The 63,227-nt window shown below is 45.3% G+C and overlaps 3 protein-coding genes across 4 annotated transcripts in view; 1 reads left to right on the top strand and 2 right to left on the bottom strand.

Annotated features, from left to right (window-relative positions):
- Window positions 1-16,160, top strand: part of LOC118096274 (uncharacterized) — a 25,243-nt gene extending 9,083 nt beyond the window's left edge. The window contains exons 3-7 of the mRNA XM_035137854.2: window positions 4,719-4,880; window positions 8,911-9,094; window positions 10,450-10,601; window positions 12,981-13,099; window positions 16,054-16,160. Of these exons, the coding sequence (XP_034993745.1) occupies window positions 4,719-4,880; window positions 8,911-9,094; window positions 10,450-10,601; window positions 12,981-13,099; window positions 16,054-16,150 (714 nt within the window). The 3' untranslated portion in view covers window positions 16,151-16,160. The remainder of the gene's footprint in view (window positions 1-4,718; window positions 4,881-8,910; window positions 9,095-10,449; window positions 10,602-12,980; window positions 13,100-16,053) is intronic.
- Window positions 16,161-17,318: 1,158 nt separating this feature from the next.
- On the bottom strand, window positions 17,319-24,916 carry BLOC1S2 (biogenesis of lysosomal organelles complex 1 subunit 2). Of its 2 annotated transcripts, none has more exons than XM_035137855.2 (6): window positions 24,783-24,916; window positions 23,752-23,868; window positions 22,279-22,398; window positions 21,086-21,190; window positions 17,809-20,628; window positions 17,319-17,415 (listed from the first exon to the last, which is right to left on the bottom strand). In XM_035137855.2, the coding sequence occupies exons 1-5, from the start codon at window positions 24,853-24,855 to the stop codon at window positions 20,597-20,599; spliced, it is 447 nt and encodes a 148-aa protein (XP_034993746.1). In that variant the 5' UTR covers window positions 24,856-24,916; the 3' UTR covers window positions 17,319-17,415; window positions 17,809-20,596. The 2 variants fall into 2 exon arrangements, with proteins under 2 accessions (XP_034993746.1, XP_034993747.1); XM_035137856.2 differs by lacking the exon at window positions 17,319-17,415 and adding an exon at window positions 23,986-24,172 and having other exon boundaries at window positions 18,588-20,628; window positions 24,783-24,882.
- A 4,376-nt stretch (window positions 24,917-29,292) lies between these two features.
- Window positions 29,293-62,947, bottom strand: LOC118096281 (broad substrate specificity ATP-binding cassette transporter ABCG2). The gene is made up of 16 exons (XM_035137876.2): window positions 62,704-62,947; window positions 59,171-59,482; window positions 56,390-56,449; window positions 53,956-54,070; window positions 52,462-52,614; window positions 51,566-51,723; window positions 49,731-49,882; window positions 44,514-44,639; window positions 43,231-43,496; window positions 41,889-41,971; window positions 38,007-38,096; window positions 35,692-35,816; window positions 34,694-34,848; window positions 34,362-34,451; window positions 33,461-33,564; window positions 29,293-31,528 (listed from the first exon to the last, which is right to left on the bottom strand). Exons 2-16 carry the CDS (start codon window positions 59,470-59,472, stop codon window positions 31,381-31,383), a joined length of 2,127 nt encoding a protein of 708 aa, XP_034993767.1. The 5' UTR covers window positions 59,473-59,482; window positions 62,704-62,947; the 3' UTR covers window positions 29,293-31,380.
- Window positions 62,948-63,227: the final 280 nt, after the last annotated feature.

Below are 63,227 nucleotides of genomic sequence, written 5' to 3'. Positions count from 1 at the left end.
CATCTCTGTGGCGGCTGAGTGCAAACAGAAGGTCTTGGGAATCACCAAACTCACTAAGAAGTCCCAAACAAGAAGAAAGGATCTTTCTTATTATGATAAGAGTGAAATAGCACTCATAGTCAAGGCTTTAAAAACAACAACAACATGCAAAGGATAGTTAAATTAAATAGGTAGTTTCATTGTTCGCCTTTAAAGTCAGCTCATTCAGGGAAGGAAGGGAACAAGCGGTTTAGGAAGTAATTAATTAAGGGGCTGCTGGGATGGAGAGCCATGAAAATATCAATTTGATTTGTGTGATGGTTTGCAGAGTTGAAGCGTTTGATTAAGTTGAATATTAGGATTAAAGAATGCAAAAGGAAGGAAAGGGAAAGGACTTGTGTATTGGAACAGGAAATCATAGCATCATAGAACTGTAGCATTTGAAGGGACCCTGATGATTGTCTGGTCCAACTCCCTGGAAAGCAGGAATAGGCAGGTTGCCCTTGCAGGGATTGAACCCGCAACCTTGGCATTATCAGCACTACGCTCTAACCAACTGAGCTGACCTAAACTCTCCAGGTAGGGTCACTTCAAACCTCACTCAGGTGGAAAGCACTCTGCGAAAGAGATCCAGTGCCGAGGGCCTTCTGGCGGTTCCCTCACTGCGAGAAGCAAAGCTACAGGGAACCAGGCAGAGGGCCTTCTCGGTAGTGGCGCCCGCCCTGTGGAACGCCCTCCCATCAGAGGTCAGAGAGATAAACAACTACCTGACATTTAGAAAATACCTAAAGGCAGCCCTGTTTAGGAAAGTTTTTAATCTGTGATATTTTAATGTAATTTGATGGGTGTTAGAAGCCGCCCAGAGTGGCAGGGGAGACCCGGCCAGATGGGCAGGGTATAAATAATATATTATTTTTATTATTATTACAAAAGCATGTTGGCATATTATTACATGTGGCTTCTGGGATGCAGCTGGCACTGTGGTCTAAACCACTGAGCCTCTTGGGCTTGCTGATCGGAAGGCCAGCGGTTCAAATCACCACAGCGGAGTGAGCTCCCGTTGCTCTGTCTCAGCTCCTGCCAGCCTAGCAGTTCGAAAGCACGCCAGTGGAAGTAGATAAATATGTACCACTGCGGCGGGAAGGTAAACGGTGTTTCCCTGCGCTGCTCTGGTTTCGCCAGAAGCAGTTTAGTCATGCTAGCCACATGACCCAGAAAGCTGTCTGTGGACAAACGGCCTGAAAGTGAGATGAGCACCGCAACCCCATAGTTGCCTTTGACTGGGGTCCCTTACTACTACTACAACTACTACTTCTTTTTGCATGCAGCTTCAATGTAATGCACACTTTTGGTGTATTTTGGTATGTTTGTAATTTTTACTGTTCTTGGTTTTATTGTTTTATTGTGTTTTTTTGTGGTTTTCTTTGTTCCGTTTTTTGCTGTTTTTTTTACAGAGGTTTTATTTTGTTTTTAAGGGGAGGGGTCAGGGCTACCCGGGAGGGGGTCCCAGCCAGCAAAATGGCTGGGGCAGATTCCACAGGGGGGGATGCACTGGGACAACCGATCTCAGTGGTCACGGGTAGGAGGAGGAGTTACGCTAAGACCAGACCATGTCATTACCGAGGAGGCAGGTTTAGTCGTTGTTTGAGGACTATCCCTGCCTCCGGGTCTGGTCCTGACCGGACGGATATTGGAATCGGCAAGGGATACCCACATGACCTGAAGGTGCTGCTGTGCAATGCCAGGTCAATGATTCACAAGACCACTGCCATCCACGACCTGATTGTGGATGGAGGATTGTGACAGAGACCTGGTTGGACGACGCAGATGGGCCTGTCCTTGCCGCTGCTTGTCCACCAGGTTTCTCTTACGCACAGCAACCCAGGCCATCTGGGGGGGGGGGGGCAGGGGTTTGCAGTGATTTTTAGGAAGTCATTAGTTTACACCGGGCGTCCTATTGGTAAGACCGAGTTTTCTGAGTGCATGTTCTGGAAGTTGGGCAATAGGAGCAGTACAGGATTCCTTTTGGTGTACCGACCTCCCCGCTGCACCAAGGATTCCATGCCTGAGCTGCTCAATCCCATCAAGCCAAGTTGCTGTCCTGGACTATTCCCCCCTCCCCCCCGGAATATGGGTTTATTGCCTGGAATGAGTATCAGAACAGTATTTGTAGACGTTTCATGGCTTACGGCATGAATCCCAGCTAGTTATGCGTTAACTAGTGGATTTGGTTGGTTCATTTAGCACAGAAATTGGTTGTCCCAGGCCATTTTTCTGGAATGCTGTCTATTGTGTAGAATGGGTTTTGAACATGGGTTGGTGTTTAGGCAACGTTTACTCAGAGTAGACCCATTGAAATTCATGACCACGAAAATTTCGCTCGTAAATTTCAGTGGGTCTGCTCTGAATAAAACTTAAGTTGGCTAGATTTGATTTCCATGGAAGTCAGTTTCAGCTACTCAGGTATGACATGAATCTGGTTGGTTTTGCTAGCTCGGAAGTTGGCACTCTGGGCTGTTTGGTTCTGGGTGTGAAGTGGTTAATAGAAGTATAATACCAGAATGGTTTCAGGTTTAAAATATTGTGTCCAAATGGGAAGAAGGCTCAGATCTAGGGGAGTGGTGGTGGGACAACGATGAGTGGTCAGAGGGAGAAGAGGGAGAGGACTTGGAAGAAGGAGGTGATGGAAGCTGAAGAGGTAACAGGGCTCAGAATCAGAAGCAGAGATGAATCAGGCTGCTGAAGAATCATGGGTGTCTCCCTCCCCTTCCTGCTGCAACAAATTCCCTTCCCAGCTGGTCTCCCAGAACCAGAAGAGGCATGAAAAGGGTGGAGGAGAGTTGGGCTTCATGCAGGTATAGTCTCACATTGCTTGGGAAAAGCCCTGGACAGGAGGGGGCTCAGACAGATGTGGGGAAGTGGGGACTTTCTGTCTCAACAACTGATTCATGGGGCAAGAGCTTCTGTGGATGAGCTGCAGGTGCTCATTACGCCTGATCCTCAGCCCAGCCTGTGACGGCCGCGTTCTTACTTATAAAGAATTAACGTCGATTTTGAGTGATCTTTGTGATTTCCTGCAGGGTTGCTCTGTGGCGCAACCCATCCGGCTGTTTTTGAAACAAGTTTTATTTACAAAGGGGCCGTTGCTTTTCCGTTCTGGCACGTCCAGCTTCCCAGTTTGAATTCACAACGCTGTGAAGGTGCAGTGCAACACTCCACCATCATTGCTGGCAAATTTCCAGTTCTAAACAAGTTTCTTGATGTAAAAAAATGTGACTCTGAGCTGCAAAGCTTGCATGCGGGCACACACACACACACACAAGAGAGAGAAAATGCATAGCTGTGTGATAGAGTTGTGATGTTTTGGAGTGGCCCTGCTGGGCATGCTGCAAATCACAGTGCTGGAGAGACCACAGCAAACTCGCCTTTTTAATTTGCTCAGACACCTGCATTTGCATCCATACACATAAATTACCATATACACATTTGTGCTGTGGACCACTGCCCTGAGTCTTTAAAGTCCCCCGATTGTAGCCAGTGCTGGATTTAGGGTGCTGATCCGAGGGGGCGCAAAACTGAGAAGACCCATTTGGGGGTGCCAAATTTTTGCCATGCTCAGGGTGGCGTTTTACCACAGATTTCCAAAGCCTGCCCCTAGTTGTAGCAGCACAGGCTACACATGCAAATTACAATCACCTACCATGGTGCAATTTTTTTTCTTTTGAAAAGCCCTACACTTTACCCTGCCTATTTTGAGTAGAATCATAGAGTTGGAAGCGACCACAAGGGCCATCCACTCCAACCCCCTGCCAAGCAGGAAACACCATCAAAGCATTCCTGACAGATGGCTGTCAATCCTTCGCTTAAAGACCTCCAAAGAAGGAGACTCCACCATTGGCAGCAAATTCCACTGCCGAACAGCTCTTACTGTCAGGAAGTTCTTCCTAATGTTTAGGTGGAATCTTCTTTCTTGTAGCTTGAATCCATTGCTCCGTGTCCGCTTCTCTGGAGCAGCAGAAAACAACCTTTCACCCTCTTCTGTATGACATCCTTTTATATATTTGAACACGGCTATCATATCACTCCTTAACCTTCTCTTCTCCAGGCTAAACATACCCAGCTCCCTAAGCCGTTCCTCATAAGGCCTTTGACCATTTTGGTTGCCCTCCTCTGGACACGTTCCAGCTTGTCAGTATCCTTCTTGAACTGTGGTGCCCAGAACTGGACACAGTACTCCAGGTGAGGTCAGACCAGAGCAGAATACAGCGGTACTATTACTTCCCTGGATCTAGATGCTATACTCCTATTGATGCAGCCCAGTAACTGAAGCACAGTATCAAATTCAGAGAATGATGGGGAAATAGGCTGGGTTTGAGTCTTCTCTTCACCCAAGGCAGTCTCTTGCTGTTTCAAGTCTAGATATTATGTAGATGCCGAACCTCTTTGCCTACATGGGCAACATCTTTTGCATGGACTTAACTGCATCAATGGGAGCAGTAAATTTCTGTTTCAATGGAGCATCTCCCAAGGACTATATAATAATTTATTATTTATACCCTGCCCATCTGGCTGGGTTTCCTCTAGTCTTAACCGAGCCACAGTCAAGTTGGTTAGGTTGAGAATTCCTTGCGGATGCCGGTATAGGACCAGCGGGTAGGTTGCAACATTTTCTGGAAACATTGTGTGTGTTTGAACCAAAAATACCCAACATCTGTGGGGTGCTTTCTTCCTCATTGCAGGCGAACCAAGGAATTGCCAAGGCCCACGGCTCAGGCCTGGGTTATCTGGAACACATCTGCCAACTTATTGAAAAAATCGGGCAGCTACAGGAGCACAACCTGAGATTACAGAAGCAGGTCGGCAGCTTGCAGAAGGAGCAGAAAGCAAACCAGCTAACAGAGGTAAGAAGAAAGGGTTTCGGGCACAGGACTCCTTTTCGCCAGGTTGTAGAATGCCAGCTGACCCTCTGCTTCTCCCTGTGCCCACCCAGCCAGAGGGGTTAAACTCTCCGCTCAAAAGGAAACATGGCAGGAAAAAAAGGTAGAAGGCCACAACACAGACAATAAATCAGAGATGGTACTAGCATTGGTACTAGTGTTTGGGTGTATTTTTTTCTCTCAATGGGAGAGAAGTGATGTAAACTTCTGTTGTCCACCAGGTCTTTGCCTGAGTGAGTTCAGGATTAGATATATGCCCACATCCCAGCCACGATTCAACCCCTTTTCGTCCTGTTTTGCCGCCATATTTCTGTCAGCAGAACAGCTCTATTACGCCCGGGATGGATCTCAAGATCCTCTGGCACGGGTGGGCTTCCATCGCTTTCTAAATGTCCCTCAGCCAGCAGATCTTTGCAGGCTTGCCTCCCAAATTTATTTTTAATCTGAGCATCAAATCAGTTTGCTGCTTTCTCCTGTTTTGTAGTCTTGGAAAGTTACCATAGAATCAAGTTGGAAGGCTCCAGCTCAGTCTACACAAGCAACATTATGTGTCTCTGTCAAGGTCACAGATCAGGACAGTGTTGGAGCTGAGAAAAGAATGTAATCTCTCAGCTTCCTCTTGATTAGTCATATCATTATCTCCTTCCTCAGTTTTGTCTTTTTGATGTCCGTGCAGCTGGTTTTGTGCTTGGATTGTCTCCTGCCATCTCCCAAATCATCTCTTTTGTATTCTTCGAATCCAGGCATGTCCAAAGTCCAGCCAGGGGGCCCAATCTGGCCCGCCGGTCGGTTTAATCCGGCCCCGGTGGTGGTTTATTTTCTGGGTTTAAATCCTTTTAAAAGCTCAACAATTTTGGGGTTAAGCTCAACAATTTCAATTGTTCACTTCATCAAATCTGGCCCTCTTTGAAAAAAGTTTTGGACACCCCTGTATCAAATCCCTTCTTTTTCTCATCCTTCCGACATCATCTTCAGCTGCATAATCCAGCAATTTTTGTCTGTGCTCCCCACAGGGGACCTGGTTTTAGGACAGGCACCCCCAACTGCGGCCCTCCAGATGTTTTGGCCTACAACTCCCATGATCCCTAGCTAACAGGACCAGTGGTTGGGGAAGATGGGAATTGTAGTCCAAAACATCTGGAGGGCTGAAGTTTGGGGATACCTGTTTTAGGATCACGGCTATTCTCACAAGTTTTCAGATGGCATGATGTTGTGCATAGTGCCTATAGTGATTTTGTCCTGCAGAGAGTATAGCGCCATGTTGTATGTATGTAGTCCACAGTTACCTGGTTTAGAATGTGATTCTGTCCAGCTCATAATGCATGCGTGTGTTATGAATCATACAAAAGTTCTTTTCCACTTGGAAAAATGCAAAACAGAATTCTGCAAAATGAACAGAACGTGCTCTTAGCTGAAGTACTTTTTGCGCAATATACTAATCACAGCTCAGACTGAGTTAAGCAAACATCTTTAAACACTGATTTAAATGTCCCTGGAGCCACAAGTGGGGAGGGCAGAGGTACAAGAGTTCCGCAGTTCTTGAACTTCTCTGACCAAGTGCATGACCTGAAAGATCTATATTGTAAAGGTAAAAAGGTACCCTTTACCTCTATATTGTACACAAGGTACAAAACTACCTAATTCTTACCCAAACCAGTAACTGAATATAACAGAGCTTTGACGTGATCACTTCTCTCAGTTTATGATGCAGTTCTCTGACCCAAACATGTGCAGAAAAATGCACATATTGATTAAAATAACAAATGAATTAGATGAGATATTGCATGAAAAAAATTGCATGTACTGTATTAGGAGAAACGCAGGTGAAAAATGCATGCATATTTTTACTTGCTGATTTTTTTAAAATAAAAATTTGCAAATTAATGCACAACCGGGCGAACTGAACTTAAGGATGCAAACAGGAGAGAAACTGAAATGGACAGGTTTTGCCTTTTATCTCATGGCTGTACACACGAGCCTTGTTTCTTGATCTCTCTAGCTCTTGAGATTAGGCCTAAAAGGCAGAATCTTTCTTCCAAAAGTCAAGGCTAATTATACTTGTTAGTTCCAGATATCTTATTGAGCCGACATCTCAGGTGGGTGCCATTGCCATTCTAAGAGAACAAGGGAGAAGTTCATGGTGAGCTCTGGCACCTATTTTTTCTCGAAAAATAGCACTGCTTATTGTTATAAATATGGCTTCCTTGTTGTTTAGTTGTTTAGTCATGTCCTGCTCTTTGTGACCCCATGGACCAGAGCACGCCAGGCACGCCAGGCACTCCTGTCTTCCACTGCCTCCTGCAGTTTGGTCAGACTCACGTTCGTAGCTTCGAGAACACTGTCCAGCCATCTCATCCTCTGTCGTCCCCTTCTCCTTGTGCCCTCAATCTTTCCCAACATCAAGGTCTTTTCCAGGGAGTCTTCTCTTCTCATGAGGTGGCCAGAGTATTGGAGCCTCAGCTTCAGGATCTGTCCTTCCAGTGAGCACTCAGGGCTGATTTCCTTCAGAAGGGATAGGTTTGATCTTCTTGCAGTCCATGGGACTCTCAAGAGTCTCCTTTACAGCCCTGCAATTCTTGGTTGTAAGCCCGAGGTTTGGCCAAGAGAAGGTTAATGAAAGAAGCAGGGCATCTGGAGATTATCTTGATGGCTCTGGCTGAGTGGCCAAGGACTTTGCTTCTCTGAAGGCGATGCCTCTCAGTGGAAGGGCTCTCCTGGAATGTGAGAGCCATTTGAGAATCAGCTTCACCTCCCTCTGTTGTCATCAAGGTATCTCTCGTTGTGTGTGAGATAAGAGAGGCAGAAGCGAAGACCAACAGGCATGTATTAGTTGTAAATAAAGGAAAATAAAATCTACGCACTAATTTGTTAATACGATACAGAGTCAGAACAAGTTAAGGAATACATGGTGAAAAGGGCTCAGGACAATCTCCCAGCGGATATCTGGGGAATTTTTTGTTTGTTTGTAAAAGCACATACAGATTTTGTTTAAACATGGCAACAAGAGAAAACTGTTTTAAAACAACGAGCAAATGTTATATTGCCCCAGTAAAGATACACACAATCAATAAAACAACCTGGCCACTTGTTGGAAGTGTCAGAAAGAGAGGGGGGGGGACTTTTTTCCACACACGATGGGAATGTCATATGTCATATGGGGGGAAATAAAAAGTCAACCAAAAAAGTATTTTAAGTTATGTGGAAGGTTCAGTGGGGTGGGAGCATAGAGGATTGGTTTCTTATATGCTGGCAGCAACTAGAATTCTATATTCCATCAGTATCCAGGTATTACATACGAAGATAGATTGTTATTAATTTTAAATGTGATATTAATCAGGGTAACTTATATAGGAATAACCCTCGGTTTGTTGTCATCTTACTTTTCGTTTGTTGAGCTTCTTGTTAAACCAGACATATAATGTTCTGTTTTTTAAGTGGTAATATAACATATGCAAAATGGTGCATATGAAAATATTGAAGGGATTTTACCTCTCTGAAATGCTTATTATGGATAACTTCACAAAGAAACTGGTATCTGGAGCAGAATTTAGATACTTAGGAATGTCAAAATCGTATTTTATGTTTGTAGAATTGAACATACAACTGAAAAACTGCAAGTAGGGTCTCCAAAAGGGTCTCAAGTGTTCTGGGGTGAAGCTTCACTATATTCTGAGATTATTCCTTCCAGTAGCATTCCTTTCACATGAAAGCTCATACCAATGATAAACTTAGTTGGTCTCTTAAGGTGCTACTGGAAGGATTTTTTTAATTTTGTTTCTACTATGTCAGACCAACACTGCTACCTACCTGTCTTAACTATTCCTAGATTGTGTTAGGCACGCTTATTTTGCCCAAACAGTTCCCATGGAAGAAGCTGGCCATCTCTCTCATGGAATTCCAGCAATTTGTTTGCGATATCTTGTGGCGCCAAGTTGCATACTCTTGACTAGCTGCAAATTAAACTCAGGCATATCTCCTCTTTCACCTGGCGTAGGAGTGTTTTCTACAGCATTGCTCCTGCGGAGCTGCCAGGATTTTGTTGAGCTCATACCAAGAAGGGAAGAATTCTTTTCCTGGGAAGAGCAGACCGCACAGCCTATTGGTGCAGAACGGAAACATGTCTGACCTCTCAATCATTCCAGAAGGAGGAGGAGGAAGCGGTGACAAATCAAGCAAAGGTAGGTCTCCGTCTTTTGGCCCACGGACCTTAATGCAAAAGGCACTTGTTATGGAATAGGTCTTAATCGGTAGCCACAGTCGCTCAGTGGGTGGATGCAATAGGACATTTCTGAGTAGACACGGGCAACATTACACAAAGCACATACTTTCCACCAGATCTGCTCCCAGATAATTCCTTTCTAACACAGCCATCACTTTAACAGGGGCAGTAACAGACCCTCCAAGTGTCCCTATTTTCCAGGGACAGTCCCAGATTTACAGAAGCTGCCTCAGTTTCTGATTTGATCCCGGAATGTCCAGCTTTTCCTTAGGACGTCCCTAATTTCACCGGAGAAATGTTGGAGGGTATGGAGCTCTGCAACCCTCAAGCCAAGGAGATAAGTAACTGTACAACCTTTAGAAGTCATCTGAAGGCAACCCTGTACAGTGGTACCTCGGGTTAAGAACTTAATTCGTTCTGGAGGTCCGTTCTTAACCTGAAACTGTTCTTAACCTGAGGTACCACTTTAGCTAATGGGGCCTCCCGCTGCTGCCGCGCCGCCACCACGCAATTTCTGTTCTCATCCTGAAGCAAAGTTCTTAACCCGAGGTACTATTTCTGGGTTAGCGGAGTCTGTAACCTGAAGTGTCTGTAACCTGAAGTGTCTGTAACCTGAAGCGTCTGTAACCCGAGGCACCACTGTATAGGGAAGGTTTTAAAAAAAATTTTATATAAAAAATGATTACTGTTTTATTATATTTTATATATGTTGGAAGCTGCCCAGAGTGATTGGAGCAACCCAGTCGGATGGGCAGGGTAGGGTATAAATGATAACTACTGTTATTATTCATGTCCCTGTTTTCATCAGAAAAATGTTGGAGGGGAGGCAGTAACTTTGGCCTGGATCTCTGAGTAACCAACACATCATGGCATTCTCTAGCTTAGTCTTTGCATATGCTGTGTATCTCCTTCATGGCCGGCCCTGCCATTAGACAGGATGAGGTGGCTTGGAAGTGGCAGCAAGGTGTTAAACGAACAGAGCTGAATGTGCCAGGCGGCCTGCCCTGTGCTGCTCTCAGTTGCAGCAGAGTGTGCTTTCTCATCACAAGGACTGAAGTAAGATTCAATACTTCAAGTCTGGCTGGCATTTGCGCATGGAATAGAAAGCTGGGGGGGGCACACCATCTTACCCTTTGTCTCAGGCGGCGAGATGTCTTGGACCACTCCAAATCTCCCTTCGCCATTGCACAAGGCGGCAATGGCAGAAAACGGACGCTAGGTGCTGGCTTTTCTAACTCTGAACGGTTGTGACAGCTGGTAAAAAGCAAGACGACATAAGCTACCTGTTTACATCGATAAATCTTCTGACTGCAGGACGAGATGTTCGCCTGGATCCGGAAAATAACCAGCTGATAATGGAGTTACAGCTGTCGAACGGAAAGAAAGGCGGAGAGAATGAGTGCAGGGAGGGATATTGTGCGACTGACGGCCAAGCTTATCTCCTAAAGGAGCCAGCCATGAAAAGGGTGAGCGATATATGTCTGTGTGGCGTAGGCTTTTGTGGACTGGACCCCCCCCCCTTTGTCGGATGCTCTTTTACAGTGGAAGCTGGTCCTACAGCAGCTGCTATTACCTACCTACACATTCCTACACATCTTCTCATGCTGTCTGCAAAGGAACAGCTCTCATAATAATACTGGGTGATCTCAAGATCACTTTGGATTGTATCCTAACAGGGCAATGCAAAACCATTCATGCTGGGTGGGGTGGGGGTTAGATTGCACCCTCGACCTGCTTCCATTAAACTGCTTTGCACTGTTCATACAATTATGCATGGTGACTGGAAGGCTTTAGAGCCGATTCTAAGGCATTCTCCCAATATTAATTCTATGCTCTCTTCTGTTTCTTTCTTGGGCTTTGACATTAGCAGAAATGCCTCAGTAAGTAATCGCTTAGGGAAAGCAATTCATACCAAATTTCCCCTTGGATGCTGCTGCTAACTTTCTGCTCCCTCTGCTGAATTTCCCCCTACATACTGCTCCCCCTGCTGAAATTAAGAATGCGCCTGGCTCAGAACAAGAGCATTCCTTTGTCGTAAATATATATATATTACTTTAGAGAGCCACGTGAAATGATGCAGATATTCATTATGCACTAATAGCATAATGAATACCCTGTTAATTAGACTATGAGGGCAAATTCCTTGTGGATCACACAAAAAAACATGGCATATTCCTGCTGTGTGGTGCTGCTGCTGCTGGCATGGGGGTTATGCCATCTGGCAAGTGGCTCTTGCTTCTGAAGGCAGAATGGAACTCATGGGTGGCATCACTCCAGTTCTCAGATAGGGGATCAGTTATCATGCAACATTTTATGCTCCGGGTACATCTTGGACTCACAGCTGTCCATGGAGGTGCAGGTTAATTCTGTGTCCAGGGCAGCTGTCTATCAGCTCCATCTGGTACGCAGGCTGAGACCCTACCTGCCGGCAGACTGTCTTGCCAGAGTGGTGCATGCTCTGGTTATCTCCCGCTTGGATTACTGCAATGCGCTCTACGTGGGGCTACCTTTGAAGGTGACCCAGAAACTGCAACTAATCCAGAATGTGGCAGCTGGACTGGTGACAGGGAGTGGCCACCGGGACCACATAACACCGGTCCTGAGAGATCTACACTGGCTCCCAGTACGTTTCCGAGCACAATTCAAAGTGTTGGTGTTGACCTTTAAAGCCTTAAACGGCCTCGGTCCTGTATACCTGAAGGAGCGTCTCCACCCCACCGTTCAGCCCGGACACTGAGGTCCAGCGCCGAGGGCCTTCTGGCGGTTCCCTCGCGACAAGAAGCCAAGTTACAGGGAACCAGGCAGAGGGCCTTCTCGGTAGTGGCACCCACCCTGTGGAATGCCCTCCCACCAGCGGTCAAAGAGAACAACAACTACCAGACCTTTAGAAGGCATCTCAAGGCAGCCCTGTTTAGGGAAGCTTTTAATGTTTGATGGATTTCTGTATTTTAGTATTTTGTTGGAAGCCGCCCAGAGTGGCTGGGGGAACCCGGCCAGATGGGTGGGGTAGAAATAAATAAATAATAATAATAATAATAATAATAATAATAATAATAATAATAATATAGGCACCTTCTTAAAACCCTTGAATGGGTTACAAATCAAAAGCACCCAATCAGTATGATCCTCGGTGCTAGCCCAGTTTCGCTGAAGGCTCCTCCAGAGACATGCGAATGGGCAATGCGAGTCCCCTCTCATTCACTAGTGCCTCTTAAATAACTCAGTTTCTCCAGATGGCCTGCTTATCCAGTGAGAGATCCTGACACGGTTAGAGTCTGCCTGGCCTTTATTGAATTTTTTTCTTCCGATATGCTTGTGACAATAAGCATTCATCCAAATTTGCTTGCAGCGTGTTGACACGACTTCCTATCTGTCATGCACTCGTTCAGTACTTTTCAATGCACTTCCTCATCATTTCCAAACCACAAAAGCCTGCTTTTAAAAAAAGGTGTGACTAGTGCGCTAGGGTGACATTGTGCTTTAATCGCACAAACCTAAAGTTCCACTTTGTGAGCGAATTCCTCCCGTTAAATGCTGAGAGCCCAGAGGCACCTGCAGCTATTGCAGGCTTTTTTTCCCCTGGGCTGTGTTTCTCACAATGCCAGCATATCATCACGGATTGTTCTTTTACAGTATACCGGAAGCTGCTGTCATCGCAAATTGTATCCTTTGCCTCGAAATAACTGACCGTAAAGAGGCTACTCTGAACCTTTTTGAGAAAAAGAGATTTCACCTTTCAAGCATGCACCTTGTGTTTACCAGTTTTGTGGGGACCGTGTGTGAGCTTAGGGAACCGTTTTCATGTCCACTCGCCTTGTGCTAAAATGGCTTTGCATATTCCGCAGGGTGACAATCCGGCCTGGGGAAGAATGAGAGACCTCCTGAGAAAGAGCAGGGGAAGGAATCAGAGCAGGCTGGGCTTGTCATCAGCTGCCTTGAAAAGGTCATGCCCTCAGCTCTATAGGTAAGCTTCCTAGGGCTACACTCAGGTGTTAACGGGATGCTGTTTCCATGTGCAGTTTGCAAACTTTCATCCACACTCTCACAAACACTCTCAGTTTAAGGCCTCCGATATCTGTCTTGGTGTTTCCTGCGCTTGATAAAGTGTGGCTGCCACTAAGATAAGGGAGGATGTTGAATGCTGTGAAAAAGATAAAAAATAAAAATGCAGAGCAGCTTCACATCCACAGTAAACTCCGGTGTGGCTGATCTGAATATTCATTTGAGGGTGCAAGGGTACTGGGGGCAGCAAAGATTCTGGGAGGCTGGCCCTATTCTGGACTGCATGCTATTTCCTGCACATTGTAGAACTACTGCGGTTTAGTAACTGGATTCCTAAACTTGGAGAGTTGGCTTCAAAGTCCTGTCTGCATATGATGGAGAGAGCTTGTCCTCTCCTGCTCTGGAGGGTAGGACTTGAACCAATGGCTTCAAATTTCAAGAAAGGAGATTCCAACTAAACATCAGGAATACATTTCTGACAGTAAGAGCTGTTCGACAGTGGGAGGTTGTGGACTCTCCTTTGGATGTTTTTAAGCAGAGGTTGGGTGGCCATCTGTCATGGATTAGTTGAGATTTCTGCATTGCAGGGGGTTGGATGAGATGGCCCTTGGGGGCCCTTCCAACTCTACGGTTCTATGAAATCAGAGAGCCTGGACAAGCTGCTAGTTCCGCATTGGGTAGCTCACCAATAAAAGATGAGGGTTATTAAGCATTCTTCCTGAACATGGCCAGGTTTGGAGCCCTCCTTGCCATTCTCATCAGGCTGGCTCTTCTCCGGAGGAATTGCATTTAGTTGCTTCAGCGCAGGGTTTCAAATGGGCCTTAAATGTTACCTCTTCCAGGCTGACTTCCTTAATGTGTTATAGACTACGTGACTGTGAGCTATCTCTTCCCTCCCTCCCATACTGAAATCCTGTGGTTTCACTTAAGTTTACAATGCATAAGTGTTTTCATAGAATCCTAGAACTGGAAGGGACCCCGAGGCTTCTCTGCTCCGCTGCAATGCAAGAATATGCAGCTGTTCCATAAGAAGACTGAACCTGCCACCTTGCCATTATCAGCACCACGCTCTAACCAGCTGAGCTATCCATGCACTGATTTCTTACAATAAATTATTGATTTGCTGTTGTCTATCTTGACAGGCTTTCTGCTGTTGTTTGAGGTGTCTATTAAGCAATGTATCTCCTCCATTTTGCAAAGGCACAGCCCTGAATGGTGTCCTAGGAATACTTTAAATAAATATGTAAAATATGGACCATAGCATTGGCAACGATGAGGTTGACAATACTTTTGCCTGTAGCATACATCTGAGTTTATGCTGGTCCATATAGGCCGGGAGCTGCAACCACCCAAATTTTCCAAGTTCTTGTTTGTTTTTCGTTTTCTTGGGGGTTTTTTGGCCATGGACAGAGAAAATGGATTATCTTGTTTGCGCACACAGATGTGTTATGCAATGCTGTGAACCCCCCATGTCTCTTTAGCTGGGGATTCTGCCAGAGCCCAGTGTCTTTCCTGAAATGACCGTCGGTGTCTTTTGATTTCCAGTGGGATGAGCAGCTGTTTAATCATTCCGCCTGGGATTCTCCTGTCGTGTGCACTTGAATATCAAATACACCTGGTATTTACACTCAGGGCTCCAGTTGAAGCTGTGTAGTCCTTTATTAGCCCCCCACCTGCAGAGTGGCTTCACAGCTGGAACAGAAAACTGGGTTGGGACAGACAGGCGTCCTGCTATTGTTTGAGCAGCTGAAACAAATACAGAGGCGGAAGAGATCAAAATGGGTTCTGTGAGCAAGAACAGCTGGGGATCAATATAATAATAATAATAATAATAATAATAATAATAATAATAATAATAATTTATTTATACCCTGCCCATCTGGCTGGGTTGTGGACATTTCTTGAAATATGAACTGGAAGCCCAGCTTACCTTCCTTTTGAGAAAGGGCAGCTCCTAATTTCATTCCTAAACAGCAGTTTCGCTTCTACACCTCAAACTGCTCTCACTTGTGTACTACATGCAACAGAAAATATTGTTAATCTTCAGCAAAAGGAGAAGAGAGTGCCTAAACATCTGCTGCTATACATTATCCCTTCACCTCAGTGGAAGAACAATATTATACGTGCAGCAGAACCGAGTGGCAAAAATCCTTAGCTCTCCCACGCTATGATTTGTAATTTCAATATCATTCGTTTGCTTTAATAGAAGCATCATGTTGTCTGCTGCTTTAAGAGCTTAGTTACAAAACAGTCTTAAAACTAAAATAATATTAGACAGCAGGGTTGGAGTTGTACATTTAAATAGCCTGCCTTAACTCCCTCTTAGCCCCAATTAAAAAAAAACCCCTAGAAATCCCACGATCCGCTGTAGAAAATATTTATTCTTTTTACATACCTCTTGACATACTCAGGAGGACCGTTTCCAGTTAGAGAGATGTCAAGAAGCCCTTTGCCTTCTCCAAGTGTTTCACTTGTAAAATGGGATGGGAGATTGGCAAGGAGGGAGTTGGCCAGCAGCAAAGGTGGGGTGAACCACATTTTGACCCACATGTGAATTTGAAGGCATCTTGGCCCAGCTCCTACCCTACACTGGTTCATGGTCATTGAAGGGCAACAGTGCCTCCTTGTAGCAGGATGGATGTTATGTCTGTGTTTATCTGCTTCTCCCATGCCTGTTTGCTTGTTTCTCAATGCAGCGAGGGATTGGGGAGTAGGTTGTTTTTACCCTTGATAACTATTAGTGAAAGCTTACACAAATGTTTTGAAGAGCAGCTGTTTTGGGATTTTAGTTTCGAGTATGGGCGGAAAATATCTGGTGCCAGGTGTGCCTGTTTTTATCATCCAACAACATGCGGAAAATTACAGCCGTTCTTCCCAGTGCTTTGCATTAACGGTAACTTTTACCTGTCTGTTCAGGCCAGATTCTGCGTGTTTGGATTCGAGGAAAACAGAAAGGAACTCGATGATTGCCTTGGGACAAAGTTCAAGGAATGAAAGCCTTTGGCCTTTCTGACTAGATAGAGGTAAGAGAGCTGGAAAGTGGCTGAGCAGAATTCCCCCCACCGTGACACAGTGATGTCATATAACTAACTCTTTCTGGCCATTTTCAACGTTCAAAATGAAGAGAGCTAGCGCTAGCAGACCCTGCTGTCGAAGTTCAAATGCAGGACCTGACCTTTCAAGGACTCCTTGTTCAGATGCACTTTAAGAAAAGTTATTATGTAGTTATTTGTAAGGTAATAAGTAGCATGCAGCCATAGCATTGTCTTCTGCGATTTGGTCAAAATGCTGGAGGTGAGAACACTAGATTGTACCGGCCAATTACACTTACTTTTGCTTATTGCGTCTTTGTTTCAGAAAGAAAAGCGTTTGAGCTCCGAAGGTTGAGATGCTGAGACTTGTCAGAAACTGCTTGGTTTATAACCCTCCAGGATGACTGGGTAAATGGATTCTTTCTGAGAAGCAAGTTGGTTCCTGTGCAATTTAAACTTACGTATCCAGATATATTTGGCCGCAGTTAACTGTGTTAAGTTACTTTCTGGGGAATTCCAGAGGGGTAGCCTGCATTAGACTGTTGCAACAAAATCAAACGAAGAAAACAGATGTATTACGTACGCACTGTGGAATAGAGCCAATTTCATCCTATAGATGTGCTCATAATACCTGGACTTGGTATATCATTTGTTCTTCGCAATGAAGCCAACGGCTGCCAGTTCTCTGGCATCAACTTCTTCAGACTCGCTCGTTTTTTAGGAGCAAGGAAAGTGGGTTCCATCTTAGTTGTACCTTCGCATTGGCCAGATCATGCAGCAGCAGTGTAAGGAGTAGTTTAAAAGCAATGGTGGGAAAAGGAATTTTGAAAGGAAGCAGGAGCTGGTTTATTTCTTTAAGCAAAACTGTGCTTGGTTTTTGTTTTTTTAGTTGTGATTAAGAGAGAGGGAAAGTGGCAAGAGAATGTTGTGAAACGGTGGGCATTGTTACAGGAGAAAATGTGGCTTTGCCTGATATCTCCGCTAAAAGACAAACCAACTTAAATGAGAAGTGGTTATGCAGGAGAACAGAGAAGTGTTCTGGGAGGGTCCCCCCCCCCTTTAAAGGCCAAAACCTGCATGGGTATTTGACAACAGGGTGATATAAAAAGCAGTATCTAGGGGCGGTACCCATTGAGTGTCGATGAAACCAGGTTACAAGCAAGAGCTCAACAGCGCAGAGGCTTACTTACAAGCAGAGAATCCCATTTCACCAGTGGCTGGGGTGTTTCAGCAATGGTAGCACAACCTGGAACAATTAAGATTGCATGCTGCATTGACTTGTAAAAATGTGCTCAGATGGTAAAACAGTCCTTAGCTTTTATATGCACATTTTTAAAATATAAAACAAGCCAGCCTCTTCTTCTTTTTTATATTGTATGGAAGATTATACATTTTCATAAATATTATTTAAAGAATGCTATGTAGTATGTTTAATTTTTAGGATCAAACTAGATGCGACTTGAGGAATGAAAAGGTGTCTAGCCTATATTCCACACAAGGTGATTCACCAAAAAATCAGGGAGGGATTTCCCTGCACAGATTTATGTTTACTGCATGTACAGAAAAGCCTGTAGAGAAATTGCTAAGCTAGACTATATAATGTGCAGTTGGCCAAACTATATATCAGGGGGCAGCTAACCTTTCTTGATCCGAGTTCTGCATTCGAGGTTCGCCATTCCTCCAGAGGCCACAAGACGTGTTCTCGCCTATACAGACTGCACATTCACGCTAAGATTCCAACATCTTTTACTCTGCTTTATAGCAGCCACAGCAGTTTGGAATGGTGCTCGAAGGAGAAGGATTACTGTTTTCCGATTGCACCATTTCTTCTAACTGAATCTTCACTCCCTGAAAAAAGTTGAGATTAACCTCCAAGGGATAAAAAGGCAGGTATTTGAATTCGGGAAATGGTTGTTAAGCTGAAACTCGGTGCACAGATAAAACATCGACACCCTGATTGCGAGGAAAGTCTGAATCACGGGCACTTTGTCAACAATCTCTGTGACCCACAAATGTTACCTCGTAGTAGTAACAGGCTACCACAGAGCAAGGCAAATTGAATTACGGTATTTCTACAAGTGCTCCTAGCTAGTGACGAACATTACCACCCATATCATCAACATAGGTTGTCGATACAAATAAGTCACAAAGCTGAAATTCTGTGGGGCTCCTATATCAGAAAGCCATCCAGAAAGCCCTGGGTGGGTATAAAAAAGGTCTATAAGAATTGGGGGTGAATTGGAAGTACACTTCAAAGGAAAGCTCAGTCTGGATCACATCACTATTCAGTATGTATTGCTAAGGGGCTAAGCTGAAATTCACCAGTGCACATCTGAGTCACCACCATTTAAAAATCAGGATTTTTTTTTTTTAAAAAAAACCATTTCTGGGAGTGTTCCTCCATTTAACCTTTTTGTATCTTGTGGAACAATGATTGTAATACTGGAAATATCAAGCTTTGGCTTTTTATAGAAATAGCTGTTTAAAAATTAAAGATCCTTGTGCATTATTTCACTTACTACGGGAAATTATTGTGTCACCAGAATTATACCGAATTGTTGTTGAGCAAAATTAATACAAATTTTTTTTGGAGAAGTCGGATGCTATACCCTGAGGCAGACTGGCATGAAGTAGTAAGAACCTTTCATTTGCATTCAATTCCTGGTACCTTGTGAGTAGGTGGGTGAATCCTGTCTGAAACAATAGAGAGCTCATGCCACGGAAGGTCAGCATTGCAGAGCCAGGTGGATCAATCATTTAGGAAAACAGGAAATTGCTTTATGCTAACTGGGTTGGAAACTATTCGAGGCAGCAAATCCTCCCCCCCCACTGTTCTTAGGAGCCGTCCACTCCCATAAAGTGTTGAGATTCTTAATGCAGGAGCTTAGCAGCAGAGAGTCCCAGTATTTTTTAGCTGTATGTTGCAGATAGAAATCTTTAACCACTGGAAAATTGTAGACCAGCTGGAAAAACCCTCACAGCCCTCATTAAGGTAATGAGGCTACTTATGAGTAATTATGTATAGCTGCCTCTTCATGGTAAGAGGCCCTATCAAACCAGATAGTCATCGACTGTGTTTCTTCCCCAAAATATTTGTTGCACAGGCTCGGCATATTCTCAGGAGAGACAAGTGCCATAATTGAGACTCATCCAAGGAACTGTAGGAGGCAGTGCTGCTGATAGGATAGGGGAATGACCGGGAGTTAGACTTCTAGACTCCAGCCTTTGTAGAAGAACTGGCAATTGAGATTCTAGGGAAGGTCTTTGCCAGTGCATTCCTATATAATTAGCATTCATTGATGCCGCAGTGCCACATCTGCCAATAAACATAGCTGTGGCAACCACAGAGGAAGCTACAAAACACAATTAGGAAAAAAAAAACTGCACCAATTTCCCAAAGCAAGCATGGGACTGTGAACAGGGAGAGGGGCTCATATTCCTAGATGCTATCCAGACCTGAGAAATCATGCTAGGATACAAGTCTCGATGTGTGCTGACAAAATCTACAGTTCTTCTAAACTCAGAATTATGTTGAGCGTACCAATGTAGAATTCAAACACAAAATTCTAGACATATACAGCCTTGGCACAACGAAAGCTTAGTGTTAATTTAATTAATTCATGTCATCGCTCTCACCTCTCTTGATCACATGACCCCTACTGACCCATTGCCCCATCTGGTTCTTCGTAACATACTCTCCACTTCTGTATCAAGCTGGTACACACATGCGGAAGCTACAGATTGCAACTTGCTCCTGTCCCAGTTGTCTTCACTCCATGTCCAAAAATTGCTGAGTCCGGCAGACTCAAGCTACAGCCAGTTCTCTCCATGCACAGGCTCCAAAGAAACAGCAGTCTGGATGAGCCGCATGGGTAATTCTGAGAGTCAGCCCTCATACCACACTGGATGAAGCGGAAGATAATTCTGCCCCCCCCCCCCGGAAGAGGAAGAAAAGGGCCACCTTAATTTCCACGTGTTTATTTCTCAAAAAAGCACGGCGAGAGAACTTGCTTTGCTGCAAGGCCATACCTTGTCACCTGCCAACACGACACCCTGGAAGCTTCCATGTTCACAAATGAAGCAATTTTCAGAGCACAGAAGGGACTGCGGTCTTGCTCAATAGGGAAGGAGGTACAGAACTGCCCAGTTAAGTTACTGCGGGGCCCCTGGCTGAAGCCATTAACAGTAGCTTCTACTGGTAAGTCTTCTGTAAAACGAGTGACAAGAATAGTAAAAAGTAACAGATTCTACGAGAAGGGAAAGATGTCTCTGCCTCAAACAAAAGGGGGGCACCACTGTTCCTAAGAGTGCCCACATGACTCTCTCCAATGGTAGTTTTGTAGTACAAGTTTTGTAAAGTTCAGTTTTCTTCAGAGGAGAAAGCCATGTATTCTCGAAGAAAAGTCCTGATATGCAATGCACTTCTTTCACCGTTTCTCCAGTTTTTTGTACTTTGCTTCTGCGGGAGACAAACACACAGCCATTAGGGAGAGCAAACTCCCTTTCAGTTATGAATCCAGGACCTTAGTCACAGCCTCATATAGTGCCACTTTGACATAAGAGACTGAACATCCAGAAGCTGTTTTCAGTGGCTAGCGCACTGCCCGGGTCCACGCACCTCTTTCAACTTCAGAAAGTTCTCCACAGATGGAGTATTCTGGCTATTGCAATAATATGATCCAGGGTACATTTTAACACTTTGTAGTGCCAGTCATGCCTTGTATTTCTTTAGGAAACCTGAGTGGGACACCCTGGAAATCTATTAGGGCACAACAGCAACCTCCACAGATATATCATGTTCCAAAAGGGTAAAACTTGTCAAGGTTCATGGAGGGGATGCAACCCCCCTCCTTGTGGAAAAGGGGTAAAATAGGCACCGTTTCTGCACACTTTCTAGCAATGTCAAAAGTACTTACCAAGTTTCTTTGAATATGCATCCAGCTTGTATGCGGCCTGTTCCAAAGCTGCCACCTGCTCTTCAATCAGATTGATTTGCTCCAGGTACGGCTGAAGTCCAGCATCTTGGAGGAAGTGAGAGGTGAGGGTGGGGAGAAAACAACAAGGATTAGTTGCTGACTCACTGAAGGCGTACGTACCACTTGCGTCACCTCTTCGGTCACTAGATCTGTGGCCAGAAGTTGGTATATTTTCAAAACCGTCAAACTGCAAAGTAAGAACGGAAGATTATGCAGCTGAGCCTATGTAGCAGAATATTGTCTACTCTGATGGGAAGAGACTCTCCTGGCCTGCCCAGTATAGTCACCCAAAATCCTTTTCAATGCCGTATTTACTCGAGTCTAATGCACCATCAAATCTAATGTGCACCTCAATTTTCAAAACCTTGAAACAAAAAAAAAAGTATTCGCTGGTGCTGAATGTCCAAGAGCTCTTCTGCCACCTTCCCAAAGCCAGGCAAGCAGGCTTTGGGATGGAGGCAACAGGACCTGCCACCTCCTTCCCAAAGCCCAGGATGGGGCCCCACATTGGCCTTGCAAGACACTGCTGGCTAGTATATTTCAAATTAAAAGCATAGCATACATTAAAAGTACATCAAACAAGGCAATAAAAATCTAACCAAAACATGTTGGGTTTAAAAGAAAAGATTTATTTTTTTTGGGGGGGGGGAGCACAATCTCAAGGAAGGAAGTTTAATCCCCAAATAACACACACTTTCTGATATTGCTCCAACTTCCTAGACTCACCAGCCACCCTAAAAACACTGGGATGTTACTGCCAAGTACAGTCTCCTCCCCCATGGCTCTTACATGCCACTAACACCTAAGCCCACTCTTAACTTTTGCACTCTTAACTTTTAAATACAACTCTTACCTGCTTCCCACCCCAATATGACTCCAACATCCACCATGCCCACCCATTCAGGATAATACTTAGCAACTTCACTGCACATTCTGCATTCAGAGAGGGCTGCCTGTGCAAACATTTAACAAATTAATTGCTGCAAGTTTCCGCTCTGCAAAAGTTCCCTGGTGGTGCACAGTGTTATCTGAATTATTATTATATTTCTATACCACCCCCTGTGATTGGACATAGATCCAACCTATAATTCAAACATGTTACAAGACACAAATGAAAGTATCTCTCTACTTACATTTCTGATTCAAGTCTTTCAGGTTTCGACTTATGTTTATTGCAATATCTTTCATTTCAAGGTACTTCAAACTAGTCAGTTTGTTCATGTTTTCCAGGAGTTTGTAATCTTCACTAGTGGCTTTAAAATGAAGGAGAGAAAGAGAAAGGGGAGGGGAGGGGAACAGCTTAAAAAATGTAAATTATTTACAAGACGCCATTTTAATCTCAGCTAAAATTCAATGGAGTAGCACAGTAGTCCCACACCTCTCCAGTTGACCACTCCTCTGGCTATTATAAACATGGAATTTAAACCTCTGATCAAATTTGATTGAGCAAATTTGTTGTCTGTTGCTTGGGACAGTAGAACCTAAACCAGTGGATTCAAATTACAAGAAAGGGGGTTTAGATTAAACACCAAGAAGAGCTTCTTGATAGCACCAGCTGTTAACAGACTGCCTCAAAAGAAGGTGAACACTCCTTTGTCCGGTGGTTATCTAACTTCTGCCTCTATCAGGGAACTGTACAGCGCAAGAGTAGCATCAGCAGGGATCTGGATTCCTACTCTACAACGATGCTCAATCAAATTTCAGCTTAATAAACCAAGATAATAACAAGCTTTATAACCCCTCTCCTTCTGCTTCATCCCTCCCTTTGTGCAACTGAGAGTTGTGCAAGCCACAATTAATTACAGCTCCCTCTTACAGTGAATGGCTTCCAAACAAGTCAAAATCCAGAAACCAATTGGTTTTATTTTCTGGCTCGCTTGTTTGGAAGCCATTAAGTAAAGGTTCTCAGCTGAAATGTAACCAGGGGCCTGGTAAACCGTGGCTGCCTACCTTGTTTTACCATGCAAGCAAAGGTAGGAGCACAAGAAATATATATGGATGCCTGACATCCATGCATATTTAAGCATACAATAGTAAGGGCCTCTTTTTTTCACCGCAATCCCCCAGACATACACTCATGTCTCATGGGTAGCCAGAAGAAAATTAAAAGTGTGTTGCATCCAGCACTGTGCAAGTAAGTACTATTTTACTCATGCAATGGGACTTCACCTTTTTGCTCCTCTCTCTGCACATCCCCAATCTGCTCAAGGAAAGGACCCTCAACCTCTGGAACGTGTTTTGAGGGTATGAGGGGCCTTAGGGGAGAGGAGGGGAAAGTTCCATTGTGCAAGCAGAAGTCTGTTGCACAAGCAGAACAGCAGTGTTCTGAGAGTTTCCTAGCAAAGCCATGCTACATGGATCAACTCTACTCCTTTGTGTGATATAGTGACATTCCTGAAAAACATGAGATTCTTAAGAGCTGAGCTGGTATATGTGGCTTGGTCTGAGAATTTTCTCAAGAAATGCTTATTCTACTTGGGAGATGTAGAAGACACAAGATTCTGGATGTTCACACTTGGAAGAAAGACACACAGAAATCAGTGGGACTCTCTGGCATGAAAACACACTGATGATTTTGCTGCATGTTATATTTAATATAAACTTACCTGTCAGTTCACCTGTTAGGTAAATGGCCATTTTGTTGAACATATCCTTGCAAAGTTCATTGATATCTGCCTCGGCTGGTTCTGTTGCTTCTTCTGCTGTTTCAACAGCAGGATCCTCTGTTCAGATTTTTTTATAAAAGAAAACAGGGAAACAAGAGGTTAGCTGCTTACCAGCTGTATCTACTGATGCGAAATCCTTGACATGTAGCACAATACCAACAACATCAAGCAGACCTGTTTAGTTTGCAGCCTCCATCTAGGCAACAGCCTGAAAGCTGCACAGGATATACTGCTGGGGGAAGGTGCCATTACGCCCTCAAACTGGTTCTGGGCACTGTATCAATACACTGCCCTCACAGGGTGGTTGTTTGGGGTGGGGGTAAACGAGGAGGCGAGAGAGCAACAAACACCACTTTGTGTCCTGTGGAGGGGGGAAAAGGTGGGATATAAATGCATTTTTTTAAATATACCGTATATATTGCATGATCCAGGCAAGGCTGGGAGAGATTCCCTGTCTCCCTCTCTCTCTCTGTGTGCGTGCGTATGTGTGTGTATGTATGTATGTGTGTGTATATATATATATATATATATAAGAATTATCAAATTGTGGCGTTGGAAGGGACCCTGAGGATCATCTAGTCCACCTCCTTGCAATGCAGGAATTTGCAGGGATTATTATTATTTATTGAATTTATATACCACCCTATACACAGGGGGTCTCAGGGTGGTTCACAAAATAAAATCAAGATATAAAACCACAAAATACATAATAAAAATAGAAACAACAGCCCAATGCCCCCCCCAACACACACATTTTAAAAGGGCATAGGACTGAACCTGCGACCTGGGCGTTACCAGCACCACTGCTGCCATCCAGTGCAGGCAGTACTGAGGTAGGTGGGCCCAACAATGGGTCCGTCTCGGTGCATGGAATCCCCTCACACCCCCTTTGCTGGGGTGACGGTTGGGAAAGCGCCTCCCCCCTTGGAAGCACGTGACGTCGACCAGAGGCCCCACCCACTCCATCTTACGCTTGGGGCCTTGTCGCCTGGCCTCCGAGTCCTCCTCAGGCGGGACAGCGGTGGCGGCGGCGGCGGCAGCCATTCCAAATCCGCCTCCCCCCCCACTTCCGCCGCTTGGGGAAAAACCACCACAGGATACTTCCGGTTTCCGCCAGACGCTCTCTCCTTATCCACCGCTTCCGCCGCCCGCTGCGCATGCGTCAGAAACAGGCGCGCCGGGCGGTTCGGGAAAAGGGGTGTGTGTGCGTGCGTCATGTGGTCTCTTCCCTGTCCACGGATTGGGTGAGATTTCGTCTGCAGACGTCATAATGATTATTTGGGTAGAGGGAGCTCCTTTATCTTCGGAGCGGGCTTCCGGGTACGCTTGACGGCATTTCCCTTCCCACCACTTGAAGCTGGGTGAAGAAGTTCTCATATGAGGGACGTCATCTCAGCTTTTGAGTTTTAACAGGGGAAACGGGGTTTGCACGCAAATCTTCCTCCAGCCTTTGAAGAAGAGGCTCTTAATCTCAGGGTCGTGGGTTTGAGTCCTACCTTTGGCAAAAAAATTGGGGTTGGATTAGATGACCCTCGGAACCAGTGCCGCATTTACGTATAACCTAAACAAGCTCTAGCTTAGGGCCCCACTCTCTTGCCTCCCCCCCAAAAAAGGAAAAAACAACAATTGGATGTACATTTCCAAAATCTAAGATTAAAAAAATTAAATAAAACCTGCAGCAACAGTGTTCTGTATTGTGTAGGCTCCTATTATGTAAGTCATGGGCCCCGCCTGCTAGCCTGCTCCCTAAAACAGGCATCCCCAGACTTCAGCCCTCCAGATGTTTTGGACTACAATCCCATCATCCTTGACCACTGGTCCTGTTAGCTAGGGATCATGGGAGTTGTAGGCCAAAAATCTGGAGGGACTGGTTTGCTATGATGATTTCATGTTATAGCAAGTTTCAAGGGACTAGATTATGAATCTTTGTAAATTGTGTTTTGAAAGGAACTTTTGTTACTGCCAAATGCCAATGTGTTTGCATATTTAAGTTTATTATGAATAAAAAAATCATTTTAAGTTAGAGCTTAATTATTTCACTATTAATATACTTCTTAATTGTATTTCAGTTCAACAATTACTTTGATAAAATACATATTTTATGTGCAAATGGCTTTAGATACCTATTAGGTCCATAAATTACCATACAGCATATATTCAACAACAAAAAAGCGACAATTTGTTGTTGACAAAGGACAGCTGGACATATAAAGGGCCACATTATCTTCAGTAGCTGAGGACCTCATCAAACCTAAATCCAGCTCAGAACCCCTTCCAGCTACCATCCTTGTGTGAGGTCCAGGCAGGAATAAAGGTAAAGGGACCCCTGACCATTAGGTCCAGTCGTGACCGACTCTGGGGTTGCGCGCTCATCTTGCATTATTGGCCAAGGGAGCCGGCGTATAGCTTCCAGGTCATGTGGCCAGCATGACAACGCTGCTTCTGGCAAACCAGAGCAGCACATGGAAACGCCGTTTACCTTCCCGCTGTAGCGGTTCCTATTTATCTACTTGCATTTTGACGTGCTTTCGAACTGCTAGGTTGGCAGGAGCTGGGACCAAGCAACGGGAGCTCACCCCGTCACAGGGATTCGAACCGCCAACCTTCTGATCAGCAAGCCCTAGGCTCAGTGGTTTAACCCACAGAGCCACCTGGGTCCCCCAGGCAGGAATAGCCCAGGAATAGCCCAGTCATTAAGCCATGTCAGAGATGGCTGCAAGTGCCAGGCAGACCTTTTTCACAAACATTTTAAACATTTTTTTCAACTCATTGTAAATCATTTCCCATAATGCTTTTGTTATTTTGCACGTCCGCTGCTTGTGGTACGTTTGTGGAAAAATCAGAGGCTTTTTTACTAGGCATTTTTGGTGCAGAGATTCTGAAGGGACAGAAGCGAGGATACTACTGGCCCAGAGATGGAAAGAAGACAAAAGTTCCTACCAGAGACGAATGACTGATAAAGATGATGAACTATGCCAAAATGGCGAAATGTACCGGGAAAATCAGAAACCAGGAAGAGAAGAACTTTAAGGAGGAATGGGAAAAATTTACAATGTATTTAAACAACTAAACAAACACTAAACAACTAAAAACTTTGGCAGAATTTGAGTAATGCTTGTACTGTACTGTACAAAAAAGATGGTAAAAATGGATTATTATTTTTTTAAATAGAGAAAATAAGGGAAACGGTTGAAAAAAGATTGATAATGTTTTGAGACTACAATTCCCATCATCCCTGACCACTGGTCCTGCTAGCTAGGGGTCATGGGAGTTGTAGGCCAAAAACATCTGGAGGGCCAAGGTTGAGGAAGCCTGGTTTAGTCCTTTGAAACCTAAATGCTACCTGAGCTCCTGTAACCAGAGCTTGACTGTAGGGTTTTCATATTAGGAGTAAAGGGGACCCCTGACCATTAGGCCCAGTCACAGTGTCTAAAATCCTGCCTCCCCTCTTTCTCAGCGATCTTCTATGGTGATCTCTGCTAGTGCTGTGCCTTAAAATTGATCCCACATTATTTCTGATCGCCGTTTGCAAGGGAAGAAAACCTTGGAGAAATTGAAGATTTCGACACAGCGCTAGTAACCTCATATGGTTTGGATTTGTGAAAGTTGGCTGTGCAATGGTGTCCCCTAAAAGTCAGGAATATACTGCATTCAGTTATCAGCTAAATATGATCCTCAGTTAAGTTTGTGGATGTGGCTCTCAGGCTTCCTCTCGCCCTCTCTTGCTGTATTTTTCCTCGGATGCTAAATCATCTCACGTGTGTCTCAGCATGCTAGAACAAGTGAAGACTAAGTTATAAGTGTTACATATTCCTCAGGGGAACCGCTCAGTTTTAGAATGAGTTGTTTTATCTTTTTCTTTTTCTTATTAAGGTAATCTCTATGGGAGGTCCTTACTTAGAATAGCGTGCCAGTTCGTCTTCCTTGATAATGTTGTGCCCTGGGGCTAGTTTTTATACAAGTTTTTTGTGCAAGGATACAACTTAGGCTATTGTATGTTGTCCTCACTTGGCAGGTAGTAAAATGATTTTCACACTGCGCTTCCTACCCAGGAGAGGGCCTTTGATTTCTACTTCAGGAGTTTTAGCTCAACCCAGGCTTCCTCAACCTCGGCCCTCCGGATGGTTTTTTTGGCCTACAACTCCCATGATCCCTAGCTAGCAGGACCAGTGGTCAGGGATGATGGGAACTGTAGTCTCAAAACATCTGGAGGGCCGAGGTTGAGGAAGCCTGGCTTAACCTATAAAGACTTTAAGCTCAGTTGATTGGATAATGCTGATAATGGCAAGGTTGCAGGTTGAATCCCTGTAAGGGACAGCTGCATATTCCTGCATTGCAGAGGGATGGACTAGATCAGGGGTCCCCAGACTTACCGGGCTTTGGGCTGGTTCCCTCCGCGCCGATCGCGCGGCGGGCCGGCGGGCAGGGGAGTGCACGCCCGTGCACATGCGCACGGGCGCTTACTGGCACGGCGGCGCGCTTCCAGGTCGGAAAAAGCGCCGGAAATCGTTTGTGTGCATGCGTATGGGCCTCCCCCGACCCGGAAGTGCACCAGAAATGACCTCTTCTGGGTCGGGAGAGGCCCATACGCATGCGCACAAAGGATTTTCGACGCTTTCTTCTGACCTGGAACAGCGCCGCCACGCTGCGCGCCGTAAGAACGGGCGGTGGTGGCGAGCAGCGGGGGTCGTCGCGGGCCGGGGGTCGTCGCGGGCCCTGGACTAGATGAAACCTCAGGGCCCCTTCCAACTCTATGATTCTCTGAACCAAGCAACTACTTACCTATAATGTCATCTAGGGTGCATACTCAGTTTGATAATCTGTTGCTTTTTTATTTCTTCGATGACAACTGTCTCTCAACTCTCATGTGTGTTTTAAATAATAATACCTAACCTTTGGGTTAAGTAAACTTGTGTATTAACCACACGCATAAAGGAATAACCCACACTTAACTTTTGCCCCACTCTTTCCAGACAGAAATCTGCACCTTAACACTCGGTGTCTAAGCATTGTTGTTGTTGTTTTGTCCCAAGCTTCCCCCACGAAAGCTGGGGGAGGCTCTTTAAAGCTGAATTGGAGCAAATGTCAATTCAGGTTTTATGTGTGTTGAGGTTGACATTTGCTCCAAATGAGTGAATTTTTGAGGAGAAAAGCTTAGGAGTGGGGTGGTGGTGGTGCTCAGATACGAAGCTTTCAGACCCTCCAAGTGTCCCTATTTTCCAGGGACGATTCTGGATTTACAGAAGCTGTCCTGGTTTCTGATTTGATCCCGGAATGTCCTGCTTTCCCTTAGTACGTCCCTATTTCCGTGGGAGAAATGTTGAAGGGCATGAGATGGTGCCTGGGAAGAGTGTAGGAAAGGTTAAGTGTGGATAAGCCCTCGGTAAACAGGTTAATGATCTCCTGGGCTTATCTCACACAGACATCAATGCCTTTGTCAATAGGCACACAGCAAGCTGGCCTACAGAGAGTGAGATGATCATTGGCCCATTTAGGTTGCTACTGATCTCACTGACTGGTGTGGTTGGGTTCCACCACTAGTATTACTGTAGCTTACCCGGTTCGGGCTGCAGTGGAGCCAATCCAGGAGACGCTACGGCAATGCTGGTGTCAGGAAGGCAGCTTTGAGACTCGGCTGGCAAAGTTATTTAGAAAGGGGATGATAATTCCTAGGTGTTGGGTGGTTTGAGGTTGCCAGCTTGCAGAAATGTAGCCCAGTACAACTGAAGCCATTAAGAATTTCCATTGCTCTGCTGAATTATAGCGGGTGCTAGCAGTGACGGATTTACGTATAAGCTAAACAAGCTATAGCTTTCTTTCCCCAGCCGACCGCCTCCCTTCTCTGCCTAGCACACAGCATCTTTCACCTACTCTTCAATATCTTCACCGGCCTCCAATCTTACCATAATACAGTAAGAGAGAATATTAAAGAGAGAGAGAGAGAATATTAAAGGAAATAATCATAGAATAAAAAGAAAGAGAGAAGAATAACGGATAGCGCAAGAACAGATAAAAGTTACTTCCAGTTATCCACCTGCCAGTTGGACATACAATAATTTTTCGAACGATAAGTTTCTTTTCCATATACATACAGTCATACCTCGGTTTAAGTACACTTCGGTTTGAGTACTTTGAGTTTAAGTACTCCGTGGACCCGTCTGGAACGGATTAATCCACTTTCCATTACTTTCAAATGGGAAAGTTCGCTTCAGGTTAAGTACGGTTCAGGTTAAGTACAGACTTCTGGAACCAATTGTGTACTTAAACCGAGGTACCACTGTATATGTGTGTGCATGTGTGTGTGTGTATTATTAAGTTTTTGCATAAATTTTCCATACATCATTTAACATTCATTCATGTCTTATACAATATTTTTTTTACTTCCATCAATCACATCTAAAGATTTCCAACCTTCTTAAATTCTTCTTGTATTCCATAATTCACTATTACTTTTTAAAAAAACACCAATTTTTATTTTCCTATATTTTCTCTGTAATATTTCATATAGTTCTCCTTACAAAACTTCTTGCAAACCTACTAGCGTAATTTGTTGTTTACAATTGTTTTTCAAATATTCCCCAAATTTAGTCCAATCTTTCAAGAACCTCGGGTCCCGCCGATTTCGAATTCTCCCTGTCGTCTTATCCAATTCTGCATAGTCCATTAACTTCGCCTGCTATTCTTCTATCATCAGCAATTCTTCCTGTTTCCATTTCTGTGCAATAGTACTCTTGAACGATAAGTTTCTTTAGGTGGAATTCAGCACAGCGCTAAGGAGATCATTCTGTCAGCACAAGTATTTCTGCTGGCCTGATGGAACAATCTTCCCTCTGCTCCATTTGTGTGCTGTTCGGGGCGGGGGGTGTTCCTCCTGACCCTCCGAAGCAGATTGATGGGGTGCCTGAGGGGAGCGAGGAAGCCCCATTGCACTAGCAGCCGTCTTCCCACGAGCAGAACAGGGTGCTTGAATCTTGCCCTTCACCTTTTGGGAGGTCGCTTCCCACAGCGCTCCTGAGGAAGGCAGCTTACACTTGAAACACACTAGGACTATCAACTGGGAGTGCTTTCTCAAATAAAAACATACTTTTTCTTCAGCATCGTTTTAGGTTCGCCTCCTTTATTGATTTCCCCTTGCCCTCTGTTTTCTTTAGATTTAACTGCGGCTGCCCTTTTTACCCAAGTGGAATCTAGACACAATTTTTAAAAAAACGCTGTGAAAATGCTAAAAAAAAACATTTTGAAAAATATACAGATTTTGTCGTAGCTCACGATCGCCATCTTGTGTCACCTTTGCATAATGTACTTTGCAACACACTTAAAATGTTTTCATTGCAGCTGAGTCCCCAGACTCAGTTTACTAAGTGCTCCCCCTTCCCCAAAGAAAACTAATTACAGATCTAAACAAATTTCCTGAGAAACATACAAGGGGAAAAAAGATTAAATATCAGCAATGTAAAAAAAAAAGTGGTTGGTGCAGTATGGTCCTCCCAGTTAATTGAAACAATGACTTTTGCCAGTTGGACCTAGGAAGACTTGAATGTCTCCGCCTTGTAGGTCATCTTTTCCGCGTTAGGTGAACTTCTTCATGAACCGCAGTTTGGCATATGCTATCACGAGGAAGATGACTGTCATACAGCTAAGAGCCACAATGTTCTCCCACATTGCCCAGTTGGTAGCCTCTATTCCTTGTCCGCAGAGGTATTCTTCGCCATAGCACCTGTCAAAAAGGATAGTACACACACCTTCAGAATGTTATTAACTGAAGCAATGCTGCAGTGCTACGGTAGAAGGACAACCCTTTCACTATTCCCAAGCACAGAAAACAAATGCTTGCTGATCCAAGGCCACCAGTTTGCCATTGTGAATGCACACAATTTCCCCCAAAGCCCAACTCTTGCTGCATTCTTTATTTCATTTTTACTGGGTATTTTCCTACCCCTTTATGCACCTCTGACAATGCCCGTTTCCCCCTCTGCAAATAATTTGTGGGAAATGAGCGCCGGGAGAAGAGTTAGACCCATTTTCATTGAATTCATAGAATCAGAGTTGGAAGGGACCCTGAGGAACATCGAGTCCCCATATGGGGATCGAACCTGCAACCTTTGTGTTATCAGCACCATGTTTTAACCAACTGAGCTATTTCCCTGACACACTGAGCCACGTTGCTGTATCTTCTTTGGTGATCACTCATAGCCGAGTAAGATTGTGAGTGGGCTTGCATGTTCCTATGACCCTTGTGAGCGAAGCCGTCGGGAATCTCGTACTCCCAGCAGGGTCACCCACGTTGCTGTATACACACACAGAGGCACAGACAGACACACCAGCTTCTTCTAGTGCAGGCAGGTCCAACTCCCAAGAACCTGCGATCTACTCACAGTATATAAGAAAGGCAGTGATCAACCCATTGTCATTGGAGGATGGACCAGAGTTGTTGAGCTTTTTTTAGGGAGCCAGAGTTGGTGAGCTTTTTTTGGGGGGGGGGGTAGAGATAGACCAGGAACACCCCGCGATCAATCAGTACATCGTGATCGACCTGTTGGACATGCCTGTTCTAGTGAAATACAAATGTGTCATGCTTTGTTGGTCCAACTGAAATAAGTCTGTTATGACTATCTTATGTCTTATGCACAAATTGGATCTGGTACATTGTGGATCAGGAATGTTGAGGAGCCTTCTGTAGCCAAAATGTAGTAATCGACACACAAGGACGTGGCGTAGGGGAACTGAAATATTTTGCGCACGCACACACACACACACAATGGCTTTCGGAGGGAAATTCCTGAGTGGGGCACAGTCCAGGGGGTAGGTATGGATGGGTATTTCCCAGAAACCCACGGCTTTTGACCCAAAGAGAGGAAAACTACAGGTGGCAACCTCCATCTTCCAAGAGGTTTACCCGATCCACTAATCCTATGAGTTTTAATCGATTTAATGTCTTCTCAAAAATAAGTCCAGTTCAACTCAATCAATCTTTCTCCCTGGTAAGTGATGTAGGGCTGCAGCCTTAATCAAGGACTATTTCTTTAAATCAGCAGACGGTCTTTATCAATACCCTTTGTGAGTTTAGTTTTTGAGTTCTTTATATGGGACCTTGATGAGTGGGACTGTTCTTCCGTTACTGGGAAAAAATGACTAGTTTCCAATTGAAACAAAATAAAAAAATCCTTCCAGTAGCACCTTAGAGACCAACTAAGTTTGTCATTGGTATGAGCTTTCGTGTGCATGCACACTTCTTCAGATACACTGAAACAAAAGTCACCAGATCCTTATGTATAGTCAGAGGGTGGGGAGGGGTATTACTCAGAAGGGTGGTGGGAATGGGTGATTGGCTGATAGGTGGGGTAAACCTGTTGACGACTGTTAACAACAATCACCCACTTCTGTTTCAGTGTATCCGAAGAAGTGTGCTGTGCATGCACATGAAAGCTCATACCAATGACAAGCTTAGTTGGTCTCTAAGGTGCTACTGGAAGGATTTTTTTATTTTGTTTTGACTACGTCAGACCAACACGGCATACCTATCTGTAACTAGTTTCCAATTGAATTGTTAAGAATGCGCCACAACATGCATATGATACGATTTAGGAAGAGTTTATCTTAGGGAGCAACCCCAAACTGACGAGGATAGTAATTCTTCTGGGATACTCACATTTCTCTGGTCTGAGGAGAACTTGGGGGGCAGCTTTGCAATGAAATGGGTCCTGTGGCGTTTGCACAGAAACGCAGCCCTCTAAACTCGTTGACTTCAAGGGCCTGTGTAGGAAGCCAGAGAGCAAAATAGAGCCGCAACAGTACCAAAAGAGAATATTCAAACCAGCCTGTTGTATCAACTGGATATTTGCTGATTTTAATACACCCATGGTCAATCTGCGCAACTTTGTCCACAGCAAATATACCTACACAGAGTTTCATGACTTCACCAGCTTACACCTATCAATATTTTATTTATTGTTCGGGTTGCTCCATTGGAAACAGGTTTAAAAACATCCGTGCCTTCATTTGGTGGAAAAAAACGACGCTTTTAATCAAGGCCCATAACAATCACGATTCTCTTCTGAAAATCCTGCTTAAGAAGGAGTGGCTTTCTCAACAACTATTTATATTTAAGTGCATCTGATATTTAAATTGAGGCTCATCTGATCCATAGAAGCTGCCCAATGCAGCCATGCATCGTTGGAGTCCAATGCATCTCTCCCAGCCAGCCTTCAGCCAGCCTGCCCAAGATGGATGCCAGTCTTTCTTCTTTCTTCTTCTTCTTCCCAAAACCCCTTGCTAAAAACACTCTCTTCCCGTCACTTCAAACACACACCCCATCACCTTGGCAACATCTGTCTCCCCAGGCCTCTTAGATGACCCATCCACCCCTTTTGTCATATTAACAAAAGAGAAGACAGGCTGCTTTGTAGAAGCCAGCCTAGGGATTCCTTGTCTGGCACAGTCCTGCAGCTTGTACTTCCATCAATATCCCAACCCATCAAAATCTTACCATTTATTAATTTCTAGGGTTTAGAGGGGTCCTCCCTAATCTATGTTAGCTGTAGCATACTCACCGTGAGGCCGTATCTAGGAATGCTGAAGTATTTCAGCCAGTTCAGCCAATCCATGACGGTGGGAAGGTTCACCAGTAAGCCAGAAAAGATCTGGAAGGTGGAGAGAGAGAGAAACGGTGCAAATAAATTTACAATTTAAAGGATTAGGCCTTGAGGCAACTACCCTTCGTAACACCTTTGCCCATTCAGCAACAACTCCTTTTATCGGCGGTGGGGATTGCCAGGAGATCAGGATCTGGGATTGAACTTTCCAAAATATGGAACTGCAGAAAAAGACAGTCCTGGTTGCAGTAGAGCTGATCCCGAGCCTACGTGACACATGCAAGACTCACCAGCATGAAGACAAAGCAGATGGTGATCAGGAGGTTGGCAATGGCTACTACGTCCATCCCTGCGGAGATTGCGAGGGCCATTGAGGTGGATGTGTAGCACAACAGCACAAGAGTCAGCATGAAGAAGAAGAATCGGCCCGCATCAGCCTGGTAGCCTGAGAACAGGAAGAGGATAGGTGCAATGAACAATCAAGTCACGAGGTGGAAGACTGGAAAGGATGTTTGCAAAAACAAACAAACCCAGAAGCTTTCCCTTTGGGAATGATAGGGACCCAATTACCCAAACTGTACAGAAACTTATTCATGTATGCTACCAAAGGTAAAGGTACCCCTGACCGTTAGGTCCAGTTGTGGACGACCCTGGGGTTGCGCGCTCATTTCGCTCTATAGGCCGAGGGAGCTGGCGTTTGTCCGCAGACAGCTTCCGGGTCATGTGGCCAGCATGACTAAGCAGCTTCTGCCAAACCAGAGCAGCGCACGGAAATGCCGTTTATCTTCCTACCACAGCGGTCCCTATTTATCTACTTGCACTTTGACGTGCTTTCGAACTGCTAGGTGGGCAGGAGCTGGGACCGAACAACGGGAGCTCACCCCGTCGTAGGGATTTGAACCGCCAACCTTCTGATCAGCAAGCCCTCCTAGGCTCTGTGGTTTAACACACAGCGCCACCCGCATCCCTAATGTATGCTACTACAGTGGCAAGAATGTTACTTGCCCAAAAATGGAAAGAAAAAGAAGTCCCAGGAAAAGAAGAATGGATACAAAAACTGATGGAATATGTAGAAATGGCGAAAGTTACCAGAAAAATAAGAAATCAAGATAACAAACTTTTTATAAAAGAATGGAAATTGTTAATAGCGCAGGCCAGAGGTAAGGTTTCACAGAGATACCGTATTTTCCTCTGCTGAGGCCTCTGTCCATATGAAGAGTCCCACTAAAGAAAAATAAGGCAGACTTGTTCATTGGGATGACAGCGTACAAAAATACAGATTATTTACCAATCATCCAGTAGCTTATACATGAAAATATGATTGCAGGCATAGTCCTCATGGGTAGCAGGTCTCCAATCATCAAGGCAAGGAAATATGCAGAGACTCGGTAATAACCGCTGGTATACTGGTGGCTGTGAGGACAGGACAGAACATGGCTTACTGGAAAGGTACACACATGATAAGAGAAATTGAAGGAATTGCTAATTAGGAAAATACTTTGGCCACCTCATGAGAGGAGAAGACTCCCTGGAAAAAACCCTGATGTTGGGAAAAATTGAGGGCAGAAGGAGAAGGGGACGACAAAGGACGAGATGGTTGGACAGTGTTCTCGAAGCTACCAACATGAGTTTGACCAAACTGCAGGAGGCGGTGGAAGACAGGAGTGCCTGGCGTGCTCTGGTCCGTGGGGCCACGAAGAGTTGGACACGACTAAATGACTAAACAACAACAAAATGAGGAAAAGAGAAAGGAACCATTTCATGGAATCATAGAATTTGGAACGGAGTTCCAACAGAGTTGGATGGGACCCCCGAGGCTCATCGAGTCCAAGCGCCTGCAATGCAGGAATCTCAACTAAAGCCTCAACTAAAGATGGACATCCAACATCTACTTAAAAACCTCCAATGAAGGGAGTCTCGTACACTGTCGAAATTTTATCAGACTCCAGGTTTCACATCTGCCTCTGAGGCTCTCTCTTGCTTAATGAAATATATCTTCTGCTCACTTCTAACCAATTCTCTTCTCTTCAGCTGGAGTTGCAACCCCTCTGGCAATATTAATTATAAAACGTGCATGTTTACAAATACATGGTCAGGACTCGATCACATCTAAGGTTTCATTCCTAACTTGCAGCTTGAGGAGGCATTCTCAGCATTCCCAAGCAATCTCCCTCATTGAAACATCACCACTAGACCTGCTCAGCTTCGGTAAGGTTGCGTTCTGATCCTTCCGATTGTTTTCCCAAACTCACGCTAGTGTTGAAATACTGCCCAGAGCTACAGAAATTCCATTTTCGTGAGCTAATGGGATTTGCTTCCAAGAAGTCAAGGACCAATTATCACATCAGGCTTTACCAGGCTTGGTTCGGCTCTTTGATGGATTTCCACCCTTTATCAGTGAAGGGTATTCTACTTGCACCATTCTCACGCTGCAGTGGTCTACATGGGATGTGAACTGACAGTATGTAGTTAACATACTTTGAAGTGTTGACTGCTCCCATATGTCTCCAGCTGCAATACAGTGCTACCTTGGTTGTTGAATTGCTTGGCTCCTGAACAAAGTGGTTCAGGAGCCAATGCAGGGCCGTCTTCAGTATATCTGGCGCCCTGGCGCGACGATCTCTCCCGGCGCCCCCCCCCCCGCCCCATTTCCCAGCGCGGCTCTCTGGCGGGTGCAGCAGCGCGGTGCCCCCCGGCAGCCCTGCGCCACCCAGCCTGGCCGTAGGGCCGGCCCTGAGCCAATGCCACAAACCCAGAAGTAAGTGTTCCTGTTTGTGAACGTTTTTTGGAAGCTGAACATCTGACGTGGCTTCCGATTGAGTACAGGAAGCTCCCGTAGCCAACTGGAAGCCGCACCTTGGTTTTTTAACTGTTCTGGGAGTCAAACGGTCACGCGGAACAGATTAAGTTCCACAACCAAGGTACCAGTGTATTGTACTTCCAAAAGGTTTGGGTGTTTTTTTTTACATCCTCCCTTTTTTATTTAAAAAAATTGGTCATGCCTGCTTTTAAACTTCAACCACACCCATTTTGATATGCAACTCCTGGAAGATTGGCCATGGGTCAGTGCAGCCCTCAGCCCAAATAAGGTTCGCCACCCCTGTGCCTTGAGACTTCCTACTAACTCATAGAATCATAGAGTTGGAAGGGAATGGATGAATGGATGAACAAATGAACCTTTATTTGCGTCAGCCACCGGCCATAGCAATAAAACAACAATGCAATATGCAAAGAATAGAAATAAAAAGTCAATTGTATAAAATACATTTTAGGGTTTTGAATCAATAGTCAAATAGCGGATCTTATTCTCATTGCCCCAGCTAAAAACCTTGCAACTTTTCCTGTCACCTGCTCATCTTGATCTGCCAAGAGAAAGGACACTGTGGCAGTGGTTGGGCGACCCGGAATGGACAATAAAAGAGGGGTGATAGTCTCGTTCCTCAAGTTTTTATAAAGAGTGCAAGCCAGAAGGGCATGTGCCACCGATTCGGTGCTGCCATCTCCACAGGGACATGAGCGGTTTTTGTGTGGAATCTGTTGGAATCGTCCCTCAAGGACAACCGAGGGCCATACATTCCATCTTGCGAGAGGTTTGATACTTACACAAACAACTTCTTATCCTTGATAAACAGCTCGATTGCCGACACACTGGAGAAGCACTGGTTTGTGGTTACGAAAAACAAAGATCCAACTCTGAAAGAAGCAACCAAAAGTAAGTCAACTACCTTCATTAACTGCTTCGGAAGCTTTCTGTAGGATCACTGAACCCTATCTATGGAAGGAACACATATTGTTTCTTATGCAGGCAAGTCACCATGGTTTCCTGCTGTTTAACTGAGATGGATCTTGACCTTAGAGTAGGGCACGTCAAAGCATCTTTTCAAGAATGCACGTCAAAGCATCTTTTCATAGGTCACATGACTGTGTTTGTTTCAACTCCGGGGGGGGGGGAGAGGAAAACTATAGCAACAAAGAATATGGGAAAATCAAGGCTCATAAAACAGATTTTACATTCCTTGCCAAAACCTCCCCCAAACATTGTGTTTGCAATAATTTATGCAAATTCTTGTGTATTTTTTAAAAAATAAATAAATAAAAATGTATATGCACGATCCTTTCTAAAACTAGAATTGTTTGCCATTTTCGAAGTTGTTGCTTTCCACCCTGCAAATGACAGTGTCATAGTAGGGGATAGGTAAGAAATAGGAGGGGCAGCTGCATGTTAATAAAAGATTAAAATGAACCGCTCTGAGACCTGTGGGTATAGGGCGGTATAGATATTTAATAAAGAATAATAATACAGTAAAGAAGATTAAAATAAGACGCCCTCCAAATACAGAGGGAGCGATGCAGTACAAAGAAGCACCATTCCCCGAGCACATGAAATTTTTGAACATATCATCTACATATTTTCACATGCCTTAAAGAGGCTTACAAACCAGAGGCGTAGGAAGGGTGTGTGTGCAGTGGGTACAGTCCGCCCCGGGTGTCATCCTTGAGGGGTGTGACAAAATGGCACACACTGGGGGGTGGCACTTACTGTAGTGCCTGGCCTGCAGCGTGCTCCTCGAGCCACCGTGCCTCTCCTGGGACTGACGCAGTGGCTCGGGCCCCGCGCTGCCCGAAACGGCAGTGTGGGGCTTGCGTCTGCCAGGCAGACTCTGTGGGAAGCTCGCTGCAGCGCCCCCCTGGGCGGCTCACCGTGCGGCCCCCCTGGGCGGATTGCAATGCCGCCCCTGTGGGTGGCTCGCCCCGCCCCCGGGTACATGGCATGTGCGCCACTCCGTGGGCTGGAGCAGCTAGCCAGCGGCAGAGGTAGCGGCTCAGGTGCCTGGGGCGGCACACCCAGGGGCGGGGCAAGCTGCCCCTAGGGGTGGGGCGAGGCGAGTCGCCCATAGGGGCGGGGTGCACTGTGGGGCCTCTGGAGTCTGCCTGCCTCCTCCCTCTCAGCTGCCCTACAGCTGTGGGGAGGCAGCGGGCGGACCATTTGGGCAGCGCGCGTCCAAGCCACCGTGTCTCTCCCAGGAGGGATGCGTGGCTTCGGCGTGCTGCAGGCCCCGCGGTGAGTGCAGCCTGGCATTTTGTCACCCCCTCAGTGGTGGCACCCAGGTAGCCCACACCCACTGCACCCCTTCCCCCACCCCTGCAGCTAGCGACACCGCTGCTAGAAACTAAGGTAAAGGCACCCCTGACCGTTAGGTCCAGTCGCGGACGACTCTGGGGTTGCACACTCATCTCGCTCTATAGGCAGAGGGAGCCGACGTTTGTCCGCAGACAGCTTCCGGGTCATGTGGCCAGCATGACTAAGCCGCTTCTGGCAAACCAGAGCAGCGCACGGAAACGCTGTTTACCTTCCCGTCGGAGTGGTACCTATTTATCTACTTGCACTTTGACGTGCTTTTGAACTGCTAGGTTGGCAGGAGCAGGGACCGAGCAACGGGAGCTCACCCCGTCGTGGGGATTCGAACCGCCGACCTTCCGATCGGCAAGCCCTAGGCTCTGTGGTTTAGACCACAGCGCCACCCGCTAGAAACTTAACTTCCTTTAAAAGCCTAAGATTCCAGGAATTCAACTTTAGCCCTTTTGGGGAGGTGGAATTCCATATGGAGAAGTCTCAGCTACAGTGACAAACAACACTCCCAAAGTGAAGAAAATAATGGTCTTCGTATGAAAGTGCAAAGGTTCAAAGAAGAGAGAGGCTCAAAGGAACATTTTGCCCCCAGACCTTGTAAGAGCCTTTCGCAGGGCCTGACCCAAGGCTTTTGTGAGCCCTTGTAAATATTTGTCCTTTTGTAATAGACAACCAGTATTGTCTTGTAGGGCAGAGTAAAAAACTTTGTTCACACATCACTGTTGTTGATACATAAAGACATAAGTAGACCACCTGGGGATCCTATCTACAATCCCTTAAGAACATAAGAAAGGCAGTGCTGGATAAGGCCAATGGCCCATCTAGTCCAGCCATTCCGTTCTTGCAATGGCCCACCGGTTGCCAGCTTTCTGGAGCTGCCCCTGGTGAGCCCAGCATTTGAAAGGATGGAAAATAGAGGCAAAGGCTTACTGGGAAATGATATATAATGAGTTAAAGAAAATGTTTAAAAACACTTTTGTTAAAAAAAACCCAGAAGGTTTCTTATTGGGTATAGTGGGTAAAGAGATACCAAGACAAGACAAAAAAAACCTTTTTATATGCAACAACTGCGGCAAGAATTTTGTTAGCCCCCAAATGGAAACAACATGAAGTACCAACGAAAGAAGAGTGGCAGGTGAAATTGATGGGCTTTGCAGAACTGGCGCAGCCGATGGGAAGAATCCAGAACCAACGAGGTCAAGCATTCCAAAAATACTGGAATAAATTCATATTATATTTGAAAGACAACTGTAAGCAATGAACATCACTAGTAGGGATATCAGAAGATTTGTTAGATGAAATTGCTACCTATTCAGGTCGAGTCATTTAATATTTTAGGTAATGGTATAACAAGAATAAGGACGCAGGTGGCGCTGTGGGATGAACCACAGAGCCTAGAGCTTGCCGATCAGAAGGTTGGCGGTTCGAATCCCTGCGACGGGGTGAGCTCCCGTTGCTCGGTCCCAGCTCCTGCAGTTCGAAAGCACGTCAAAGTGCAAGTAGATAAATAGGAACCGCTATAGCGGGAAGGTAAACGGCGTTTCCATGTGCTGCTCTGGTTTGCCAGAAGCGGCTTTGTCATGCTGGCCACATGACCTGGAAGCTATACGCCGGCTCCTTCGGCCAATAATGCGAGATGAGCGCCACAACCCCAGAATCGGTCACGACTTGACCTAATGCTCAGGGTCCCTTTACCTTTATAACAAGAATAGGAAAGGAAGTAAAATGCAAAGATGCAAAAATTAATTTTGTAAACCATTAGCCGGGAGGGAGGGAAGTCATTAGGCTCAGTTGAGACAAAGAGATATAACAAGAGGAAATGATGTTACATAATGTGATTACAGTGGAACCTCGGTTTATGAACACCTCGGTTTATGAATTTTCAGTTTATGAACGCCGCGGACCCATCTGGAACGGATTAATTCATTTTCCATTACTTTCAATGGGAAAGTTCGCTTCAGTTTATGAACGCTTCAGTTTATGAACAGACTTCCGGAACCAATTACACCCATGCTTCAGTTTATGAACGCTTCAGTTTAAGTACTCTGCAGACCCGTCTGGAACGGATTAATCCACTTTCCATTACTTTCAATGGGAAAGTTCGCTTCAGTTTATGAACACTACAGTTTAAGTACTCCGCAGACTGTCTGGAACAGATTAATCCACTTTCCATTACTTTCAATGGGAAAGTTCGCTTCAGTTTATGAACGCTTCAGTTTATGAACAGACTTCCGGAACCAATTGTGTTCATGAACCGAGGTACCACTGTATATGTAAAACTAATAAAATTTATTTTAAAAATAATAACAATGATATGATGGAAAAGAAACCTCAAGAAAAGCATCAGTAATTACCGGTTTTGAATGCCGCTTTGATCAAGTTTTACACCAAAGAAAATGGCCCCCACAATCAGTGCCAGGACAACTGTCACAAGGACCTGGAATGTGGGAAAGGAAAAAGTGACAGAATGCAACGGTCAAAGGGTATCTGACCATCCTGAGCAAAACAAACAAAGGAAGGCAATGATATTCACAGGCTCGGAATTAGTTCTCTTGATGAAAGAATGTGCAAGGCTTCAAGTTCACCAAATGTTTTATATCACCATAGATAAATAGCAACACAATTATGCAGCAAAGTCCTCTGTCAGGGTTGCCATGTTTCAAGAAGTGAAAATCTGGCACAAACAAATGTTTGTCTTTTTTTAATAAATAAAATCCCCAAAGTTGTTGGGGGGAAATGCAAAAATCCAGAAAATCCCCCCCCCGCGCGTCACTTCCGCCATATGGCAACCCTACCTACCCTTTCCAGTGTACTTTCCCCATCACTTTCCTTCCTGCAAACAGTACAGTCTTTTGAGGAAGGGGGTTAGTTGTGCAGGACCTCCCAACCTGCTATAATTTTGCAAGTTGGATTTGCCAATACAGTGAGCCCACAGCTTACACTGGAGTTACATTCTGGGGATCGTGCCAAAAGTCAAAATCACATGTAGTCAAGACTGGGTGGGATTGCCAAAGTGCTTTTCCTGGAACCCCATCCCCGTTAATTTTTTTTTTGTAATTTTTTGCCATGTACAGCTGAATGCGCACAGGTCAAATGCGTATAAGTTGTGGGCTTACTGAATATGTTTGAATCCCATCCAAAAAACAGTTATAACCATTATTATTATTATTATTATTATTATTATTATTATTATTATTATTATTATTATTATATACCCTGCCTATCTGGCTGGCTTGCCCCAGCCCCTCTGAGCAGCTTCCAACATATATAAAAACATAATAAAACATTAAACATTAAAAAACTTCTCTCTACAGGGCTGCCTTCAGATGTCTTCTAAAGGTTGTAGAGTTACTTATCTCCTTGGCTTGGGGGGGTCACATAACTCCATACCCTCCAATAAAAACAGGAATGTCCTACCATACCCTCCAACATTTCTCCGATGAAAATAGGGACATCCTAAGGAAAGGCGGGACATTCCGGGATCAAATCAGAAACCGGGACGGCTTCTGCAAATCCGGGACTGTCCCTGGAAGATAAGGACCCTTGGAGGGCCTGTGAAGCCAGCTGACCCCAAGGAAGGAATATGGTTTTTAGACTAGGACCTCCAGCCACAAGCACCCTGCTATGACAGGTTTCTGGATGCACCAGACATTCTCACTTGAGAGTTCCACATTAGCAGACGGTTCTGCTCCTTACTTGCGCCACAGAAGCTTGGGGGTTTCGGATGAGGTTTTTGAGGGAGCGCTGAGACACCCAGTAGAGCTGAGTGAAGAAGCCGTTCGCATAGGTCACTTGATTCATGGGCCTCGGCTTCTTCTGAGAGACCCCGTGGAGATTTTCATATTTCTTCAGCTGCTCCATCATGCTCTTGTACTGGGTGGAGCTGATGTATTTCTCGTGCAAGGAGTCCACCAGTGTCTTCTCCACGCCTTCCTCTTCCATGCCATTTTCATTACTGGTCTCTGAGAAAAAACAAAAAGGGAACCCCACTCCCCGTTTTTTAAAGGTAAAGGTACCCCTGACCGTTAGGTCCAATCGCGGACGACTCTGGGGTTGCAGTGCTAATCTCTCTCTTTACAGGCCGAGGGAGCCGGCGTTTGTCCACAGACAGCTTCCGGGTCATGTGGCCAGCGTGACTAAGCTGCTTCTGGCAAACCAGAGGAGAGCACAGAAACGCCATTTACCTTCCCACTGGAGCGGTACCTAACTTGCACTTTGACGTGCTTTTGAACTGCTAGGTGGGCAGGAGCTGGGACTGAAAAATGGAACTCACCCTGTTGCAGGGATTCGAACCGCCAACCTTCTGATCGGCAAGCCCTAGGCTCTGTGGTTTAGACCACAGCGCCACCCGCGTCTCCCACCCCATTTTTTAGGACTACAGTCATACCTCGGTTTACAACCACCTCGGTTTACAAACACCGCGGACCCATCTGGATCGGATTAATTCACTTTCCATTATTTTCAATGGGAAAGTTCGCTTCAGGTTAAGTACGCTTCAGTTTAAGTACAGACTTCCAGAACCAATTACACTCATACTTCGGGTTAAGTACGCTTCAGGTTGAGTACTCCACGGACCCGTCTGGAACAGATTAATCCACTTTCCATTACTTTCAATGGGAAAGTTCGCTTCAGGTTAAGTACAGACTTCCGGAACCAATTGTGGTTGTAAACCGAGGTACCACTGTATATAATAGAATGCTTTTCAGTGGCAAACCCAGAAGCATTTTTCTGGGTTTCGCCACTCGCGCATGCGCAGAAGTGCTATATGTGCCGCACGCATGTGCAGAAACGCTCTACGTGCCGTGCACATGTGCAGAAGTGCTAAGCTGCGCTGCACACATGCTCAGAAGTGGTCCTCTGGATGCAAATTCCTTGGGATGCGGCCAGACCTCTGGAACGGATCCCGTTCACAACCGGAGGTACCACTGTACTAGATCCCCAGTGGTGATCAAAAACCTCCCCCAATGTCAGCTTCTCACCCATGTGCTCCTGATTGTCGGCCTTCAGTTTCTGACCACATTTGCTTGCAGTTACAGCCGTGGAGTCGCCATTGATCACATCCAGGAAGAAGTCAGCTGGGTTATTGAAAGGCTCACACTCATACCCTTTAAAGAGAGAAAGAGAGTCAGTGTTGGAGATGTAATGAGACTGAGGGCACGTTCTTTCATTTGTGGTGGACCTGTAAAAGGGTAAAAGAGTAGAGTCGTACCTTGGAAGTCGAATGGAAACCATTCCAGAAGTCCGTTCGACTTCCAAAACGTTCAGAAACTAAAGCTCCTGCAGCCAATCGTTGGACGTTTGGCTTCCAAAAACGGTTTGCAAACCGGAACAGTCACTTCCGGGTTTGCAGCGACCTGGAGCCAAAATGTTCGAGAACCAAGCTGTTCGAAAACCAAGGTACAAATATATTGGGAAATAATTCACAACTGAAAAAATTGTTAAAAGTACTCCCCCCCCCCCAAAAAAAACCAGAGTTCTTTTTGTTGGGAATAACTCAGACGGAAATTCCCAAGTGTCGGAAAAGGTTATTTATGTATGCCACTACTGCAGCTTGTGTTTTGTTAGCCCCAAAATGGAAAATGAGTGAAGTCCCAACTAAGAAAGATTGGCAACTTAAACTGATGGAATATTTGCAGCTTGCGGCCCTAACATATAGAATAAGAGAATAAGAAGAACATATGTTTAAAGAAGACTGGAAAATGTTGATTGAATATATGGAGGAAAATGGCATACATTTGAAAATGTGGGCAGCATTAAGATAAATTCAATAGTGTAAATAAGTTTTGATGAATGTAATAATGGAATACTGAATGGTTTAGTTTATGTAAAATATACAGGGATTTATGTTGTGGAAAATGAACTATGTCATTGATATTTTAAGGTTGTTTAAGTGAACAAATGTAAAACAGTATTTTAATTTAAAAATTAAACTCAAAAAAGAGAGAGAGGGAGGGAGTGAAGTGTTTTAAGCTGTCTAACTAGCTCAAATGGTTAAATGTTCTTAAAATGTCAGTTTCTTAACTGCGGGTCATCCCCAGGCATTTTCAGAGGGGTTTTTGTCTCTTCGGAGTAGGAATTAACATTTAATTTTTAGGGGTGGTAGTGGGTTAAAAAAAAAAACTTCATTTGATTGGGTGTAATGTATTGCAATATTTAAACTTCAGTGACAGAAGCTCAACTCTAGCACACACACAAAGTGGACATCCAAATGCCTGAATATTTTTAATTAACTTTTAAATTTTAAGTTATGAGTCATGGGGGGCATGGAGAGTGTTTGTATGAACTTAACAGTACTTAGCTATTTTTTTCAAAGTTGCTATTTTGTTAATGTTGTTGTTATTGTTTTACAGATTATAAATGCCATATTGATTTGTTTTGCTGTAGTTGTGATGTTTAGCTTGTTTTTTCAGTTGCTGCTTTGTTACTAGTGTTTGATAGATTGTTTTTATTGAGGATTTGCTAATTATTTTATATGATTTATCCTGCATTTGTGATCATGGAATCATAGAATGATAGAGTTGGAAGGGACCCTGAGGATCATCTAGTCCAACCCTCTGCAATGCAAGAATCCTTTACCCAATGTGGGACTTGAACCTACAACCCTGAGATTAAGAGTCTCATGCTCTACCTATTATGTCGTTATTTATTGTTGGTAAGCTGCTTTGATATTCATATTGTTGGTAAGCTGCTTTGAAATTCATAATTCCGAGCCTGAAATGAATTCAGCGGCACTGAAAATCAATCAATCAATCAATCAATCGAGTAAGTTATGTCAAATTGAACATTTTGTGGACGTTGTACTTCCCCATTGCTAGCACCTGTCTACCTCGATGGGAGTGGTCTTTCCCCAACAACACAGGTGAAGAAGTGAGTCACCAAAGCTGCATTCCAGAGACATTTATGTAACAAATGAGACTTCTAAGCAAATTGGTTTAACACAGGGATGAACGAGACTAACACCAAATGTTTCCTGCCTCGGAACCTTGGCGTAAACGGCAGGTAATAAATTGTAGTTCTAATAATAAATGAATAAATAGAAACTGTTATTCAGAGCTGAGAAATGATGCCAGAACTCTTAAGCCCCAACTTGTATCCTGGAAACCCAACTTCTTTACTTAAGGATGGAATAGGGAGTTGTCTTCAACCCATATAAGACACACCTGAACACACAGGTGAGGCTAGATACCTAAGTGTGCTCTGGAAGCTGGTGTGTGCGTGCCTCTTTTCCTATGATTGTTCATTCCATGCGCTGATAGGCGTGTCATCAGGGCAGGCACACCCACATTGTCAAGCCCACCTGATAAACCGGGTCCTCCCTAACAAGAGGGTATGTGTTGCGGTGTGACCTGGCAACCAGACCCTGTGTTGTGGGTGGGAACGTTTGGATAGCCACAACACCCTATTGGAGGTCCCTCGATCCTGGGTGCAATTGGGCCAGAGGGACGCCAGTCAAAGCGATCGAGAGACCTCTATTTAAGCCCATGCACGTGTCCCTGAGCTTCCTCTTTGGGGCTCTGTGCATCGGTACACCCACCCACCTCTCCCTATATTTAGGGCTTGCACGCATGACCTTGCTATGCTGTCGTGTGTCGTCTATTGTTGAGACAGGGGCACGGCAGGAATTTTCCTCACTTGGCGGATTGGCTGGTGCCATTTGGGTTTCGCCTGCTGCATAGCAAATCGTCACAACTTGTAAGGTTGAGGATAGACTTTGGTTCAGGTGATAGGGGTGGCAGAGCGGTCTGGCCATCCCTATGTGATGGGTATTCCGTTAAAGGAATCCAGGGACTCTTGGTTGGTCTTCCCTGAGAGGGGTTGTGCCCGGAGCCAGAGTCCAGGGGGGCATCTGGCAGGTGGACTGACTGGAAACCGCCTTCCACTATGCCGGGTGTTTACCCAAGGCTGACCTACGGTGTGCCCTGGGTCAACGCTGCCTGCAAGGGTGCAGGGAGCTAGTTGAACCAGAGCCTATGCAACCACTCCCTTGATTGCAATCAATAAAGTTGTGGCCTAAATTCTGCCAAAAACCAAACCTAAAATTTGAGTCTTGGGGAAGGTTAAAGGGTCCGCACACACAAATGTACCCTTTCTGGCTCACGTTGCAGGGGGTTGGACTAGATGACCCTAGGGCAGTGGTGGAAAACCCTCTCTGTGGGCACTCGAAGCCCTCTCTGTGGGCATGTGCGCCGTCGCCCCAGCACAGAGCTGGCAGAAGGTGAGGGTGGCGCGTCAAGTCCTCAGCCCAGCTTGGGCAGCCGAGCAACTGCCTTCCTCCTCTTCCTGCTGCGAGGCTGAGGTTTTACACACCCTCCGGCCGGGGCCAATGGGAGGCCCGGGGCAGGGCGCATCATGTGGGAGCCAGCAGGGGAGGATGGCATCGCTGGCGAGCTTCAAGAAGCCACATTGTTCCAAGCCCGGGTCAGGGCCCTCTTAAGCATATCTGGCGCCGTGGTGCAAAGATCCCTCTGGCACCCCCCCCCCCCATTTCTCAGAGTTGTCGACCTTTTCCCAAGCCTCTGCAGGGATCGTTCTCCTGTGGAGGCTTGGGAAGGAAGCTGCACGCCCCCCCCAGCCATATGGTTGACGGGGCACAGCTGGCAGGCGTGCAGGGAAAGGGGAGGCCGTCGGCAAAACCCCTGAGAGGGTAGTGCCCCCGGGTAGCCAAGCTCCTCCTCGTCCTCGTCGCCCCTCACCCGGCACCGGGGCTCTGGGCCCCATCGGTCTCGCCACTCCATGATCACCTCCCACTTCCCGGTGTCCTTTTTTTACAGACCTCAACCAAGTGTAGTAGCTGAGGGTGCGCCTGCGGCCGGTCGGGGCCGGGCAAGGGAGCGGGGAAAACATTGTTGGAATTTGTTTTCTCTAAAAGCTGCTCCAGCTGCTGCAGAAACAAGTATTTTATCCTAACAGAGAAGACAAGTATCTCTAATAATAATAATAATAATAATAATAATAATAATAATAATATATTATTTATACCCCGCCCATCTGGCTGGGTTTCCCCAGCCACTCTGAGCGGCTTCCAACAGAAGAATAAAATAATCAATTAAAGATTAAAAGCCTCCCTAAACAGAGCTGCCTTCATAGAGAAGACAAACCCGGTCTTGTGGTGGTGATGTCAAAACATATTAACTACACTTACCTTCATGAAGGCAAACAAAGGTGCTGAGAATGGGTAATTGTTGGGTTAATGAACGGCAAAAAGATCTCTATTAGGCATCCGCAAACTTCGGCCCTCCAGATGTTTTGGACTACAATTCCCATCTTCCCCGACCACTGGTCCTGTTAGCTAGGGATCATGGGAGTTGTAGGCCAAAACATCTGGAGGGCCGCAGTTTGGGGATGCCCGATCTATAAGCATCTTTTCTTTCAATGCAGAGGGCTTGCCTAGACGTCACACAAATTCCCCAGATACAATGCAATATGGTAACCAGGTACTTCTTTCTTAAGGGCTAAATAGGAGTCAGAGAAGTGATAGCCAGGTCGTCACTTTGTGATAAATAAGTGGGTTTTGAGTTGCAGTTTGGGCACTCGGTCTCTAAAAGGTTTGCCATCACTGCCCTAGGGGTCCCTTACAGCTCTACAACTCTATGATTCCATGCTTAATTTTGACACCAGAGGAACAAAAACAAGGTGAACCAATTCTGTACATTTGGATTCTGTGTGTGTGTGTGTGTGTGTGTGTGTGTGTGTGTGTGTGTGTGTGTGTGTGTGTGTTCAGAGCTACTAACAACAGAGAGGGCAATCCCCAACACGACAGCAGCCTTCATCATAATTTATCCTGTTCACACCTGCAAAGAGTGCTAACCTGCTCTTTTCCTCCTTCAGGGTTTGGTTTTTTTTTTTTTTTGTGGCAAGAAGAAAGACTGAGAATGGAAGAATCCCAATTGGCTTGTGCTATTTCCTGGAATCCCCATACCATTATGTAAAGGAGACATGGCAAATGCCCATTAAAAGGCTTGTCTGGAAGCGCCCATTGTCAGCCAAAGGAGCCAAGACAGAAACAGTCCCAGAAGTCTCTGTGCAAGGGTCTCAGAGGCGAGCCTTGATCTTGACATGAAGTCTGTGTGCAATGGCAGCTCTCAGTTGTCTTCAAAAGCTTCAGTGTGCCCCTGGAGTTTCCTAATCCCTGCTCTGGTGAGTTTCGCTGACATTCCGGTGCCGACAAACTCTTATAATAACAAGAGCAAACTTACCAATAGACAGGAAATATCCCAGGGCTTCCTTTGCGGGCCCGTGATAGAGTACCTTCCCCAAAGCCAGCAACGTCAAGCTATCAAAAAGCTTGAAGATGGAATAGCGAGGTTGGTGGATGGAAAAAATGATGGTTCTGCCTCTTCTGGAGAGCCTAGGGTGAAAAGCCACACCTTTTAAGTTTTAGCCCTCTCGGTGAGGGAGGACGATTGCAAAAAACGCAAACCATGCAAGTTCTACAGCTGCGCCCAGGCCTTAAATTTACAAACAGGATGCTGACGCCTTTCTGACGTTAAGCAAGGTTGGGTTTCTCAGTGCCTGTATTGCAGACCACCTGGGGACCCCTTGAACAGCGCCTTAAGATCGTAAGGATGTCCCTATTTTCACTGGAGAAATGTTAGAGGGTGTATGGAGTAGGGTGTCCCCAGGGGTTTTTTCCCCAGCCGGGACTTGCTGGAACACAGTTCTGGCACCTCTCAGGTGGGCGCCATTGCCATTACAGTGGTACCTCACAATATGAATGCCTCGCGCAACGAAAAACTCGCAAGACGAAAGCATTTTGCGATTTTTTTGGTGACTCACAAGGCGAATTTTTCTATGGCCGTGCTTCGCAAGACGCATTAAAGTCCCTTCTGCTCGCTGCCCTCGCTGCCATGCCACGCTCGCCCTCTGGGATCCTCTGCCGCCCGCTGCTGTTACCGGCCCGGGATCGGCCCCCTCAGCGCTGCCGCCACACGCTTTCTCCCACTCACCCCTCGTGCTGCGCTCGCCCTTGGGCCGGCCCGGGATCTGCCCCCTCAGTGCCGCCGCCGCACGCTTTTTCCTGCTCACCCCACGCGCTGCGCTCGCCCTGAGCCGGCGGGGATCGGCCCCCTCAGCTCCGCCGCCGCGGTGCGCTTTCTCCCACTCGCCCCGCACTCTCACTTTCTGCCGCTGCTTCCCGCTGAGAAGCGGGTACAATATGTACTGTTTCTGACTGTGTGTATGTGTGTGGAGGCAAGACGAATAGGAACACTTTAATTAAATTTCAATGCATTCCTATGGGAAACCGTGCCTCGCAAGATGAAATTTTCGCAGTACGAATTAATTTTGTCTTGTGAGGTACCACTGTATAAGAGAACAAAAGAGGTGTTCATGGTGAGTTCCGGCACTGGGAGACCCTATTTTGGAGGGTATTGTCAGGGTTGTTATGACTACTCCTGAGTAACGACCTTCCACATGCTTGTCTTTCAAAAGTCTTTATTAGTGCACATTATTTACAGTGTAACGAGCTGCTGGTTTCATGTCTCCTCATTCTGAATCAGAATCCGGCACTGCCCCTTTTCGCGACTTTGACCAACATAAAAGCCTCGGGACAGTGAATCTCCTCCCCTTTCTCCTCCTCCTCAGTACCGGTGTCGGGGGGGGGGAAGGGTCTACGGTCTGCCTTATTCCTGTCCACCCTTCCCGCCTCTCTCTCTTCCTGCCTGTGGAGCAGGGGCTCTCCAGAGCTGCCAGAGCCCTGGCACTCCTTCTCTGTCTTCTGACTCACCCCTTCAGACCCCACGCTTTCATGACTGCTTGGAGACGGGCTGCTTCTGATGAGGGGGGGGGGTTCTCTGTAATCCCTCCCCCTGACAGATATGATAGGACATATATATATGTGTGTGAAGGTGGCGTTGTTGTTGTTGTTGTTGTTGTTGTTGTTGTTGTTGTTACACACACATTCTTTATTACGGCCCAAAGACCCGCAAAAACAATTTTGAAAAATTGTTTCATAATCAAAATTATTATTAATTATTATTAGCATTATCCTTAAGCACTTTCAAGGGTTTCCAGAAGGGATAGCGCTTCTTACCTCTTTAGCAGGAGGAGAACAGCATTGGCAGTGCTGGCATCGAGGCCTGTGGTGGGTTCATCTAGGAATAGCACGGGCGGTTCAGTGATCAGTTCCATTGCTATGTTAGTCCTCTTCCGTTCTCCCCCAGACACGCCTCGAATCAGTTCAGTTCCTACCTGCAAAAAATAATAATTTAGGCATACCAAGCATGCATCAGACACTGGAAAAAACACCTCTAAGTGGTATTATGGTATTCAAGCCGAGAAGTTACTGACACTTATGCACATGAAAGGGTTAACCTGAGCCATGAGCTCAAATAACCAGTGAGTGTTGCTTAGCAGGCTCTCAGCATCCTCAGCCCCAACTCCTTTTTTCTTTTTCTTTGTTCTTCCTGGAACAAGCAAGAAGCCCTGTGGAATGGCTCCCAGCTCAAGTGTATAAAATCTCTCTAAAATGGAGATTTTACAGCCTGCATCTTTTCCAACCCGAAGATTGCATGATCCTTTTTGTAAGGAAACCAAATCATTTTCTTTTAAGTTATTTGTTCATCTTTGTTTTGCTACCAGCAGATAGAGACTTGTTTGCTGTTAACTTCTGCAAAAAAACTCTGTGAATACTGTATAAAGCTTCACTTATTTGGAAAGCTGTCTGTGATTTATTCTAGCCTAAGTATTTTGTGGGTAACAGTTGTTTAAAGGTGGATGAAGGCATAAGTAAATCTAACCAAGTTTTAAGGTGCTTTCAGCAATCGCCACTGTGCTAACTATGCTACAAGAGAGTAAAGATACTTCTTCCAAACCTCTCTCTCTAACATGGGGTGGGTAGGCTCACACTATTAACACTAAGGTTGTGCTAACAGCTATGGGAATACAGTATCAGCAAAACCTTTTAAATTACCCCCAAGATGTGCTCACCTTAGTATCAGCCACTTTGCTCAGCCCCAGCTCATTGATAATCTGGACTACCCGCTCTTCCTTCTCCTGAAAGCTGATAGAGTTGGGGAGCCGCAGGGCTGCTGAGAAGAGCAGATTCTCCCTCACGGTCATTGTTCCCATGACAACATCATCCTGAAGGGAGAATATTTTGACTGTAAGAAAGCACATGCAAAGGAATATCCTTCTTCCCACTGCCCTGCCATTCCAAGTGCAGAAACTGAATGGACTAGCAGCTGACTCTTACTTCAAGAAAGCCCATTAATTTTAATGGGTCTACTCTCTGTTTAGGCCCCACCTGCCCTATAAATTCAAAGCAGCATCATACCATTTTAAACAGCCATGGCTTCTCCCCTAAGAATCCTGGGAGCTGTAGTTTGTTAAGGATGCTGAGAGTTGTTATTGACGGACAGCGTCTTGCAGGAAATAAAAAAAGTTCATGCAGAGTGAAAGGTCCAAAAGGAAAAAAAACTTTTACAGTGGTACCTTGGTTCTCAAACGCCTTGGTACTCAAACAACTTGGAACCCAAACACTGCAAATCCGGAAGTAAGTGTTCCGGTTTGCGAACTTTTTTCGAAAGCCAAACGTGCTCCGTTTTGAGTGCCACACTTCCATTTTCAGTGTTACGCTGAGGTCTGTCTGTTTTTGCTATTTATTTTGCATTTTTGTTTTTGCGGCTTTTTTGTTTTTGCGACTGTGTGGAACCCAGTTCAGCTACTGATTAATTGATTTTGTGACTGCAGTACATTGTTTATTGCTTTCATTTTATGGATCAATGGTCTCGTTAGATAGTAAAATTCATGTTAAATTGCTGTTTTAGGGGTGTTTTTAAAAGTCTGGAACGGATTAATCCATTTTGCATTACTTTCTATGGGAAAGCACGCCTTGGTTTTGGAACGCTTTGGTTTTGGAACGGACTTCCGGAACAGATTAAGTTTGAGAACCAAGGTACCACTGTACTAAAAGACAAAGGCTTGTTACAAAAACTTCAGGAAAAAAAATCAAACACACGAGGTACAAACGAAAGTAAGATAGAGTGATAGCAGCTCGCCGAGTGCAGGAATTTATCTCTCCTGGCTCAGTGTGACCTTGAGATAGTCAAAACAATATTTGCATTGGAAATGAACCTTCTAGAATCTTCTAGCACTTTCCAGTTTCTGCCCTCAAAGACTTTAGTCATGACAGTTAGGAGACCCTTATTCCCCTCACAGAGCTACAGTTCTCAAAGTGGTTCAAAAGTCAGTCCTTCTTCCAAGGGAACTCTGGGAATTGTAGTTCTGTGAGGGGGGAGAGGAGTCTCACAGCTCTCAGCAACTCTAGTTCCCAGGATTCTTTGGGGGAAGCTGTGGCTATTTGAAGTGGTATGATAGTGCTTTGACTGTGTCGTGCGGATGGGTGCTTATCGCCCCAAGAACTGGGGTGGTGGTGGAAACAGATAATAGCAGAATCAAAATCCAAAAGGCTGAGACACTCACCTGAACTACATATCCTGAGATGCACTTGAAATTGGGAGGTTGTGGGACACCATCTATGAGAACATCCCCCGACAAGCCGGCAGGATCCTTTCGAGCAGCCAAAACATCTAGGAGGCTAAAGGTAAAGGTAAAGGACCCCTGAGAGTTAAGTCCAGTCACAAATGACTCTGGGGTTGTGGCGCTCATCTCGCTCTACTGGCCGAGGGAGCTGGCGTTTGTCCGCAGACAGTTTTGCCGGGTGATGTGGCCAGCATGACTAAGCCGCTTCTGGCGCAACGGAACACTGAAACCAGAGCAGTGCATGGAAATGCCGTTTACCTTCCCACCGGAGCAGTACCTATTTATCTACTTGGACTGGCATGCTTTCGAACTGCTAGGTTGGCAGGAGCTGGGACCGAGGAACGGGTGTTCACCCCGTTATGGGGATTCGAACCGCCGACCTTCTGATTGGCAAGCCCAAGAGGCTCAGTGGTTTAGACCACAGCACCACCCGTGTCTCTAGGAGGCTAGAGATGGTAAAATGTTCTGTCTAGTCCTCCTGCTTTTGAGACTACGATTTCCAACAGGGATAATGATGAACAACACAGCGAGGTCTTTTTCTGGACCCAAACTCTGAGGACTGTGTTATTCCTAACCAGCTCTGGAAGAGGCATTCTCACTCTAAAAAAAAAAACTGATAAGCAAAAAAAAAAAATATTCATATGGAATGAACCAATGAGGAATTCAAATCTTGTGCTAAGGAAGCCCACTGGAAAGCAAGCAAATGATGCTCTTAAAGGGAACATTGGAGAAACAGGTTATTACAGTGGTACCTTGGTTTGCATACGTCTTGGTTTGCATACGTTTTGGATTACAAACACGTCAAACCTGGAAGCGTGTGTCCCGGTTTGCAACCTTTTTTTTGGATTACAGTACAACCCATTTTTTTTGGATTGCGAACAAATTTTTTGGGGAGGCCCCATTGGTGAAAGCACGCCTTGGGTTACAACCTGTTTTGGTTTACAAACGGACCTCCGGAATGGATCACGGTTGCAAACCAAGGTACCACTGTAGTGGATTATTGCTATGAATAAGTAGCGGTGCCAATACTTTGGTCTGGCAGGGCTCCTTTTGCGCCGTTACTGCACAAGAAGAAATTCAGCAGCTGTGTTGGTGCTGCCATCACTGTATCTGCAGCTGAGAAAAGCCTTACTTTCTTTTTGTCTTCTGTCCCTATTTTCCAGGGACATTCACATACCTGCCAAGTTGCTATCAGAGAAATAAGGGATCGGGCCGGAAATAGCAGACCGGAAGTAGCGCTGCCGCCATTTTGGAACTGGGCGGAGCATGCTCAGAAGTGACTTTTGATGCTGCTTTGCCCAGTTCCAAAATGGCCGCCGCGCCAGAAGTCGCACTGCAGCCATTTTGGAACTGGGCAGAGCAGCATCAAAAGTCGCTTCTGAGCATGCTCCGCCCAGTTCCAAAATGGCTGTCGCGCCAGAATAAACCTGGGAAAAACAAAAAAATCAGTTTTTTCAGCTAGGAACAGCTGGAAAAACGGGTATTTCCCGGGGGAAACGGGAGACTTGGCAGCTATGCATTCCTGGATTTACAGAAGCCGTCCCAGTTTCTGATTTGATCCTCGAATGTCCCGCTTTTCCTTAGGACGCCCCCATTTTCATCGTAGAAATGTTGGAGATTATGGAGTTATCCAACCCCCAAACCATTGGAAGGCAGCCCTATATAGGGAAGTTTTCTAATGTTTAATGTTTTATTTTGTTTATATACATACATACATACACACACACACACACACACACACACACACACACACACACATATATATATATATATATATATATATATATATATATATATATATATATATATGTTGGAAGCTGCCCAAAGAGGTTGGGGCAACCCGGTCAGATGGGTGGGGTGTAAACAACAACAACAACAACAACAACAACAACAACAACAACAGAATAGGGCATCCCTATTTTCATTGGAGAAATGTTGGGGGGTATGAGGTTGTTTAAAGCACAGACACCCTGACCCCCCTTTCAAATGGCACCCCCAATTACATGTGACTTCAAATAGCACTCTTCAAGCACAATTTATATGCAATTAGGATTTTAAAGCCAATTCACAGCTTCACAGGCTTGCTTTGAAACCTGAGGAAGTATATCTGGAAGGGAGATAAGATTTGTAATCCTTTCTTTCCCGGACCCTTCTTCTTTCTTAAGCCTCTTCCCCAAAACTGCTCTCCGTTCCATAAGCAGGGGGTGGGGACAGGCTTCTGGGCAAGAGGTATCGACAGAGAAAGGAAAACTCTCACCCATCTTCAAAGCATGTGCTAGTAGCTGCTAATTAAATAACAATAATTTCAAAAACCAAAACTTTCTGATAACAGATTTCCCACACCACTTGGAATTTGGCCTCAAGAGATACTCACGAAGATTTGCCGCTTCCTGTTGGTCCCAGGATAGCATTCATGCCTGGCCTCATGATGCCACTAGAAATAAAAATAAATAAAAAGGAGGTTCAGTTTATCAATAGTTTCCTGCCTGATCTATGTGGCATAATGACATCAGATCCTTTCCCCATGTCTTCTGTCACACCAACTTTTTGTTACAGAAATTTCCATTCTGCAATTGTTGGTGATATAAATGGTTTACCTGCTATTATTCTGCTCATAATTTGATTCCTCCACCTGCCCGCAGGTGTTTGTGAAATCCTATATTTGGTGTTGAATCTGGATTCTTAAGGCAATTGGAGCAATTGGGCCAAATTGGGCCCCGCAGGCCACTCCTAAGGGGGCCCCTGCACCAGGGGAATCTAGATGGATTTTATTTATACTGTATCTATAAGATTTTGCAGACTTTGGTTGTGAACTGGGGCCCTACCAAAAAAAAAAAAATCAAGTTGCGCCCCACTGTTTCAAATTGGGCGCCACTGGCTAGCCCTGAGTCTCATAGTTCTTGGGCCTGAGTTGCCCTGCCCTTGTCTGAAGTCTTGGGTTTACAATTTTGGGAGAGGGAAGACTGTGGCACTGGGGAGCAGGCAGGCTGGCGAAGTGCCCTAGACTTAGACGCCCTAGGCTTCAGTCTACTTAGCCTATACATAAATTCGGCACTTGCCCTGCCTGTATATTTGAAAATATGTAAAATATTTTTAGAATGCTTTTAAGTGGAACGCCCTCCCACCAGATGTCAAGGAAATAAACAACTCTCTGACTTTTAGAAGACACCTGAAGGCAGCCCTGTTTGGGGAAGTTTTTAATGTTTGATGTTTTATCGTGTTTTTAATATTCTGTTGGGAAACCTGGCCAGATGGGTGGCATGTTATTATTATTATTATTATTATTATTATTATTATTATTATTATTATTATTAGGTTTCCAATCTTCTTGTTTTAAAAAGGAAGCCAAATGAAAGGAAGGCTATCCCACTAGGATTTCTCAAGGCTTGAGGAAGTTTGTGCTCATAACACTCTATTGTTTTCCAGATTTGGATGCTCTTTCATGTGCATGCCCATATAATTGTTTGAGCTATCAGATTGAAACTTGCATAATGTGGACCTTGCAGAGTAACTTAGTGGCTCTGAGCAGCAGCAGCAGCAGCAGCAGCAGCAGCAGCAGCAGCAGCAGCATCCTGAAGGGAGAAACCCACTCTCTTGATGGGAATCTGAAGTCTCCTCAAGGGAAATGTCACGTTTAACATGTAGTACACATTCCTCCCAGGTGGCCAGGTGGTGCTGTGGGTTAAACCACAGAGTCTAGGGCTTGCTGATCAGAAGGTCGGCGGTTCGAATCCCTGTAACGGGGTGAGCTCCCGTTGCTCGGTCCCAGCTCCTGCCCACCTAGCAGTTCGAAAGCACATCAAAGTGCAAATAGATAAATAGGGACCGCTCCGGCGGGAAGGTAAACGGCGTTTCCATGTGCTGCTCTGGTTCGCCAGAAGCAGCGTTGTCATGCTGGCCCCATGACCCGGAAGCTGTCTGCGGACAAACACCGGCTCCCTCGGCCTATAGAGCGAGATGAGCGCCGCAACCCCAGAGTCGGACACGACTGGACCTGATGGTCAGGGGCGCCTTTACCTTTACACATTCCTCCAGCAAATAAAACCACAGAATTCAATCACAGCAGGCTTACATAGGCAGAGGTGGATGGGCTTGTGGAAGGGCTTGTGTCTCATACTGAGGCAGAGCCAAAGAATGGGACTGGATGCTCCTTTTTGACCTATTCAAGGTGCCTGTTTCTGTCACACATGAGGGTCCTGCTTCAATAATGTATTCTCCCCATCTTTGTGTCATATTCAAAATAAAAAAAATTCCTTCAGTAGCACCTTAAAGACCAACTAAGTTTTTGTTTCTATTTTTATTTTATTTTTTTGGTATGAGCTTTCGTGTGCATGCACACTTCTTCAGATATACTTGAAACAGAAGTCGACTTGTACCTGTAACTTTGTGTCATATTGTCTCCTCAGTACGTTTCCGAGCACAATTCAAAGTGTTGGTACTGACCTTTAAAGCCCTAAATGGCCTCGGTCCTGTATACCTGAAGGAGCGTCTCCACCCCCACCATTCAGCCCGGACACTGAGATCCAGCACCGAGGGCCTTCTGGCGGTTCCCTCATTGCGAGAAGTGAGGTTACAGGGAACCAGACAGAGGGCCTTCTCGGTAGTGGCACCCGTCCTGTGGAACGCCCTCCCAGCAGATGTCAAGGCAATAAGTAACTATTTACTTTTAGAAGACAACTGAAGGCGGCCCTGTTTAGGGAAGTTTTTAATGTTTAATGCTGTACTGTTTTAATATTCGGTCGGAAGCCGCCCAGAGTGGCTGGGGAAACCCAGCCAGGTGGGCGGGGTATAAATAATAAATTATTATTATTATTATTATTATTATTATTATTATTATTATTACCCTCCTGCTGTAGACCTGGACCTCACGAAGGCACACCCAGCACTTTAAGGCTGGGCTTTTCTCTCCACACACAAAATCTCAGCAAATATATTTGCAGGGATCCTTTCAGAATTGTGCCATTAACTAAGCGATTGATACTGGGAACCCCCCGCAAAACAAACAACACCTAAAACATCAGCTCGCCCGTTCCATTTACTGTCTGAGAACATTTATTGTCTTGAGCTCTCAATGAATCAGGAAGACGAGCTCCTTAAGACTTTCCCCCAAATTCTCTGTTAAGGTACTAATACGACACATATTGCGTGCACTTACTAGACGTTTTGAAGGATTTTCTTTTCCACCACTTTCCGTTTGCACAGGGGTCCCCGGGACTGCTTGATGGAATACTGGATGCCGTGGAAACTCACCACTGACCCCCGAGGGGATCGGAGAGATTCTCTGGTTGGGATTGAACGCAAGAATGGGCCCCCTCGTTCTGCTCCAACCCCAGAAGATACATTCCTGGGGTTGGAGACACATGTTGCTCCTGCGTCTTTGCTACACGTGTCAAACTCTATCGGACCAACGCTGACAGAGTCGCTGGCAGAGTCGTTGATTTTCTCCAAGGTTCCCATCTGTCACTGCCTGAAATGTTAAAATGCATCGAATTCGCTTTTGAACAGAACACTTACAGCAGATTTGAAGCACTCCCTTTGAGGATTCCGAGAAATGTTAAGAATCCTGTCATCTATCATTCCTACTGCACTTTCAAGGCACATATTGCCGTCATTTCCAAAATAACATGCCTAAAAATATACTAAGCTTTACGGAAAGATTATTTAAGGGTATTCTGCAGCCTTGCAAATATAACAGACACAACACAAGAGGAAAAAGGGATTGGGAGGGAAGAAGAAAATAAACAAGCACAGGCACAATTTCTTAAGGTGACATAGTTATTATAATTATCGCATGGATGGAGACCATTCAGGGCAATGAATCAAATGACAGCTGGGTTCTTTCTCTGCCAGTGGATTGGGCCATATTATCCCACTGAGATACAGGCAACTCTCAACCTACAAAGGGGTTAAGCTCTGGAGAAAGCGTGTAAAGCCAAAATTGTGTATAGTTAAAATACATTGGGTTCAATGTTGGGTGTGATTGCCAAAGTCTTTTCCCCCAGATGGCTTCCTTCCTTCCTTCCTTTTTTTTAAAAAAACTTTTTTTTTTGCCAAGCACATAAAACCAGTGGCATAGTGTGGGTTGCCAGTGCCCATGACCAGGCATGTATCCTTAGTACCACCTGCCAATAGGCTAGAATGAAGGGGCAATAGCTTGGTGACCTACCTGACTGGCAGATGCAATGAGCATGGTGGAAAGCTGAATGTGCTCAAGTTAAATGTGCTTGAGTTACCTGTACTCTCTTACAGCAATGTTGTAACTGAGAATACTCTTCCTGTTTCACAGACCAGGGATCATGAAGATAAGAGCTAATTCTTTACCCTAGACAACTGGACCTGAGCTATCTATATTTTATGATATGGTTATATAGATATAAATTTATGAATAAATCTAATCAAGCTTTATTCCACCGTATAAGCAAAGCAGCTGAGCTCATTTTTGCTCAGTATGTAGTATTCTAATGGGAGCTACGTGTTCATTTAGAAATTCAAGAGCTTGTTATAAGTACTGAAACAGGAATGAAATAAAGGGCACAGTCCTCTGTGCAGTTCCCATCCATTGCACAATAGACAATAGACAATGGAAGAAACATAATGGTGGTCAGTGTTTACATTCCTGACAGTGCAATCCTACAAGTCCCATCAGTATTGGCATTCTGTGGGCTCCTGAAGACATACCTGTTAAAGCACGGATTTCCCTGAACTGAACTTTTGATTTTATTGTTTCAGCTGTTTTTTCACTCTTTTAATTGTTACACATTTTTAATTGTCTATTTAACTAGGGGTGTTTTAATGCTCAATGGACTTGTTATGAAATAATAATAATAATAAACATATATGTCTATCCAGAAGCCCCACTGAATTCAGAATAAGGTTTGCGGAACTCAATGAGCCTTTCCTTTGAGCAGACATGTATATAATTTCACTGCGAGCCAGAACGTCCCCAGCTCAACTCTTTCTTCCAATACGAATTCACACAAGCCACTGTCTGCATCAGATCCTGCCACTGTGGCCACAATCCCACACAGCAGTCTAGCAATAATATCAGCCTACTTTACTGGGCTGTTATAGCATAGAAGCTGCCTTATACTGTACTGAGTTGGCTCATTGGTCCACCTAGCTGAATATCGCCTCCGCCACCTTTCCCCATCCCATGTTCTTGAACTAAAACTCCCACCATCCCTGACCACTAGGCATGCTGGCTTGGAATGATGGGAGTTGTAGTACAATAACACCTGGGGGCCAAAGGCTGGTCTACACACTATAACTGGCCGGAGCTCTCCAGAAATTTAGGCAGGAGTCTTTCTGTCCTGACACTACCTGGAAACAGCAGGGATCGAACCTGGACCCTCACATATAGAAAGAAGATGCTCTAGCACTGAGACATGGCCCTTGCCCTAAAATACAGGTGAACTATATTATTATTATTACCTGCCTTTCACCCTGAGGTCTTAGGGCAGGTTACAGCATTAAAACACAATACTGAAAACTAACAATCACAAAAGCCTAAAACAAAAGCTTTTGTGCATTTATAAAATAAGGTGCATTTAAGTATTTCCTGGAAGCTGAACAATGAAGGTGCCAGATGCAACTCTTTGGGGAGGGAGTTCCATAACTGTTATAGAATTATAGAATTGTAGAGTTGTAAGGGACCCAGGTGGCGCTGTGGTTAAACCACTGAGCCTAGGGCTTGCTGATCAGAAGGTCGGCGGTTCGAATCCCTGTGACGGGGTGAGCTCCCGTTGCTTGGTCCCAGCTCCTGCCAACCTAGCAGTTCGAAAGCATGTCAAAGTGCAAGTAGATAAATAGGAACCGCTACAGCGGGAAGGTAAACGGCGTTTCCATGTGCTGCTCTGGTTTGCCAGAAGCGGCTTTGTCATGCTGGCCACATGACCTGGAAGCTATACGCCGGCTCCCTCGGCCAATAATGCGAGATGAGCGCGCAACCCCAGAGTCGGTCACGACTGGACCTAATGGTCAGGGGTCCCTTTACCTTTAAGGGACCACTAGGTTCAACTCTTCCAAGCCCCTGCAATGCAGGAATCTTTTGCTCAAACCCACGACCCTGAGATTAAGAGTCTCCTGCTCTACTGACTAACGGAACAGGCACTCCAAAGGAACAACAAATCTGCAAATGGTTATTAATTCTGAATATTCTTTTGCCCTTCGTTCTGTTTCTTTGCTTATGAAGAAAACTCTGAGAGCAGAGAGTAGCACAGGCAGGCTTTCAGAAGTCAAGAGGCTGCATTAAAAGGAGACCTTTAACTGGATCACCCTCTGCAAACTGATGTGAGTGCAAATTCAAGTTACAAAGAAAGAACTCATGAGCAGCCGTGTCTTCTGCATCATCAGCCCATTCCAAGGGGGGTGGAAAAAAGGGCTAAAAAACCCACAAATCATTAAAGATTTCTTGGTTTGCAAAAGCACATGCCTCGTCTCTTTTCTCAGGTTGTATGGTCTTTCTTAAAAATCAGCTCCATTCGTTGTGAGACATTAGTGTTGAGCACTGCCTTCTCCGCAGAGCAGCCCGGCAGACTCCCAGTCCTCTGAAAACTGAGCCCCAAGGAAGTAACACAAATTGCAGATAGATAGCAGTGAGGCGAAAAGAGTGACAGGCAAACCGTAGCCATTGTTAGAGTTACACAGCATCCTCTCTGCTTCCAATGCCCACGCGGGTCAGTACAGTACCTCTTTGGTTCTGTTTGCTTCCCAAAAGCTCCAGGTCCGGTTCAGCTCAGTTGCCTACAGGTCTCTTTCCAGCAGAAGTGAAGGTGAAAACCGCTATTCCCTGGTTGCTGCTGACTCAGTTCAAGGCAACTTACATAAACTTTTGTTTGAGGAACTCTCACTCATTAGCAGCTTCTGATGCTGATGGGAGTGTCAAATTACGGCTGTCACGCAATCTCCCCTGAGGGCACTGGAGGAGAAGTCACAAGCAAAGAGTCAGCGTGGCCCTTGGAAAGAGAATTTTAACTGTATTTTGTTGTGGCTGGCTTTTTCCCCCTTTTTCTTTGGCAGATGGGGGTTTCGGAAGATCGTCGGAGATGTAGGAAAAAGAATCTTCCAGTTTTCGTTTATCCCTGAAAAGCCATGTAAGAAACTGCATGCAGGTTGCGAACATGCCTGCCGGAATTTCTCCTGCTTCTCCAGGTTGCCGTTTGAACCTGTGCCCAGTTCTTGCCTCAATTTATAAATTAGACAGAAATTTTTAA

Source organism: Zootoca vivipara, chromosome 5 (assembly GCF_963506605.1).
Source record: "Zootoca vivipara chromosome 5, rZooViv1.1, whole genome shotgun sequence".
Classification (NCBI taxonomy): domain Eukaryota; kingdom Metazoa; phylum Chordata; class Lepidosauria; order Squamata; family Lacertidae; genus Zootoca; species Zootoca vivipara.
Note: the sequence above shows the minus strand (reverse complement) of the source record. Positions and strands in the feature narration are given on the sequence as shown.

Bases quoted from the DNA above. Each gene is read 5' to 3' on its own strand.
- LOC118096281 (XM_035137876.2), bottom strand. From the start codon at position 59,472: ATGGGAACCTTGGAGAAAATCAACGACTCTGCCAGCGACTCTGTCAGC. The intron at 44,640-49,730 runs GTAAGTTTGCTC...CTCTCTTTAAAG, and splicing joins GGGATATTTCCTGTCTATTG to GGTATGAGTGTGAGCCTTTC. The intron at 34,849-35,691 runs GTAAATAATCTG...TCCTGTTCTCAG, and splicing joins TATAAGCTACTGGATGATTG to GCTACCAGGCTGATGCGGGC.
- BLOC1S2 (XM_035137855.2), bottom strand. From the start codon at position 24,855: ATGGCTGCCGCCGCCGCCGCCACCGCTGTCCCGCCTGAGGAGGACTCG. The intron at 23,869-24,782 runs GTAAGATGGAGT...AAATCTGAACAG, and splicing joins CAGGCGACAAGGCCCCAAGC to AGGATCCTGCTGTTGAAACA. The intron at 21,191-22,278 runs GTAAGTAGAGAG...ACTTCCTCCAAG, and splicing joins GAAAGACTTGAATCAGAAAT to ATGCTGGACTTCAGCCGTAC.